The 72,089-nt window shown below is 36.7% G+C and overlaps 1 long non-coding RNA gene and 1 pseudogene across 3 annotated transcripts; both read right to left on the bottom strand.

The window, feature by feature from the left end:
- Positions 1-15,664: 15,664 nt before the first annotated feature.
- Positions 15,665-68,372, bottom strand: LOC141497673 (uncharacterized). Of its 3 annotated transcripts, XR_012471405.1 has the most exons (4): positions 68,170-68,372; positions 67,249-67,398; positions 25,603-25,645; positions 15,665-15,947 (listed from the first exon to the last, which is right to left on the bottom strand). It is a non-coding gene; the product is annotated as an uncharacterized LOC141497673 (long non-coding RNA). The 3 variants fall into 3 exon arrangements; XR_012471403.1 differs by lacking the exon at positions 25,603-25,645; XR_012471404.1 differs by lacking the exon at positions 15,665-15,947 and having other exon boundaries at positions 17,493-25,645.
- Positions 36,453-41,061, bottom strand: LOC141497672 (large ribosomal subunit protein uL5-like; annotated as a pseudogene).
- Positions 68,373-72,089: the final 3,717 nt, after the last annotated feature.

Raw genomic sequence — 72,089 nt, 5'->3', positions numbered from 1 at the left:
AGGGGGTGGGTGTGTTTGGGGAAAAAGGGCAGGGATTATGTTGCTGGCCAACACAAGGGTTATTGAACAGACCTCTAGACACACTCAGTACCATACATCTCTCATACGACTTTCTAGTATTGCCAGGAGCCAAAGTCTGTGACCTCTGACAATGACAAAGTCATGGTCAAGTGGATCCAAGGTGACTGGGGTGAGAGAGGAATCCAGGATCAGAATCATGGAATGTCAGCACTCAAAGGGACTGGATGATCACTTATCTAGGCCTAACCCCCTCAGTTTTATAGAAGAGGAAACTGAGACCGGACAGATTATGTGATTTACCCAGTCAAAGAGTGAATTAGTGGAGAAATTATACCTGGAATTCCCAAATGAGATAGATTTTATAAGCCTTTGAAATTCTTGTGTTTTCCCTCATCCTCTACCTCTTTCCTTCTTCATTTTTTTCCTATGTTGTATTTATTAGTAAATCTCATGCATTTGGGGGCTGGTGAGGGAAAGGAGGGGAAATCAGTTGTAACATATAGCTCAAAACTTTAAATGCTTGCCAAACTCCTTATTAGAAACCTACAACATTGCCTCAAAAAGTAAAAAGGAGTAGCCTGTAGGAAGAGGGAGGGGTTGGAGTTTCCTTGTTGGTCATGGTTTTGGTCCTCCCAAAGTCAGCCCTAAGTAAAAAAAAAAAAAACAAAAAACCCAAAAAACAGTCAATGACTGCTTGTAAACCTTTGCCCCTCAGTGTTTGCTTTGAGAATAAAGGTATTGGCCCAAACCAACCTTTAAACAGCTCTTTCTCTACCATTTACTATTTCAAGATTGAGGGTATACTGTCCCCACTCTCTTGCAGAAAGGACAAGACTGACCTGAGAAGGGGAGGTCTACTTTCCAGCCACTGTGTCACCACTGTTGCCATCAAAGGCAGGGAAGATATAGCATTGTCTATGAGTAAGTCAGTGTTCTCCATCAATCAGTCAATGAACCAATGAACAGGCATTCATTAAGAACTTAATTACTATATGCCAGGCCACATCCATACAATACCTAGCAAAATAATTTTGTGCCCTAGAATTTATCTAATTCATTTTTCTTTCTCATTTTGCAGGGATAGGTGGGTTGAAGGGGGTGGGTGTGGGGAGAAAGGGCAGGGATTATGTTGCTGGCCAACACAAGGGTTATTGAACAGACCTCTAGACATACTCAGTACCATACACCTCTCATATGACTTTCTAGTATTGCCAGGACCAAGGTCTGTGACCTCTGACAATGACAAAGTCATGGAAATAAAGGAAAAAAGGGTGATGGATGCTTTTGCATTTTCTCACTGAGAAATCAAATAAGCACCGTGAGGCCTAAGAGATGATTTCCTAAATATCAGAGAGGCCACTCTGAACAATACTCACTAGGTATCAGGTGACTGCATCTCAGATGGAAAACTTTTTTTGCTTGTTCAACATGCAGATGATCATTTCCTTGAAGATTAACAGGCCAGGTCAAATAAGAAATTCCAGAAGAGTCACAAAACAGAGAGTTTGAAGTTTTAATACCACCTCTCTTTTCTGCAACAATTCATCCCTTCAGACCAGGGAATTCTGGAAAACTGCCAGACTCCATCTGTAGTAAGATGTGAACCACACCCAAAGGAACAGCAAGAAGGGAAAGAAAATGTAGGGATCAAGTGAAGAGTCTAGGCAGGTGGGAATGTAAATTTTCTAAAGCCACATCTACCCCAAAACTTGTGTGTGAAGTTGGGATTACAGGTATGGTGAACCTGTTGAACCATTGACCCAAGATCACTGAAATAAAATCAATAAATCAAATTCCTAATCCAACAAATCTTCAGTCTGTAGGCCTTTTTCTATTACTTCTGTTCAAAGGAAAGGCAATGGTCAATACCCACCACCCCCCAGCACCATAGAGGCCACCTAGCTCAATTCAAGACCACCTAAACCAACACACTCATTTCAAAGATAAGAAAACTGAAGTCCAAAAAAGTCTAGATGATTTCCCAAAGATCACTTGGTTCATAAGTAGCAGACCTAATATTCTTTCCTCCTTACCATGCCATGTTTCTACCTTATCAACGTTATATTGACAAAATTTAACATGCAGGGTCATAGGGTTGCCATTTTTATTATACTTTTTATTTTTATGCAATAACATCTTCTAGAGCACTTCTGATTTTACAGGTTTCTTTACCTAGGGTAATAATAGTGCTAATTATACTTCTGTGACTGTTTTTCTATATCTTCCAATTTATCTTCTTATTTAATTTTCAATATCTCCTCTGGTGCTTTTTGTGAATTTGTTGTCATTTTAATCTTTAAATATATATATATATATATATATATATATATATATATATTCATGTCATTAATCCTCTCCTTTTATGTTCTGTTAATGTGTATTTTCAGAGTTCTAATTTCCCCCAAGACAATTTTACAAAAATAATGACATTTCACATAATAATTTTCTTCACATAATTAATAATTTATGCTATTTTCTTTGATTCACTAATTATTTAGAATTTCATTGTTAAGTCTCCATTTGGGTATTGTCTTCTATTCTTCCTGAATAAATTAGTATTAGATAAGGGTATGGTCTACAAAGAATGTATTTATTAGTTTTGCCTTTTTGCACCAATTTGCACTATCTCTGTACCCTAATACATCACTAATTTTAGTGAAAGTTCCCAAAGGTGCTGAGCAATACATATATTCTTTAGCAATCTCATTTAGAAGACATTTTAATTCTTTAAATTCTAGTTTTTCCAGCAATTTGTTTACTTCTGTATTTTCCATTTGGATTATACATCAATCAGATTTGTCCAAAAAGAAGAGGACATTAAATCCCTTGCTGCTATTGTATAGTATCTATGTAATCTTATAATTCTTCTATTTTTTTTCTCTGTGAGCATTCAAGCTAAGGTATTGAAAGCATATGTTTAATATCGATATTGATTTTCTATCACTGGATCCTTTCAGCATTACATAGTTTTCTTGTTTATCTCTTAGATGCTAAATTTTATGTCTTCTTTGTCTCCTACTATAAAAAGAGTAATAACTTGAAATAGGTTTGTTTTTTTTTTGCAAGGCAAATGGGGTTAAGTGGCTTGCCCAAGGCCACACAGCTAGGTAATTATTAAGTGTCTGAGACCTTTGAACCCAGGTACTCCTGACTCCAGGGCCGGTGCTTTATACACTGTGCCACCTAGCCGCCCCAATAACTTGAAATAAATAAGAAGTATAGAGAACAAATTCTGCCTTCTTCACCACAAGAATTCATATAAATTTTCATCTGTTTCTCTAAATATATGTTTCTCATTCTTTTTTTTGTCTTTCTATACTCAGTGTCTAGCACAGTATCTGGTACATAATAGATACTTTATAAATGTTTATTAATTGATTAATTGATTTAAGGTTCAATAATTCTCCATTATATGTATATGGCACAGTTTATTTAATGATTTGCCAAACCAAAGGCACCCACTGTTTCCAGCTCTTTCCTATTATAAAAACTGTTGCACTGTTTATTTTGGATGGAATCTGTATTTCTCTCTTTCACCATTTTGAGTATATGACCAACAATGAGACCACTGGATCAAAGAGTAACATTTTAGTTACTTGTTTAGAATAATTCCAAATCAATCTCCAGAACAGCTGGACCACTTCAGAGCTCTGAGCAATAACATTACTCTTGTACTCTTATAGACCTTCCGATAATATCTATTTTCATCTTTTTACCATTTTTACCAGACTGATTGAGGTGAAGTGGAAACTCAGTGTTTATTTCATTTGCATATCTCCTATTGATCTGCAGCAGTTTTTCATATAGTTGTCACTAGTTTATAATTTTTCTGAAAATTGTTTATTCATATCATATTTGTGACTAGCAACTATTTGCTATATTAGTCATTCAGTTTTGGTCAATTCTTCTTGATCCTCTGGACCATACCATGCTAATTCTCTCCATGGAGCTTTCTTGGCAAAGATACTGGACTGGTTTGCCACTTCCTTCTCCAGTGGACTAAGGCAAACAGAGATTAAATGACTTGTTCAGCACACAGCTAGTTAGTGTCTGGGTTCACATTTGAATTCAGATCTTCCTGACTCCTGGCTCAAAGCTTTATCCACTTAAGCTGCCTAATTGCCTCTAATTTGACAAATTCTTAATAAATGTTTGTGGAAGGGGTGGCTAGGTGGCCTAGTGGATAAAGCACCGGCCCTGGAGTCAGGAGTACCTGGGTTCAAATCTGGTCTCAGACACTTAATAATTACCTAGCTGTGTGGCCTTGGGCAAGCCACTTAACCCTGTTTACCTTGCAAAAACCTAAAAAAAAAAAAAGTTTGTGGAATGACTGATAGATTTTAACCACTTATTTATTCAGGAATGGCTACTGATCTTATATATTTGTATTCATTCCCCATATATCTTTTTATCAAAATTTTACTACATCTATTTGATGTAAGATTGTTTCCTGACAATTTCTATTCTTATTCTAGCTGTAATAATTTTATAACTGAAAAAACTGTTCAATTTTGATTGTAAAAGTTCTGATTTCATTTTTCTCCAATGTTTATGGGTTGATCTTTTAGACCTGTCTCACATAAATATATATGATTTATAGTGGGATACTGGAGTAATTGCTAATCTAAACCTTTTTTATACTGATTTTCAGTTTTTCCAGTAGTTTTTTATGAAACAGAAATACTTTTAAAGATAGTTTATATTCCTAGGTTTACATACACTGGGTTTTTGAGTTCAATTATTTCTGTTTCTTGCTTAGCCAGTCTATTGCAGGGCTGATTCTTATTTGTTATTCTCAAATCCCATCACATAAATTATGGCAACTCTACCTAGAAGACTGTTCTGTTCCACATTGTCCTCAGTATCCACAATCTGTATCCTTTTTAGCACTATAGTATTGTCTTAAAATGTCTCTCGACTTTTCAGGATTAGAATATCAACAAAGTCCCATCCGATGGGTTTCCTTGAAATTTTTTGCCATATTTTAGCAAATAAACTTTTTATCTTTCATAAAGGTCTACTTCAATGACTATCTATAGTTTGAAGGTGACCCAAGGTTCTCAAAGCCTATGTTAGTGGACCGTAATCTTTAGCAAATTTGACAAGTGTTCTAAGAGTTTCCTGTATAGACCTAGCAATAGGCAGAGACCACTATCTATGGTCCAACCTAGTAAACAATAACCAAAGAGACTAAAAACTGTCTTAGCAAGCAAACACTTAATCTCTTTACCAAGTAGAGAAAGATGGTAGTCAAGGACAAGATTGGTTTGAAATATTGGAAGTTTATCAATAACAGGTATGCTATGAGGTGGTGAGTTATTTAGCTAAAATAATAAACTAAACAAATTAGAAAATGACCTTTAGTCCTCTGCAGTCCTCTTTTGTTTCCACAGTAACAGTGGTGGTTTGGTGGTAAAAGAGGCTTCAAATGAAATTTAGACCATATATAAACATTAAATTAAATTAACTATGGGTACTTTACATATGAGATCAATAAACAATGGATTAGCATACCACTGAAAGACTTAGGTCATATCAATATTAATATCCTCACAATAAACAAAATAAAAGATAAAAGAAAGATTAGTCTAAAGGATTCAGGCTTTCTTGGGGGAGGGGGGAAGATTTTGATTAATCATATACCCAAAGATGACAAAAATATCATTTCATGGAATACCACATAGCATTCAATGGTAAACCAAAGGTAACTGTAACAACATCTACTGCAGAAAGTGAAGAGTGAGGTCTTTTGAACTTGATAATCTCTTCCAAAACCCAGCCACTGAATTTAATGTGAAGATGAGTGCAAGGGAGTAGGTTGAAAATAATGCAAAATAAGGTTCAGGTTGGAGAAATGAAAGATTTAAGTAATGGAAAGAATGGTGATGATCTTAGTAGAAATCAGAAAATTCTGGAAAAAATCATGAATTCTATTTGGGACATGTTGAGTTTGAGATATTTATGAGAATCTGGTTTTAAATGTCTAAAAGGCAGCTGGTAATTTCAAAATGAAAGGATTAAACTAAAAGACCTTCAAATTCCCTTCTTGATCTAATTCTATGATTCTATGATGTCATGAGCTAAATGTATACCAAAGATGATCCCAATAAAAATATGAGAAGAGAATAGATAGGCTTTTATGAACAATTTCCTACAGTATAACATTCTTATAGTCACACAATTATCTGAAAGGTACAGAGAATACAAGATCCTGATGCTATTTTTGTCATTTGCAAGCATATGTATGAATGTATGTGAGTCTATATGTATGTATGTATGTATGTAATATATGTATGTATATACATTTGCATATCCAACTATATCTCTCCAAGGTATGCCTCTATGTGTGCATGCATACATAGACATACACATACATAGACAACACACCAACAGAGGTACGCCTTGTAGATACTGCCAAATGGGTTCCAGACTACCACAGTAAAGCAAATATAACAATAAAATAAATTACATGAATTTTTTAGTTTCCCAGAGCATATAAAAGTTATATTTATTTTATACTGTAGAATTTAAGCTTGCAACAGTATTAAGTCAAAAAATAATGAATATGCCCAAAAATTGAACTTTCAGTGAATTGTAATCTTCTTGCTGGTAGAAGGTCTTACCTTGGTGTGATTAGCTGCTGACTGATCAGAGTGATAGTTGTTGAAGGTTGGGGTGGCTGTGGTCATTTTTTTTTCTTTTATCTTTTTTTGTTCATTTCTTAAAATAAGAAAACAATGAGGTTTGCACATTGATTGACTCTTCATAATGCAAAAGACTTCTCTATAGCATTTGTCTGTTTGATATAATTTTATCCATGGCAGAACTTTTTTCCAAAGTTGGAACCATTCCTCTCAAACCTCACTGCTGTTTTATCAACCAAGTTTATGCAATATTCTGCAATATTTTTGTGTCTAAGGGAATAGGTAGAGAGATAAGGAAACCACTTATCGATGGAACAGTCTGAACACTCACATTATTACTTGCTATTTTATAGAGACACAGTTCATGGTACCCCAAAACAATTACAATAGTAACATCAATGATCATTCATCACAGATAATCATAACAATAATAATGAAAAATTTTGAAATATTGTGAAAATTAACATGTCAGAGAGACATGATGTGAGCATGTGCTCTTGGAAAAATGAAGGTAATAGACTTCCTCAAGTCAAGGTTGCTACAAACCTTTGATTTGTAAAAATGCAAAATCTTTGAAGCACAATAAAGAGAAACAAATAAAATGAAGTAAGCCTCCATATACTTGCATTATATAAAACACACACACACACACACACACACACACACACACACACACATATATATATATGTACATGTGTGTTTGCTATAGGAAAGTAGTCTCTTTGATAAATGCAACCACAGAGAAAAATTGTGCTCAAAAATCTTTGGAATATTAATATCAGGGGATATATAAAACAAACAGATGCATACTCATCAAAGTTGTTTGACATTGTCATGAAAGATATCTCGCAAAAGGTCAAATGATATTCCTATCATCCTTAAATAATTGTGTTTCTTGACCTATGAATACTCAGAAATCAGTCTAACAGTCCACATGAGAAAAATTAAGTGGATGAAAAATTCCTATTGCTCAGGCCAACATATGCTGTTGAATGTCCTGTTCATAGGTTAATACATTGGTATATAATCAGTCATCAAAACTGTCTGGTACTAGCTAAGAATTAGAGTGGTGGATCAGTGGAATAGATTAAGTGCAAAAGAGACAGCAGGAAACAATTATAATAATCTGCTTTTTGATAAGCCCAAAGATTTCAACTTCTGGGATAAAACTCTATCTTTGATAAAAAAAAATTTTTGGGAAAATTGGAAGTTAGCATGGCAGAAACTTGGATTAGACCAACATCCCACACCATATACCAAGATAAGATCAAAATGGCTGCAGGATTTAGTCATAAAAGACAATATTATAAGCAAACTAGGAAATCAAGGAATCGTTTATCTGTCAAGTCTATGGAAAAGGAAGCAGTTTATGACCAAGAAGAGATACAGAACACCATTTAATTTTGATTACATGAAATTAAAAACTAAGATCAAAAGAAATGTAGTAAATGGGGAAACAATTTTTACAACTAGTATTTCTGACAAAGGACTCATTTCTAAAATATACAGAGAACTGAGTCAAATTTATAAAAAAAAATCTACTCCCCAATTGACAAATGGTCAAAGGACATACAAAGGCAAATTACAGATGAGGAAATCAAAGCTATCCATAGTCATATGAAAAATTGCTCTAAATCATTACTGATTAGAGGTATTGTCTCACACCTATCAGATTGGCCAATATGACCAGAAAGGACAATGATCAATGTTGGAAGGGATGTGGGTAATCTGGGACATTAATGCATTGTTGGTGAAGCTATGAACTCATCTAACCTTTATGGAGAGCAATTTGGATGTGCATACCCTTTGATCCAGTAATCCACTACTGGGTCTATACCCTGAAGATATGATGAAAAAAAGGTAAAAACATCACTTGTACAAAAATATTCATAGCAGCCCTGTTTGTGGTAGCAAAGAAATGGAAATCAAGTGATTGTTCCTCAGTTGGGGAATGGCTTAACAAACTGTGGTATATGTATTTTATGGAACACTATTGTTCTATTAGAAACCAAGAGGGATGGGATTTTAGAGAAATCTGGAAAGACTTGCATGAACTGATGTTGAACAAGATGAGCAGAACCAGAAAAACATTGTACACCTTAACAGCAACATGGGGGTGATGATCAACCTTATTGGACTTGCTCATTCTATCAATGCAATAATCAGGGACAATTTTAGAGCACCTGTGAAGGAGAATACCACCCGTATCCAGAGATCCTCATGGAGCTTAAACAAAGACAAAAGTCTATTACCTTCAACCTTTTTTTAAAAGTATCTTATGTACAACATAATTTTGATATCTCTAATATTTTATTTTCTCCTCAAGGATATTTCTCCCTCAACACATTCAATTTTAATCAATGTATAGCAGAGAAACAATATAAAGTTTATCAGACTGCCTTCTGGGGGTGGAAGGGAGAAGGAAAGGGAGGGTGAGGGGAAAATTGCAAAATTCAAAACCTTTCCAAAAAAAATGATAGGTAGAAACTACTATTGTATATATATATATATATATATATATATATATATATATATATATAATCAGAAAACTAATAAAATATTTTTAAAAATACACTGGCATATATATACCTGGAATAGGCATTGTATATGATCAATGAGTTAGACCCATAATTGGACAGAATCATCAAGCATATATAGTTAAAGATAAATAGATCATATACTATATAAATCATATGATTTAGTTAGAACTGGAAAAAACCTCAGAGACCATCTAGTCCAGTGCTACCAAACTAAAATGGGAACTACTAATCCATAAATAAGGATCCCTGAGGACTACATATTGACTTAGCCTTAAAATATAATGCTATCTATGATTTATTATATTTTTATTTATTTTGCCATGTATTACCTAATTATATTTTAATCTGATCCCAGTCACATTTAGAAGTGTTGCAAGCTGTAAGTGGTGGGCATTGTGTTAAACACTTCTGATCTAGTTTGTTTGATTTATTTTTCATGTGAGTAATAGGAAACCCATCGAGGTTAAGTAATGTGCCCAAGGTTTCACATGTAAAAGAATGGTTTGAATTAAAATTCTTTGTGGGGGGGTGGAGGGAGGGAGGAAGGAAGGAAGGAAGGAAGGAAGGAAGGAAGGAAGGAAGGAAGGAAGGAAGGAAGGAAAGGAAGGAAAAGAAAAGAAGGCTGGGCTACATTTGAAAAACTGGACAGAGCTTTTAATAATTCTAGGATGCTTTCTTATACAAAGATCAATATTTTCAACATACATATTCTTATGTGGTTGTGAATCTTAGACAACACTCTCTAAGAAATAAAAATCACAAGTACTACAAGTAATACAAGTAAATTGTCATGAAAAGATAGAGGGGAGTCAATAAGTTATAAACCATTTCCAATAATTACTTGTGTCCAGAAAGCGGCATAATATATCAATAAGGAAAGATGATTAGAAAAGTAGATAGAGTAGTTATGGATTCAGAGGAAGGTTTTCAGAGAAATAGCCTGAGTTTTATAATGGAACCCATGAAATGCAAAACGATCTAGAAGACAGTCTTTGGCATGTTGGGCAGACCTGTTTAGAAGTATTTATGGAAGAATATAGCCAAGAATCCCACTGGATGAGATGAGACAAATGGGTTGAAATTTGTATAAATGAAGGAAATATCCAAACTGATGAGATGAAAGATGTGTATAGGTTTTATTTGTACCCAATTGTTTACATGTTGTCTCTCTCAATAAAATGTCAGTACTTTGAGGACAAACAAATAATCAATAAACAAACACTTATTAAGCATATGCCAAGCACAGAGTAAACAATGGAAATACAAAAAGAGGTTCCTTACCTTTAAGGAGCTCATAAACTAATGGAAGACACAATGTGTAAACAAAAACATACAAAACAAGTTTTATATATAGGACAAAGGAGAACTAATCAACCAAAAGAAGGCACTAGAATTAAGAGCAATCTGGGAAGACTTCCAGTTTTAAAAAAATAAGATTTTAGTTGGGACTGAAGGGAAGCCAGGGGGTTAGTAGGCTGAGTGGAGGAAGGATAGTTAGACATGGGGGACAGCCAAGGAAAATGTCCAGAGTCAAGAGATGGAGTGTTTTGCTCATGGAGCAGCCAGGAAACCACTGGATGGAAGAGTATATTTAGGGGAATAAAATAGAGTAAAGGAAAAGTAGAGGGGGGCTAGGCTATGATGCACTTTGAATGTCAATGGACCATTTTATATTTTTTTTATTTTTTTTAAAAAAAGAAAGATTTTATTTATTTTGAATTTTACAACTTTTCCCTTAATCTTGCTTCCCTCCCCCCACCCTGCACAGAAGGCAGTCTGTTAGTCTTTACATTGTTTCCATGGTATACACTGATCTAAGTGGAATGTGATGAGAAAGAAATCATATACTTAAGGAAAAAAATAAAGTATAAAAGATAGCAAAATTACATAATAAGATAATGGGTTTTTTTTTTAATTAAAGGTAATAGTCTTTGGTCTTTGTTCAAGTTCCACAACTCTCTCTCTGGATACGGATGGCATTCTCCATCACAGATACCTCAAAATTGTCCCCGATTATTGCACTGATGGAATGAGCAAGACCATTAAGGTTGACCATCATCCCTACGTTGCTGCTAGGGTGCACAATGCTCTTCTGGTTCTGCTCATCTCATTCAGCATCAGTCCATGCAAATCCTTCCAGGCTTCCCTGAATTCCCATCCCTCCTGGTTTCTAATAGAACAATAATTGCTTTCTATCACATACATATACCACAGTTTGTTAAACCATTCCCCAATTGAAGGACATTCACTCAATTTCCAATTCTTTGCCACCACAAACAGGACTGCTATGAATATTTTTGTACAAATGATGCTTTTACTCTTTTTCATAATCTCTTCAGGATATAGACTCAGTAGGACCATTTCATATTTGATACTGAGATTATAGGAAGATACTGAAGATTATTGAGTGGGGAGTGATGTACTTAAATATGTGTTTTAGGAAGCCACTTTAATGGCTGAATAAATTGGACTGGGGAAAGTCTTGAGGCAAGTAGATCCACCAAATGGCTTTTGCAATCATTCAGGAGTGAGGTGACGAGGACAACACAAGAGTGGTGGCAGTGTCAGAGGTGAACGGGGTTGAAATTGCAAAGGTAAACTCTACAGATATTGAGAACTCCAGGATGACTCATTTTTTTTTTTGCAAGTCTGAGGGACCAAAAGGATAGCATTGAGACACTAATATCATTTTTTGTATATCCCTAATACTTAATATATATTTCTTGCTCAGAGTTAATCTTAATATATGTTTTTGATTGCTTGGCTAAAGTATGAAAGTATCTAAGCCTTGGTTTCATTGACAAGATAATTCTGTAACAATAATGAAGATATGGGCCCATCATGGATTGTCAAGATATTTTTTCTTTTCTCAGAGTATAAAAGTGTCCAACATTCTTATCATCTGCCTGACCCTTTCTTTTTCATCCATCATAATCAGTAGATAAGAATTGATTTAGCACTTATTCTACACCAGGCACTATATACACTATGCAATTTCCCATTGCCTGGGGAAAGATCCATGCAGGTAAATTAGAATCATATAATTTTAAAGTTTGGAATGAACTTTAGAAAATTTTCTGTTTTAATCTGTTCTTTTACATATGAAAAACTGAGGTCAGAAAAAGCCAAGGAGTTTATTCAAAGACACCCAAAGACTTAATGGCAAAGCCATCCCTAAGATACAAGTCTTCTGCTGTCCTCCACACCATACTTCTTCCCATATTGTTGAACTATACTGGAAGTAGGAAGCCTAATAAAAACATTTCTTTTTTTAAAATTTCCCTTTATAAAGTTCTCTGCTTCTCAGGCTCTGGTCAAGTCTCTGAAGTGAGAGAATGGGAAGAATGAAAAGCAGTGTGTGTGTGTGTGTGTGTGTGTGTGTGTGTGTGTGTGTGTGTGTGTGTATGCTTTTGAATTTCATATGAAAGTGATTCATTTCACAAAAAAATAACCAGCTGCTGGAGGAGGCACTCAAGTCTGATATGATGGATGACCATGTATCTCTGGATCTTCTGCAGTTGTTGGGGTGGGTTGCATTTGAGGCCAAGCAACTGTATCAAATACATCTTGAGTTAATAAGAAACATGAATGTTCTTCCCACTAATAAGGTTACAATAAGACAAAGTTCTCTGGAGACTAGAAGTCAAGCCTCAGTCTCTACAAGAGTGACCTTTATTTGCCTCTTGACTTTGCCTTCACCCATGACCTTTCTAATTGCCTCTACTTTTTTGGTGGAACTTTTGGTGAGGCAGACCCTTCCTACCTCCATTTCCCTCTATCCCACCCACTCCACAACATATCAAGTGTAATCTATATTGGACTCAAAATATAGAAGACTGGATGTGAAGAGATGGCTACATGGTGGTTATCATGAGAATGGTTTATTTGGCAAATATGAGCTTAAGAAAGGAAGAGGGGGTGGAGTGATAACACCAAGTGATTATCTCAAGTCAGATCTATTCCTCTTTGTCAAAAGAATGGGGGAAAACACTCTGCATAATGGAATGAAGTTGGAAGCAGTGAAAAACTTCATAAGGTTGCCTGAGAGCCATTGAAATAATAACACCAGGCACAATAGAATTAACCCATAAGCTGTTCTGTACACTGGAGACTACAACACTCAATTCATTTAGCCTCCTGGTGATAATACTCTTTGCCCCTCCTTCAGTCTGAGTTTAACCCATTTTCTCAAATCCTGACTTAGACAGTTTTTAAGAACATGGTTTGTCAAGCCCCAAACTTAAATGAAACAATGTGATGGTGCCTGAAATTTCCATTGAATTTGGTGGCATTCCCTTCCCCTACTTGTATCCATATCCATTCAAAACATAGCTTCTGAGTCCCCATCAATGTGTTAGTTTTTTCTAGCAGAATATACAATTATACCAATGATTATTGCCTGGAGTCTTTCTCCTGAAGCATGTCTCAAGCTACTGATGCTCTTCTGGACACTCCTTGAAAGGCCCTGAGGCTGCTCTCTCTCTAGGTCAGTGCTGAGCTGGAGGCTCTTGGGACTGACTCATCCTCAGGCTCAATTTCTGAGAGTACTGTTCTGGACTCACCAGAAATACCTTGAGGAGCAAGGCTCAAGTAGCCAGCCAAGCGTTTGGAAAAGTCTTGGGCTGGGCTCTGGTGCTACTTGGCTTGGTCAGGCTTGGTTGGCTGTTGTCCTTTATGCTGGAAGAGTATCAAATTGACATCATTATGCTGAGGTCAAGGTAGAGTGTGTCCAACTAAGACTGGGTAGAGCAATACAAATTTGGAAGGCTCTACCACAGATCAGGCACAAATAGACCATGGGAACGTTTGGGACAGAGATGGCTCTGAATTTGTACATCTCATATTTCTTTGGAGCTACTGAAATCCTGCTCTACTTATAGAGCATAGTGTCTTCTCTGATGATGGCATGCTGTGATGGGATGTGTTATGCCAGTTTCTTCCATGTCTCATAACTGATTCCAAAGTTCTCCAAAATTCTTCAAAGAGACCTTGAGAGTATCCTTGTATTGCTTCTTCTGACCTCTGTGTTAGCATTTGCCATGTGTGAGCTCTGTATAAAATAGTATTTTAGACAAAGATACTTTTGGTATTTGAATAATATGGCCAACTCATTGGAGTTGTACTCTATAGCAGTACAGCTTGGAAGTTCAGAAGAAGGTCCTTACGTGATTTTTCAGAATCTTCCTAAAATGATTCAAATGAAAACAATGCAGGTTCTGGGCTTGGAATTTTCATAGGCATACACCAGCACAACAGTTCTGTAGAACTGAAAATTGGTAGCCAGTTAAATACATTTTCTTTCCCATTTTCCTTCAAAGCCTCCCAAACACAGGGCTAGCTCTGTGTGCTGACATCATCGATGTGTACATCTCTGAACAATATACTACCAAAGTAAGTGAACTTATCCACAGCATTCAAATTCTCTCCATCTGCTATAACTGATATATCCATGTATGGATTATGTGGAGCTGGGCTGAGAGATAACCTCAGTTTTCTTTTCAGGTCAAAAATTAGCACAAGTGTAAGAGAATGGATTCATGCTCTGTTGCATCTCAGCCTCAGAGAATATATTATAAGCACATTTATCTATAAACAAGTCATGGGCCAACTCTCCCTCCACTTTAGTCTTGATTTGTAGTCTTTTCAAATCAAATAATTTATTGTTATTTATTTTTACTGATGTCATTTTCCTTTTCCTTGAAGGTATCTCATAATATGGCCAACAACCTCTTGCTAAAAAATGTGTGGGAGCAAGTAAACATTTCTGCTTCACTTCACTGGTGGTGATTGGGAACGTGTGAGGACACTGTCTATTTTCTGAAACTTCTGTAGGCATGCCATTGGGGAACTGGTATAAAATACTGATCAGCTGCTTTGGTGAGTCAAATTTTGCCATGCTTGTCAAGGCCTCACAACCAATTGTCAAAGAAGTTGGTCAGATCAATGAAAACCATGCCTGCTGCTCCTTCCATTTCTCTTGAAGTTGTCAGGCAGCAAATACCATATCAACCATTTCTTGGTGCTTTCTGAAGCTACATTACTGACTCTCAGATAAATAACCATTTTCCAGGTGAAGGATCAGCTCTTTAAGGGGTCTCTCTCTGATAAAAAATCTTGCTTGCATTGGTTGATAACAGTATATCCTTATCACAAATCAATGTGGCTCCACTAGTACCCAATACTTGAGATGTACTTCAGCTTATAAAGAAGCATTCATTGCATCATTGTTATTTTTAGCATATTACAGATTGGTATTATTAGCATAAAACTGAATTTCATTTGCCTTCTTATTGAGTCAAGAAATCTGAATCTCTCCAAGCATTTTTTGCATTTTACTTTTCTTAATATTTTATTTTTTCCAATTACATGTAAAGATAGTTTTCAACATTGATTTTTTGGTAAGATTTAGAGTTCTACATTTTTCTGGTTCCCTCCCTTTCCTCCCCACCCCTCTTCCCAACTCAGCAAGTAAGCTGATATAGTTTATATATGTACATTTCCATATTAATCAATGTTGCATTTTATTCCTGATTAAGGTAAATATGTTTTCTTAGAGACAAAGTATTGGCAAACCTATGGAATTCTTATTTTTCATGTAGTAGCTTCTGAATTTTCCCATGATTTTTGTCAAATCAATCTTGATATTTGTGAATGTTCTTGGTGGTATTCACAAAATCTCTGAAAGTTGCCCACTTCTTTTTTTCTTCAGTGCTGCCAATTGTGTGTTGCCTCAGTTTTCACTCTAAATTAGAAACAAATCATTCATGTGTAAAGAAGTACAATAATCTGTTGACATTAAATCTATCTTGAAAGCAATTTCAGCGGAACACAAACTCTAGAAGGCCCTATGAAGCTTGAAAATTTTTTACTATTTCTTACCTTCAGAAACTCATTAAATCACTTACTAAGGTGTGAATAGTCTTTTATCTGAATTGGCAGATGAAGAGTCCCCAAAGATGAAATCCCATAACCTTGAGGCAGCTTGGTGGCTCAGTGAATAAAATGGAACTAGAGTTAGGAAGGCCTATTCAAATCTGGCCTCAGAAATTTACTGAGTGACCCTAGATAGGTCATTTCATTCTAGTTTCTCACTTATAAATTGGAAATTATAATAGCACTACACTTGCAGGGTTGTTTTGAGCATAAAATGAAGCCATATTTGAAAAGTATTTATCATAGTGCCTGAAACAGTAAGTAATTAATAAATGTTTATTCCTCAGAATTCCTTAATTATCTAAACAATCTGGTATTGGCTAAGGAATAGGATGATGGATCAGTGGAATAGATTAGGTACACAATACTTTGTTGCAAATGACCATAGTAAACTAGTATATGATAAACCCAAAGATCCAAACATTTGGGGCAAAAACTCATTATTTGACAAAAATTCCTGGGAAAACTGGAAAATAATATGGCAGAAACTAGGTATAGACCAATATCTCACACCATATGACCAAGATAAGGTTAAAATGAGGACATAATTTATAGAAAAAAGATACCATAAACAAATTAGGGAAACATGGAATCATTTATCTGTCAGATCTAAGGCTAAGGGAAGAATTTAGGACCAAACAAGTTATAGAAATCAATACAAAATGCAAAATTGATAATATAGAGAGAATTGAGTCAAATTTGTAAGTCATTTCCTAATTGATAAATGGTCAAAGAATATGAACAGGCAGTTTTCAGACAATGAAATTAAAAAATATCTATCATCATAAAAACATTCTAAATCATCATTGATTAGATAAAAGCAAATTAAAACAACTCTAAAGGTAAAACTTCACATGCATCAGATTGGGTAATATGTTGGAGGAATTATAAACTAATCCTACCATTCAGGAGCACAAATGGGAGCTATTCTCAAAAGACTATAAAACTATTCATATCCAGCAATAGCACTGCTAAGTCTATATCCCAAAGACACTTTAAAAAAAAAAAAGGAAAAGACCTAGTTGTACAAAAATATCTATCTCACTCTTTTTGTGGTGGTTTAAAATTGTAAATTTGGGGATGCCCATCAATTGGGGAATGGTCAAACAAATTATGGTTGTGATTGTGATTGAATATTATTATCCTGTAAGAAATAACAAATGGGAGGCAGCTAGGTGGCACAGTGGATAGAGCACTGGCCCTGGAGTCAGAATGACCTGAGTTTAAATCTGGCCTCAGAAACCTAATTACCTAGCTGTGTGACCTTGGGCAAGTCACTTAACCCCACTGCCTTGCAAACCCCCCCCAAAAGAAAAGAAAAGAAAAGAAAAGAAAAGAAATAGCAAATGGGACGAGTTCAGAAAAACCTGGAATGACTTAAATGAACTGATGCAAAATATGAGTAGAATCAGAACAATATATACAGTAACAACAATACTGAATGATGAACTATGAATGACTTAACTATTCTGAACAATGCAATGATTCCAGACAATCTCAAAGGACTCATGATGAAACACGTTATTTGTCTCCAGAGGAAAAACTGATATTATCTAAATACAGATTCAATCATACTATTTTTCACTTTTTTTTTCTCTTTTTAATCTTTTTTTTTAAATTTGGGTCTTCTTATACAAAATGACTAATATGGAAAAGCTTTATTTAATTGTATTTGTAAAACCTATATCAGATTGCTTGTATCTCCAGAAGGAGGGAAAGGAAGGAAGGAAGGATACATTTTGGAACTCAAAACTTTTTTTTAAAATGTTAAAAATTATTTAGCATGATTAGGAAGAAAACAAAAAATACATTTTTAAATGCTTATTCTTTTTACTTCTCTCTAACACTTCTAAAAGTCTGTGATTTCATGGATGGATGTTATGATGGTAACCACTTCATATCTTAGGTGACAATCTTCATGACTTAATATACAAAAAAAAAAAAAAGAAAGAAAAACGAAAAGGAAAATGCATTGCCTCATGACCAGACTTCTGAAGGGATAAGCATCTAAATTTGGCTAGGTTGGTCCTCTGAAAGCAGTGGGTCAAATTGAAGCTTTTCTGTCTTAGTAGAAACTTGACAGAGCTGTTTTTTTATTGCATTAGTCCTGGAGAGATCTTAAATGATTATGAATTCCTTACATTAATGACCTATCCATTTTTGAGACTAGTTTGAGCCTCTGTTCAATCTCAAATCCCTTTTTGGGTAGAGGGTGATTTGTTCCACTGAGGTACCTCATCTTAGTGGATCACATGCTGGACTTGGTGTCAGGAAAACCTCTCTCTTCTCAGATAAAGACAGGTTGTGTGACCTGAGTGAGTCCTCAATTGTTGTGGGCTTCAGTTTTTCCTGATATGAAAGGAGGATAATAATACCTCTTACCTCCCAGAATTGTTATGAGAATCTAATGGGTTAACACATATTACTGGTCTATTTAGCATTTCTCACATACTGTTTCTCCCATCCTATGTCTTTGCTCTGACTGACCCCAATACCTCCAATGTTCTCTCTCTTGAACTCCACATCAGAGGATCCTTGGTTTCATCCAAAACTTAGCCCCAGTGTCATCTCCTGTAAGAGTCCTTTCCAAGCTGTCATTCCTCCAGCTGCTAGTACTTTTTTCCCCTGTGAGGCCACCTTCCATCGACATTATGTTTGTCTGGTATACAGCTAGTCACTCCTATGTTGTCTCTCCCGTAAGAATGTAAGCTCCTTGAGGGAAGGGAATTTTGCTGTTCTTTGCATCTCCTCGGCTCTTAGCACAGTGTGCTCATTGATTGGCTGATTCCTACACACATATATGCAAAATACAAATCTTCAGGTACTAAGTAATATTGTTACCTAAATGGGAAAGAAGAATGTCTGAATTCAGCTTTTTCCTGACTTTGAGTCTGCAGGAAGTCACCCTGCCCCAACCCATTGCATCCCCATATTGAGGACCAGAATTGTGGCCTCTTGAAAGATCTCATTTAAAAAATCCATCCAGAATTCCTTCATAAATTTTTTTTAAAGATGTCAATGTGTCAAAGGTAAAGGCGGCCCTCTTAAGTGCCTACTTTATATTTAAATAGCTCTTAATTGACTAAATGTCAAAATTCAATTGGTTTAAATAGCTTCCTTTAAATTTCCAAAAAAGCAATTAAAAAAAAACATACCTCTGCTCTGGGTGATTTATGTTTCTTCCTCCCTTCTCCTTCCCTTGAAATGACAAGAGCCACAGAAATTTGGTTCACGGCTGTGGTTCCTGCTCTTGTTTTTTCCTTTGGCTGGGCTCATTCCAACATGCTTATCACCATCTACTTCAATTCCTTTGTGTCTTGTTCTGATTATAATCTTCTAATCCTCTCCAGATGACTTGCCAAAACCAAATGGCAAAGCTGATGCCTGCCCCATCTGCCCAGGGCTGCGGTTACTTGTCCTAGGGAGCTGGGCTTTTAGGAGTAGGTGCACAGACGAGGCCATTCCAATCACCCAGAACTTTCTATAACAAAGATATAGGTGTGCAGACGAGGCCATTCCAATCATCCAGAACTTTCTATAACAAAGACAGATCTCTCCAGGCTTTACTCTTTTCCATGTTAAGCAGAGGTAGGAGGAGGCCATGTAGTTCATGTCTGCCCTAAGCAATGAGTCTAGGACAGAACTGGAAAGGGAGATTTTCCTTCTACTTATACATGATTTCCCTTTGCCTGAATTCATTCCAACTTACTTATCATCATTTACTGATATCAGTTTATCATCATTGCTGGTCCATGCTAACAAGCACCAAAATGACCCTGGACCCGGGTCCTAATTATTTTTGCCATTTGGGTTGCCTCATTCCTGAGGTCCCCTGAGGCCAGCTAGTTTTCAGCTTCAGGTACTTAATCCATCAATTAAAATTTTATCAATAGTCTATTATAAACCAACTACTGAGTCAAGGACTGGAGATACAAAAAGGCAAAAGATAATTCCTGCTCTCAAGGAATTTATAATCTTGTGGTAATAACACACCTCGTTTATTCCTTTGAGTCCAAAGGTGTTCTTCTGATTGCTTATGAAGGATCAGATATTTGATGTTTTTCCTTGTAGTTAAGTTCTTTCGTTCACATATCACTTTAATTTCCAGACATATACCTCACAGAGATTTGTTAATAATAATAATAACAATAATAATAATGAAGATAGAGGAGGAGGAGAAGGAGAGAGGTAGGAGAGGTGGGAGAGGAGAGGGAGAGGGAGAGGGAGAGGGAGTAGGTGGTGGTGGAAAAGAGGAGGAGGAGAAAATAAAGTTTAAAAAATTGGCAAAAACTAATCAGCTTCAACTAAGTCTGACAATTTATGTAACTATTGACACTCATAGCCAATAAAAGAAGAGAGATACATTTTTTTTATCTGTTCATGGTGGGATAATTATGATGCAGTATTTGTATAAAGAAGGAGGGTGTTTATGAAGTGGGGTGGTGATAGAAGGAAGAAGAAAGCATACCAGAAGAAATGGCTTGTATTGTCTTGTATCCTGTTAACAGATATTTGGTTTCTCATCTAAAGACTCAAGCTACCACACCAGTTCTACATATGCCAATGTCTTACTCCAGTTTGGGAATTCTAAGGACGAGGGAATACAGCAAAGTGAGGACTGCCCATCCCAAAATATGTGAGGGGGCGTGGTATGGGGTGAGCCTGGTGTCTGTGTGTGTGCGTGTGTGTGCGTGTGTGTGTGTGTGTGTGTGTGTGTGTGTGTGTGTGTGTGGGGGGGGGGGGCGTCAGGCATCTCTCCCACCTGCTCCTCCACCGTGTGGCATACCACAAGCTAGAGCTGACAAGGGCCAGCTTCGTGGCATACCAAGAGCCCAAAGCAGACTTGTGACATGCCATTGCCTCCAGCAGCTAGCATTCCACATGTCCTTTGACTGCTTTGCCTCCAGAAGGGACAGCCTGCTGACAGTAAACACATCTTGATGGAAAGTCCTAGCTTGGGGAGCTAAGCACTGTTTAACCTCTCTGATAGATTCTTCTCTCTCTCACTTTCAAGTCATAACTTCACCCCTTTCACATGCCTGAGAGCTGCCCTGATGCAGGGTACCCTTGCCCTTTCCCCCCACCCACTAATACTACAATGGATCATTGCTCCCTTTGCCTCTTTAACCCAACCTTGTCACAGAACCTACTGCCAATCTCTGTCGCCAAGAACAACTCAGGATTCTTGCAATCCTTGTAGCCTCTGTTCTTCCAGAGCACTCCTCCCTCCTTTCCTTCTGAAACCCTCCAGGAGCCCCACCTTCTTCTAGGATAGCTTCCATCTGCCACCAGACCCACCCTCCTGGCCCATTTTGTGTTCCTTAGATTATGCCACTCAACTTTACCAGTTGCTTCTTGCCCTTAGTCAGGAATTTCAGTTTGATCCATCCTCTGGTGCTAGGCTAAGCTCTTGGCCCCTAAAACAAAATGGACTAGGGGATAGAATGAAGAGTGAGAAACCAGAGGCCTACCACTTCAGTTCCTAATTCAACCACTGAATGAATTCCCAGAAGTTTGTCCAAGAGCAAAGTTAGCCCAGCCCTGTCAAAATGCCTTTAAAAATCATTTGATAATCCAAATTTTATGTAACCTATAAAAATGACTATAACCCTACCCCTATTTATTAGTATACTGTCTCTTAGTCATAGACTTTGGGATAGAAGAAATCTTATAGATTAGAGGTTCTTAAATTATTTTGTGTCCCTATGGCATCCAGTAGAGCCTGAGGACCTTTTCACAAAATAATGTTTTTAAATTAAATGCATACAACAAAATGCTAGGATTACCAAGGAAACCAATTATATTAAAATGCAAGTTATTAACATATTGTTCAAAGTTCATGAACCCCAATCAACTTTAATATAATATATTAATCTAAGTCCTAAATTTAATTTTTAAAAAATTGTTCCCTTGGTGCCTGTTTCTTCTTCTTGTTGTTTTAATGACACAGTCATTTCTGGATATGGTTTCTCTCTACAGAATTGAACTATACCTTGTATTTGAAAAAAAGTTAAGAAAAAATTAATAACTAAGTTCCATTATCTGTTCTCTATAACAAATACTAGACATTACAATTACTCAAAGTTACCAGCCTCATCCTGAGGAAGCTGAGTCATAGAAAAGTGAAATTATTTATCCAAGGTAATACAGAAAGTGTCAAAACTGGGACTTGCACCATATCTTCTGATTCTAAATTCAGATTCTTTTCACAATACTCTGATTCTGCATTGAATAGATTTCTGTTCCTGTGGTCCCTCCTTCAACTAATCCTTTCTCAATGGGTTTAGAATACAGAGGTCTGCCCACAGTAACCAACATAGAGTTTCTCTTCCTAGATTTCTATGCGAAACTAAGCAAGGTAAGAACTCTGGGAACTCTGGGTCTCATTTCATTTATTTGTAAAATGAGTTGTTACTTCTAAGATATCCAAAATAGCTTCTGACTTCTGCATTTGGTAGGTCAGTAGTTGGATAGCTCTAATTCCCTGACTCCTGTGCTTGCTTTCATGGCTGAGTCAGTCTCTCTGGACTGACTTCTGCATCTGTCAAATGGGCTGAGCATAACTGGCCTTCTTGACCAAAAATAATGAGGTGACAGGAGGAAAGAGATCTCTTTCAAAATAATTGGCATGAAAAAAGTGATTACAGTGGTCTACCAAGAAGGAAGGCAAGCTCCCAATCTAGCCAAATAGATTTAATATGGTAGGCTAATCTTTCTAAGGGGCCATTTGTTTCGGTAATTTAGGCAAAATATAAATGCTTTTCTAGTCTGCAAAGTAATAGTCTTGAGATGTGAAAGGAGGATATGTGTAATATTCATACTAATTGAGCACAAACAGAAACTGGAGTGCCAACAGCTTTCTATAGCATTTTTGTGTAACTCATTCATTTAAAAAAAACAAACCTCCCAATTACACATACATTTTTTAAATATTCATTTTTTAAATTCTAAGTTCCAAATTTTTACCCTCCCTTCTCTGCCTCTACCTTACTGGAAGAGTAAATAATTTGATATAGTTTATACATATAACTTCCTCATTTTTGAAGCATGACCATTGAACTTTCGCCACCACATCATCCACTTGTGCTACTCTCAGAGCTTTTCCCCTTCCTCCTTCCCCTTTACAGGATTGTTTTGAGATAGGACAGCTATTCCATTTCAGTCCCATTTCCCAAGGCATAGGACCACTTAATAATTTGCCAAAGTAGAATGTAAGCACAAGAAGGTAGGGTAGATTTCTCCCATGCGCAGCTCGATTTTTCTGCACAACACCACTAATATACCATGGAAATTATTTGGCAGATATATTTTACTTGGAGGTTTAATAAATATAGAACTGTTGTTCATCATCTCACAGTGGTCTAATTCTTAAAATGGGGATGTAGCTACAGATGTGGCATTAGTATAAGATGGGATATTTATTGATCATGAGGGTTGGCCCAAGTTGGTGAACCTCCTTCTAATGCCCTTCTAATTCCTTTTTTGTTATCACATTTCTGCACCTAACATGTAATAAGAATACCTCTCTCCAAAACTCTAAACTATTTCTCCTGTGATCCATTTCTACAGTACTTTGTGTTAGTTGTCTATTTACTAAGATTTTATTGGTAAAGAACTACTAAAGATGTAACCTTTGAGAAAAGTCTACTTTTTAATGTTGTTTGTCCTTCATTTTCAAATAGGATAGTTGACATCACAGAATGATGTCTTGACTTACAAGTGGGTTTGATTTAAGTGAGCTGCAGTGGCACAAAGTTGTGCATCTCACTCTCTCCTCCTAGGTCATTGAAGGTTAGTGGCAAGACAAATCAGGACGGGCAATGACTGGAGATGTAGTGGATGATCTTTGATGTCTAACTAAGCTCTAAGCACTCCATGATGCCTGCTTCAGCTGCCTTCAAGACCACTGAAACAATTTATTCTCACCTGCTCATTCCACTGGGGGAAGTCTTCACATGTTCAGGATAGACATCCCCAATTCATCTATGGGTTTTAAGGCCTATAAGTTGCCCTCAATTTAGTTTAGCCCATCTGCCCAGACAGTTTAACCTGAGTGTGGGCCAAACTACAATTTCTTGGAGTCACAGTTGAGTATTAGGTGAATCAAGTAGACACCAAAAGTGACCTCACACCAGAGGTCCTAGTCCTCTTTGAACATCCCTTACATCTTTGTTTCTTAATAGGGTATTCTTAAAGTCCAAACCACTATTTAACCTCTATACTAAGGTTGATCAGTCTCTAAGCTTTGAATTTTAGGTATTGTGGAAAGACCTTGAAAGCAGAGATACCATATCAGGACTCCTCAATTCACAACACAAGGCAGATGTCTACTTCATCAGATTTTAAAACCAAACCCATTGACTGCTCCTTCCCATTGGACCACTACTTTGACCTGAGGCAGTTGGTTTTTTTCCAGTTTGAACTCTGATTTCAACTTTCAGGGAATGTGTTATAGAGATATATCACAAGGAAGACAGGAGAGTCTAGTGTATGAGACTTGCCTCATTTATTTTCTGTCTTGACCCCAGTTCTGCCTCTAAGTCCATTACAGTTTCCCAGCAGTCCTTTTAGAAGATATCTGTGGCATGAGCTTATGTCATAAAAGAGGCATAGGTACTGTTTGACCACTTTCCTGGAAAGCTAAGTTCTTTTCTCTGCTGCAAAAAGCAAGAATTTCTTGGTAATAGGAGCTGGCAAAAGAAATTGAATGCATCCAAAGACCTTTTACTTATGGTAGTTTTCAGGTCCCAATCTTTTTTCCTCTTGCCATGGAACTGCAAAATTAACCTTTACCAATCTTTCCCCTTTTCAATCTTTACATCAAGAAATAGGGATTCTGAGCTGACCTGCATTCTAATACTTCTTAAGCACAAAAAAACCCAACACTGAGCCCAGCATTTTAAAGCCTAAGAATTGTCACTACAAAGGACTCCTATGGAACAAGAGCAGAGAATTGGATAAAAATCCCCAGGCCTGTGAACCCTATGGAATCTGTTGCAAAACACATTGCAAACTTCCACTGGTCTATTAAAAACCTTTGATAATGGCCTGTTGAGCTATTTCTAAAGAGATAGAGAGCCATGTGTATGTTTAGTTGCCTTAATTATTGTTCCAGTCTTGTGACAGGTCCAGAACAGTCTGTTACCCAGAGGATTAGTAAACTCCTAGCACCTGGGGTTGGGTTGCTGGCAGCAGGTATGGTACTCCCAAATTACCAATATAAAAGAATTAACAGAAGAGATCAAATAAGTAAGGGAAAAAATCCTCTTGAATGAAGCCCCCTGTGCATTCACAGGGATAAATGCTTAGAACTAAAGATGGCTCAGGCAGAGAGGCTAAGGAAGAAGGAACCCTTTTGATTTAGCCAGCCCACTTATTCCCATTCCAGTAAAGAATTTCATATTCTTGAAGAATCTTTTAAGCCTTTAATAAGAGAAATGGATTAGTAAAACACATATACTCACAAACTCCTTCTTCCAAAGCATTGGATTTGGTGGGACACCCAACCTGGTAGAATACATGTGATACCAGAGAATTAAGCTTTGAAATATTTTAATATTTGGAATAAAAGTACAATACAAATATGATAAATATTATACATATATAATATATAATATACACAAAGATTTCTTAAAAGTGATAATGTCTACTTGGCAGAGGGTTAAGGGTTTGAGGTGGTGGAGTGCAAAGGAGAATTATAAAGATGGTCATTAAATAGAGATCAGTGAATGTGCTCATCAAGAATGAAAGTTATTCTTAAGGACAAATGAACAAAATTAATATACCCCAAATAGGAAGGGAAAAAGTAACATTCTTTAAGACCATAATCTAGCACAGAAATTTTTAAATTTCAAAAAGCAAACTTTTAAGAGAAAAGAGATATTTTGTGATGTCTACTATGTTATCTATCTCAAGAATATATATCATATGTGTTATTTCTGTATGATGAGTATATGTACTGTGCTAGATGCTAGAGATATGTGCATGTATACATTCACAGTATATGGCACAGAGTAGATATTTAAGGTATAATTGTTGATTGACATCTTGATGAATACATTTGGCAATGAAATCTTGTTTCCAATCTCTATCTCCTATCTAACACTGGGAGGGTATACTCACATAAATATCACACTATATAAACATATACCTACACCTTCATACATGCATTCAAATATACATTTATCTGTACTATAGTGACTAGATTACTCAGTGGTTAGTGCACTAGGTTTGGAATGAGAAGATTCTTCTTCATGAGCTTAAATCCATCCCCAGATACTTACTAAGTGACCCTGAGCAAATCATTTATTTCTGTTTGCCTTAGTTCCTTATCTTAAAAATGAGCTGGGGAAAGAAATGGAAAATCACTCCAGTATCTTTGCCAAGAAAATCCCAAATGGGGTCATGACATGACTGAAAAGACTGAGCAACAACCACAAAGGACATGTAGCTGAGAAAGAGAAAGATGAAGGAGAAGAGAGGGAGAAATATAAAATTAAACTGATGATTTTTGTTTTTACAAGGCTTATATTACTCTGCATATACTTAGCTCTCCTCCTCTCACCTCATAGAGTCATCTCTTATGAATATCATTGACAATATAGATCAGAACCCTCCCTACAAGTTGTAGTTTTAAAGAAGTAACATAAAGTCTATAAATGATTATGGGAGATTTTGAACCCAGGGTTTCTTGACTGAGTCAGACTTTCAATGTCATCTTTCTCTAAATTGTTTGTATTATGTATGTGTGTATGTGTTTATGCTTGTAGATTTGTATGTGTGTGCATAGGATATAGATAAAACATGGATCTAAAACTTTATTGATAAAAGGGTTCTCCTAAATGAGAAAATTCCTTCTATCAATGCAGGTTGGCACCTTTTTCCTAACTTATAGAGTTAGAGAATTGCCTAGGGTCACTAAAAAGCTTTTTGCCAAAGGTCATTATAGTCAACATGTATCCGAGATAGTACTGGCACTTTGAGAATTCAATAGATCTCATTGCTGTGAGCAGCCCCTTCAATCGTGCAGATCACAGCCCATCTCTGAATTCTCCTTCTATGTTTGTAGTTTCCCATTATTCCTTTTATTATTATTATTATTATTATTATTATTATTATTATTATTATTATTATTATTTATGCTCTTTTAATCTATTGGTATGCTGGGAATCTTTTGTTCTAAATTTCTTCTTATTAAATTGGATACTAGTGGGGTTTCTAGGCCATCCACTGGTTCATCCCTTACTCTTATTACATAACTGACCCTTCTTCTGTGATTAGGTTATTCTCTGATGACATCCTTGACAGCATTTCACTTGCTGATGTGCTATACCCTATTTGTGTCTATCATGTGCCTCTCCCTTGAGTTTTCATTAAGCTATAGTTTCAATTCTTTAATTCTTTAATTCAAGGCAAACGGGGTTAAGTGGCTTGCCCAAGGCCACACAGCTAGGTAATTATTAAGTGTCTGAGGCCGGATTTGAACTCAGGTACTCCTGACTCCAGGGCTGGTACTCTATCCACTGCGCCACCTAGCCACCCCTATAGTTTTAATTCTTCAGCAACCATGTTATGCTATTCTTTGCTGCCATTTTGCATCTTCACATGAACATTATTGGTAAAAAGAAAAGATTTTGCTTTAGGGAGAGATGTGGAGTATTAATAATATTTTACAATTTTCCAAAGTCACTTTAGTTTCTTTTCCTCCTCCTATTAAGTTTTGGTTCAATTTATGGTCCCTTCAGAATATTAATCTAATCAATATATGTACCAGTTCTTTGACATATCCATCCAATTGCATTTTATAGTTTGGATTAAAACTATTCTTAGCCCCCTTTGTTTTTCCTATGAAGGTGACTGGACCAAACCCTTATTTTATTAATTATTACTAAATTTAGGTGGTTTTGCAGCTTTCCAATGTTTGGTAAAATCAGCATAACATCATTTGCAAAAAAAAATTATTTGTAAGTATAGGAAATCCTCTTCCATTTGAACTCTGCACTGAATATCTTTCAGGGAAATGACAAATACCATTGATGCTTCATACCTTACTTAAGATTAATAATCAGGAGGTCATTGAACAAAGATCCCTCTGCTGTTTTACCTTTCAAGAAATCTTGATTCTGTTTTTAATAAATGCTTGAAGAAGGGGCGGCTAGGTGACATAGTGGATAAAGCACCGGCCCTGGAGTCAGGAGTACTTGGGTTCAAATCCGGTCTCAGACATTTAATAATTACCTAGCTGTGTGGCCTTGGGCAAGCCACTTAACCCCGTTTGCCTTGCAAAAACCTAAAAAATAAAGTAAAAAATAAAAAAATAAATGCTTGAAGAAGAGACTGTAAGATGACATTTTTCTCTGCCAAATCAAATGGTTCTATGTAACCCAAAAACAATACTCATAGTGGTATCTTGTATTCTCTATATTTTTGTCAATTATGTGCTTTTAAAATTCACATTTTTTCCAATAATAGAATGAAAATTTCTTGAGGATGAAGACTGGTTTTTCCCCTTCTTTGCAGCTCCCATGTGTTGCACATATTTTTAAATTGATGAATTGACTGATATTTTTTGCCCTAGTATGCTGGTCCCAACAGTTTTTTGATATCCCACTTCTATTTGTTAAAAAGAAAATGAAAATGGATCCATATAACCATATTTATTTATTTAGAGAGCACATATATTGTAAAGCATAAACAACATAATAGTTTTTAAAGGCAATAAAGCTGAAATGAATATTATAAAACTATTTTTTAAAATGCCTTGTTGTTAAATGTACTAAATACCTTTCTTTGCATAGATCAGAGGACATAAAAAATGTAAGTAAGCAATATCTACCATTGGCACCATGCAGAGTATTGAGGAAATAGAGGGTGGAACTGTGATCTGCCTTCCTTCTGGGAAGGAATCCATCAGACTCTAGCATGGGTAATGGAAAAGAGAGTATCAAAATTAAATAGTGCTACTATTCTCCTTAATTCTTTAAAAAAAAATTTTAAACTGATGGTTTTTGTTTTTACAAGTCTTAAACATTTCTCTGTATATCCTTATCTCTCTCCTTACCTCTCCTAGAGTCATCTCTGGTGAAAAAAAATCAGAAAAGAAAAACTTCAAAAAAGTCTAACAAAAGGCATCAACATATCAAAAAAATTCACATTCTATTCATTATTACACACACACACACACACACACACACACACACACACACACATATAAACTTCTGTCTCTAAACTATATTTTCTTCTATTTCTTCCATGGTATCAAGCCTGACTATTATAACTTTATAACACTGTTTTGATTATATTGTTTATGATGTTCTTTACATTTATATTATTGTAGTAATTGTGAATATTGTTTTCTTTGTTTAGCTTACTTCACTTTGTATCAGTTCATATATGATTTTATTTCCTTGTATCACTTTAAAAATTTCTTATAGAACAATAATATTACATTAAATTCATGTAGCAAAATTTGCTTAATCATTTCTCAATTGATGAACTTCTACTTTGTTTCCAATTCTTCACTACCACACAAAATGTTGGTATACTTTAGATATATGGAGATATGTTATTGATCTCATTGGAATATATGTCCATGGAACATCTGGATCACTTTCTGTGAATAATCTTCAAAATGGTTGTATCAATTTACAGTTTCTCCAATCATGCATTAGTGTGCCTTTCTTTCTACAACTCATCCAACATTTATTATTCCTATCATCTTTGCTAATTTTCTGTGTATGAAACCTCACAGCTTGAGGTTTCTTTAAACTTCAATTTATCTTACTAATGCTGGTTTGGAGCAAACATTCATATAGTTGTTAATAATTTCAAGTCATCTTTCTAGAATGGTTTGTTAATACTTTTGATCACTTATTAATTAGAGCATAACTTTGGGACTGTTTGTAAGTTGTCTATTCATTTTGTTCTATGGATTCAATTTTAATTATTCTATCTCTGGGGCATAATTCTTTTCAGGGACAAATCATTTCAGAGTTCATAAGGATGGGAGAAATATATCTAGTACACCATCACACTGGTCATGTGAACAGAAAGAAACAGTCTCCTGCAGTTAACTCATCCTATTGGATTATGGATTATATTACATATGCAAAAGTTGGGTTGAATGTTCCTCAATTTTGAGACATCTGCTCTAAAATATTATTTGCAAAAAGCCTGTTCACTTTCTTTTCATACCTGCATGAAGGATACTTCTATATATGCTGATCTTTCTCATAAAAGATTATGAAGAGAGAGGAAAGTAAGCATATGGTTCTCTAGCTAGTGGTACTGTCTTAATTAGTTTTTTAAAAAGGCAAAAATAGTGTCTGTGATTTTATTTCAGGTCATTGGTATCTTGCCCTCTTTCTGTTATCTTGAGAACTGATCCCTCAGTGCTCTAATACTTCTTCTTAAATGTATTTTCTATAATGTTTAACTGATATGACAGCAATTTTTATATTTTATGCCTTTCTAATTTAATTTCACATGTGAATTCTTATAGCATAATAGAATGACTAAATAACTTTTGGCATAGAAGAAACAAGACTATTACTGAAATGAATATTCATGTGGACATTTTAAAGTTATCATGAATATTTAATCATCAGTCATTAAAATACAAATATATGCTGATATGCTACTTTTATTAAGACTTCTATCCTTGCATTTCATGGAAAGCATACTGAAAAAAGTGACATGCTTTCCTTTTTGTTTTCAGATTGTTACCCTGTTCATTAGTTTCTTTTAATATAAATGTTTCTCCAATAAAGTGGAAAAATTATATACTTGGATATCAATTCATTCTTAATATTTACCAAATATGTGTGTTAATAAAATGAATCAATGAATATATTCATCTCATTCTTTCTTCTGAGTAAAGAAGCTACAGATCCATGCTAAAGGACTCCAGAACCTTCATAACAGCTCCCTGAATGCTGAGGAAGACCTCCTTCCCCAAGTTCATATATTTGAAAACAGAAGCCCAGAGAAAGGAAATGATTTGCCCAGGGTTTTACAGTCATTTGGTTTCAGACCTGGGACTAGCCCCATAGGTCTCTTCCCATTTATCCTCTGCTCTTTTCAGAGGATCATGCTTCCAGTCAGAAAATCTTTGAGTCGATACAGTATAGAAGATATGGACAAGAATAATTTTGATCTAAAACTGAGAAATGTAACTCAGGGAGGGGAAAAAAGATCCTTTTTTCCTAGAAAACACAGGAGAGAGACAGCTTAGGGTGGACCACTATGAAAAAACCATGTGCCTACAACCCAACCAATCTCAGTGTAGATCTAGATCTAGAATTCTTACCCTTTTATTGGGTTAGGCCCCTGTTTGGCAGTCTGGAGCAACCAATGAGTCCTTTCTCAGAATCATTCTTTTAAATACACAAAATAAAATACATTGGATGACAAAGGAAACCAATTATGCAGAAATATATTTATCAAAATGTTTAGATATTTTTAAAAATAAAAAGTTTTGAAAAGTTTAAAATTTTAAAAACCTAAAGTAGTTCCTTGTATATATATATATAATCAACAAATTAAAATTATTTATCTACAAATTAAAATTATTTATCTACAACACAGATTTCATCACCTCTTACTAATCTTCTTCTACCTTACTAAGACCACACACACACACACACACACACACACACACACACACACACACACACACACTTTGGGCATTTGTACTGGCTGTCATACACGTTCTCTATCCTCATGGCTTCCCTCATGTCTTCCTTCATGCCCCAGGTAAACTCCAGTCTTCTATAAGGAGTTTTTCTCTATTCCTCTTAATTCTAGTGCCCTCCCTCTGTTGAATATTTTCAATATATCCTGCCTATATCTTTTTTGCACATAATTGTGTATTGTCTCTCCCACCCTTTGAGGGAAGCGTTTATCTTTGAACTTTCTTTATAATCCTAGTGCTACAGTGTGACACTTAACAGATTTTTATTTTTAGCTTTAGCAAGGCAATGGGATTAAGTGGCTTGCCCAAGGCTACACAGCTAGGTAATCATGAAGTGTCTGAGGTCAGATTTGAACTCAGGTTTTCTTGACTCCAGGGCCAGTGCTCTGTCCACTGTGCCCACCTAGCTGCCCCCAATTTAACAGATTTTTAATAAATGTTTGTTGACTGACAGATGTAAAATAACCTCTGAGGATCCCTAAAACCATGGTAAAATAGCTGTACACAATTACCCAGGGTATAATAGGTCAGTGATTAGAGTGGAGTGACCTATCTATTCTAGCAAACATTGTTTCCCTAAACAACACTCTCCTATATGTGTTAAATTCTCTTACTAGAATATAAACTATTTGAGGGCAAAGATGTCTTGCTTGCTTGTTTTTATATCCTCTAGAGTTTAGCACAGTGTCCAGAACATAATAAGATATTATTAAATGCTATTGCATAGTATTCCAAGTAAAATAGATAACATCTGGGATTTCAAGGACACTGTTGTTGATGATTAAGCTATTTGGGAGGAGGGGGAATAGAACTGGGGCTGAACCAAATGGATAAATATCCTGGCTAGTGACCTATTGCAGGTAAGTGAAGCCTTTGACTCAGATAGAAATCTCTTTTCTTTGGGAACACAGACCCATTAATCTCAATGCATTTGTTAATCCTGCCCCATCAAAGCTTTAGATTAAGTTATGGTAATGTGATCTTAAGAAAAAAGATAATGTTCAATGTTATCATTAATATCCATGATAGTAATGTTAATAGCCTGAGGCCTTAATGATGGTCTTCTATAAATAGATTAGTTATAGGAAATATCCTGCAAAGAAAGTTACCAGACTAATAGGAATCATCTAGTCTAGTTTCCATGCATGGGAAACAATATCTTCCTTATACTTCAACCTCTCAATAGGCCCCTTATCTTCCCTTGATGCTTATCCCATTTTTCCAACAAGGCAAACCTTTATCACTAAGCAACAATCTCCCTATCCTCTCTAGTTCATCATGGAATCAATCAATCAATAAGCATTTATTTAGTACCTGCTATATGCTACCACTGTGCAGAGAAGGAATACAAATAATATTCTTTTTTTGTTTGGAGCCAATAAGTTCCTTGAGTTTCTATATCTTTAATAAGAGGCTATAGAAAAATTAGAAGAGGCTGAATTTGGTGATAAATACCTAGGTTGAAATTCTAATGCTACTATTTGCTACCAGTGAAGTTAGTTATGTAAGTGACTTCTCTTTTATGAACCTCAGTTTCCTGATCTGTAAAAGGAGATAATTGGACTGACTGGTCTCCTAACATCTCTTTAGGTCAGGGGTTCTGTGTGTGTGTGTGTGTGTGATGGTGAAGCCTGTGATCCTTTCTCAGAATAGTATTTTTAGTTAGTAGAGACTAACAGACTGCCTTCTACAGGGTGTGAGGGGAGGGAAGCAAGTTTGGGGGGAAATCGTAAAATTCAAAATAAATAACAAAAATTTTTTTAAAAGAATAGTATTTTTATATAATTGAAGAAAATATTAAATTTCATTTAGAAGTTAGTCTCATCCAAGTTCATAGACTCCCCTGAAATGTATCTATAGGGGCATTTAGGTGGCACAGTGGATAGAGCACCAGCCTTGGAGTCAGGAGGACTTGAGTTCAAATCCAGCCTGCAGACACTTAATAATCACCTAGCTGTGTAATCTTGCATAAGTCACTTAACCCCATTGCCTTGCAAAAAGAAAAAGAAATGTATCTATAGAACCTATGTGCCCTAGAATAAGAATTCTTGCTTTAAGTTCTTAATCTATGATTTTATGATACTGAACTATTTTAGAATAGAGTTGAAATGAGATAGAATTTTTTATTCTTCTTGTATCCCCCACATTTCTTATGACTCACATAAGTCACTTCTCATTCTCTACCACAGAAATTTCATTTAATATCGGAACTTTTATATCTATACTGATGTTATCTGTTCATGACGTTATAGTAACAAAACAATTAAATTACTTTGTATAGGTATGTATATATGAATGCACACGTATATATATATATATATATATATATATATATTACTTTAAGGTTTGCAAAGTACTTTATAAATATTATTTTATTTCATTCTCACAACAATCTTGGGAGATAGGTCCTATAATCATCATTTTACAGATTATGAAACTGAGGCAAAGAGAAGTCAAATGATTTGCAAAAGATCATAAACTTCTAAGTATCTGAAGCAGGATTTGTACTTGAGTTTTCCTGATTTCAGATCCAACACCAATCCACTATACTATGTAGCTGCCTTAGTAGAAGATTATAAAGTTCTTGGTGGCAGTAGAAGGGGAGGAAGGAAAAAGACCAAGAATTTATGAGAGATCTACTAGCAGCCAAACACTATGCTAAATGTTTTACAAATATTATCTCATTTCATCATCACAAAAACTCTCAGAACATTGGTACTATAATTATCCCTACTTTACAGCTAAGGAAACTGAGGCTGACAGTTACATGACTTGCCCAGGATCATACAATTGGTAAGAATCTAAGAACAGGATCATACAATTGGTAAGAATCTAAGAACAATTAAGCTACGATCTTCCTGATTCCAAGCCCAATGCTTTATTCACTGTAACTCCTGCCCTTAAATTACTTTCTAAAGAGGTCATTAGAGTAGAACATGAATGTTAGGACTAGATACTTTTAGATGGTGGTTTTTGTCCCAAGTCTGTGTCTAAATCATCTCAGGCTGGTGAGAATCTATTTATCTAGAACAGTAATAAAGAGTACTCTTGCCTTCATGATTGATTGAAACATCTCATTCTCCTAAGGTCAGGAATGAATATGAAAAATGTGTGGTATGAATTTTTGGACAGCACCTGTTATTTCATTAATATAGGGAATCCCCAGTGATGAAACCAATGCAAATGGTCTCTGGCACTGGAATTTATGGTCTTAGAAAATTGGCTAGGGCATTGAGAGGTCAACAGAATCTCTTGTCTGAGATCACACAGACAGTATTATAGTAAGTATTATAGGCCTGACCTGTAGCAATCTCTATCTGCTATACCACATTATCTCTCAGTATGGAATATGCTCTAATTAGCACTTAAGACCCTTAACAAAGAGAGACTCTTATGGAAAAGTTCTCCAGGCTTTAGAAAACTGCAACTTTAGGACCAAATTTTTTTTTATCACAAATAGGAGAATATTATTAGGGACTCTCCCTGAGCTGGAAAATGAATTAAGATATAAACCAAGAGCAGATGTTTTCTAGATGGCAAGAATATCATTAAGAGGATGAATACTCATCTTTCAACTAGCCTACTATCCAGAAGTGTAATTCTCAGTTTCTAGATTAAGTATCATTGAGAAAGCTCTAGAGGAGCTTCCTTTGAGCATATTTTTGTCCTATGTAAAAGTGAGTCCTGGAGCTGTCTTGGTGTTGGACATCAGCATACCATAAGAACTTGTCCTTTAGAAGCACTAAAGAAGTATCATTTTAATTATAACATCTTAGCCATGATATATATATATATATATATATATATATAGATTAATAAATTTTTGGACTAGAGCAGAAGGACCTGTTCTGATTTTTAAATAAAAGATTTGCAGAATGATGGTCCATACAAATGCCTCCAAAGGATTTTATATCCTTGAATTTAGTACTTTGTCTAAGAATCTAACAATGAACTAAAGGAGGAGAGAGAATGGGGAAGGGAGGGAGGGAAGGAGGGAGCAGGTAAAGCCAAAGTAGCCACTGAGAGTCAGTTTCAGATGTTGGTACCCAAGAATACTATTCACAGATCTGCTACAGAACCATAAAGTGATTCTTTAAATGTAGAGAAACTAATCCAAGTCCAACTCTGTCCCCTGCCCTTTGTTTTACAGTGATGACCTGACTTGGGATTTTCTTGGCAAAGATACTAGAGTGGTTTGCCATTTCCTTCTCCAGTCCATTTTACAGAATATGGTTAAGTCATTTGCCCGTTCTCACACAGAGAGTTAAGTGTCTGAGGCTGGATTTGATCTCCAGAAGAGTCTTCCTGACTCCAGACTTAGAGTTCTATCGATTAGATCTCACTGCCCACCCACATCCATACAGGGTCTACTTGGGACTGGAGAAGAATGATCGAAGAGTGTTTGAACTCAGTGCCTTTGATCCCTATCTGCCCAGGACCATGACAGAATTCCTGGAGCAGGGGGGAAGCTTCCTTCTCTGTTGCTGAAAGATCTTGGAATCTAAGCAGTTAAGAAGGGACCGAACAAGTTATTTTTTCTGTCCTCCGTCACCCACACAAAGTAATGAGTATATATATATATAAAAATATGTATATATACATATATATATATATAGGCATGAACTGTGGATCACCTCAAAGAAAAGAATATGCTAGTACTCAAAGAGCCCAACAGTATCAGTAAGTTTGATAGCTCTATTATGGGGCCTTTTCTCATGAGAGCAAAGAGGCAGACTTGGACATAGAGCTAGCCTTTGTCATTGAAAAGAAAGGTTTCACAGAAAAAGCAAAGATATTAAGGCTTTTGTGGCTGGTTTCACTGTGACACATGATGTGAGTGCTCCGAACAGTGAGATGAAGCAAAAGAGGAAGCAGCAGCCTGCCTTCTTCCTTTTAGAACCTGCCTTGGTGACGATTGATTATGTTGCATACCCACACAATTTGAAGATTCATCGTTGAATAAATGGGGAGGTGATTCAGAACAGAAACACTAGCCAAATGATGAACAATAACACTAGTCAAATGGTGAACAGTAACTCCTGTCAAATGGTGAACTGTAACACCGACCAAATAGTGTTTAAGACAGAGGACCTGAAGCCTAGGGTTCCTAGGTTTTCAACTTTTATTCAGAGGATGTCTTCCTGACTGGGACTCCACTGGGTATTAGGAAATCCCTCTTGAGAAGAGAAATGAAGTCCAATATGAGATTAAAGGATAAGGAACCATCAGGAACAAAGTGTGGTACCACTATTCTTGTGATCTACAAATTTTCTTTCACAATCATTACGAATCAACCCACACCTCCTTTGATACAAAGGCACCAAAAAGTTCTGGTTGCAAAGTGGAGGAAAGTCATCTGTTCACCAAGAGGAAACAGCATCTGGGAATACTGGTAATCAGCATGCTCTCAAACAAGAAAGGATTAGATCCTTGTCCCCATAGCTTTCCCATAGTGCATAATATTAATACCCTTCTGTTTGTTTGGTTTTCATTTGCCATTAGGTGAGTAGACCTCTTCATCATCAATAAATTTCCTTTAATGAATTTTTTTGAAAAAAAAATGAATTTGGGCTAAATATCACCAGGTTTACATCATAGAGTCATAACTACTGGATTCTAAGTAGCTCTTTACCTATTGGCTTTTCCAAATGATAAAGAAGACATTATTTTAGCATCTATTCTTAGTGCACAGTTTTTCAAAACCAGGAAGATCTTGTAACATCATTTTGCTTCCTGAATGTAGAAATTCATTTGAAATCACTGAAATGAATGGCTTAGCCTTATCATAAGAGGATTCTCTTTTGTTCTGGAATATGAGCTAGAAAGTAGAACCCCAGTGCCTAGCTATTGGGAGGTTTTTAAATAAATGCTAATTGATTATTTTTTTTTCACTTTTTCACCAGGGTCATCAGCAACTGTCCTGGAATAAAAGATTCATTAGGAAAGAAATAGGGACCTGCTGAAAGACACAGGAGACTGATAGAGAAGGGGGCGGGGGGACTCAAGAGACTTTTCTGGGAAAATTAAAGAGAAATAAAATGTGGAGAAATAAAGAATACAGGGGATCAGCCCTTGGCTAAGCATGATTTGTACTAACTTGTCCAGCTGCACTGGTACAGAGGCTTCCATGAAACAAGAACAGAACATTCTCCTCCATCAAATCGATAGGAATTTTTGACAGCATGAAGGTTGGGCCAGAAGTTGATCATTACTCACAACAGAATTCTCTCTTCCTGGAGCCATGACAGGATTTCCACCACCCCCCCCAGAGCACCCATTTTTGTTCCGACCAGGACATAGCAGAGAAATTAAGTTGTCATGTCATGGGAGTCTCCCAAGTACTTCAAAAAAGCTCCTTGGCTCAGTTTCTTGTGACTGAAACACTCTCCATGATTTTTACTATTATAAAGACAGCAAACAAGTTGGCCACTCCTATCCAGACTTTTTATGCATCTAAGACCATTTGGGAATCCAAACTACCCTTCAGTCAAAACCTAGAATCTTCTCATGACCACAGCTCAGTTGTAGAAAAGTGTTATCATATTTAATAAATGATGGAAAATTGAGACATTTTGTTTATTCCTAAATAACTTAGTTGTGCTAGGAGGGCTAATTTCTGGATCCTGCCAAATTAGGCTAGGTAATGGAGATCCTCCATGAAAATTCTTCTTTGATAGCTTGATAGCTTATGCAACCTAGAAGTGACCCTAAGTTCACAGAGGCTATGCCAGGGAAAAACAAGCTATGGCAAGTTCTACTGGAAAGACTTCAAGCAGGAGCCCAGTCATTAGCAGTATTCCTGTGGTCTAAGGACCAGCCAAAGTAACTTTGGAGAGATTCATGACAGAAAGGCTGTTGTTGGCCACAGAAGGTCCTGAAGACCATCTTTGTTATGATCCACAACAATGGAACAAGCAATCTCCATGAACAAAATCAAGGATCCATGAAATATTGAGTGAACAGGCTTACCTGTCTAAATTGCACTGGCATGATCAAACAAAGTAACACTGACAGGATGCTGCTTTAAGATGGAAATTTCCTTTTATGGGGCACCTTGAGTAAAATACTGTTAGCTTAGTTTCTTTTTTTTGTTTTGTTTTCTAATTGATTTTATATTTCTTTTTAACATTTTTTTAATTTTGAGCTTCAAATTCTTTTTCTCCGTCCTTTCCCTCTTTGACCCACTGAGAAGGCAAGCAAAATGATATCATTTATACATGTGAACCCTTGCAAAATGTATTTTGATATTAGTCATATCACAAGAAAAGTAAGAAGAATAAATTGGAGAAATAACACTTCAATTTGAATACAGAGTTGATCAGTTCTCTTTCTGAAGGTGGATAATATTTTTTAATTATGTCTCTTTTGAAATTGTCTTGGATCTTTGTATTTATTAGAATAGCCAAGTAATTTACATTGGATTATTATTATTATTACAACATTGCTATTGCTGTGAGCAATGATCTCCTGGTTCTTCTTACTTCACTTTACCGTAATTCATAAGATACAATTATGTTTTGTTGGGGGGGGTGTTCTGAAACCATCCTTCTCATCATTTCTTTTTTATTTCTTTTTTTCAGAGATCATTTTATTGACTTTTTAAAAGAAAATGGGACTTTATTTGCCAGGAAGGATAATGCCATTTTACTTCTGTTGGAACCAGAGATGACTTTCTCTTTGTCAGTTCTGTGTTTGGCTCCAATGTAGTCTGTCCTATGCTTCTTGTTTGCAGTGCTGAACCTGGGACTGCCCAGCAGCAAGCACATAGAAGTCCAAGCCATAGCTATGCTGATGCTTGAGTTGTATTTAATACCGGATCAATATGCTTTTGGATCCCAAAGCCAAAGTTACCAATGTCTGAGAAGGTTATTTCCCTTTGACTCATATTCTTTCACCTTCAACTCCTTCTCCACAATCTCATCAGCTTTGGCCCTATGGATTGTACAATGAACTGTGATATTCTCATTTCTCCTGATTTCAAAAGACCTAACAGCATAATGAACTTTAGAGACTACTGGGATTTGACCTGCTAGCTGCTTCAACACTTTGGTCACCTGGATAAACCTGCCCATTCTCTCCAACACAGATACTGAGGCAGAGCTTTCAGATGCATAATTCCCTCGTGGAGTTTTCCTTTTCACTGGGTTCTTGCACCATGTCAGGAAGAGAGAATCTTCCTCACCATTTCTTATAACACAATACTATTCCCCATTCCCCAATTAATGAACATCCCCTCAATTTTCAAGTCTTTGTCAGTACAAAAAAAATGCTCTAGATATTTTTGTATTTATAGATCCTTTTCCTTTGGTCTCTTTGGGGTATGATCTAGTAGAGGTACTTCTAGGCCCAAGGATATAGACGGTTTTATATCTCTTTGAGTTTAGTTTCAATTTATCCTCCAGAATGCTTGGACCAGTTCACAATTCCACCAACAGTTTATTCGAGATGATAACTTAGAATTATTTAAATTTACATTTCTCTAATCAATAGGGATTTAGAGTTTTTTTTCACATAGATAGCTTTGACTGTGCTCACTTCGGCAACACATAAACTAAAATTGGAAAGAGAGTTTTCACTTCATCTAAAAACTTTCTGTTCATATCCTTTGATCATTTGTCAACCAGGAAATAGACCTTATTTTTATGAATTTGATTCAGTTCCCTATTTATATATGCAATAAGGTCTTTATCAGAGAAGCTTGTAAAAATTTTTAATATTACTTTATTGTCTATGAAATCTTTTTTCGGCAAAATGTAATTTCCCTGCTTTTCTTTTAATTAAGGCTACTTCTGCTTTTGTTTTGTCTGTGATCATGATTGATCCTTCTGCCTTTTTTACTTCAGCTAAAGAATAACAGATTCTCATCAGTCCTTTATTTTTAACTCTATGTGGGTTAAACATGTTTTTTTTTTTGTAAATAACATATTGTTGGATTCTAGTTTTTAATCCATTCTACTATGTACTTCTGTTTTATGGGAGAGCTTATACTGTTTATGATCAATTATGATTATTAATTGTGTATTTCCCTCCATTCTATTTCCTCCTATTTACCCTTCTCTCTCATTTTTTCCATCCCTCCTCAAAAGTCTCTTTTGTTTCTGCCCACTTCCTCTCTTAATCTAACTTTCCTTTTATTACCTCCTTCCACATATCTTATCCCATTTCCCTCCTATTTCTTTATCCAATAAGAAAGATTTCTATACCCAATTGAGAGTATGTGTGTGTGTATTTTTAGATATATGTATATATATATATATATATAGTATATTATATAGATATATATAGAACATATGGACATATAGACATGTACATACATATATTATATATATACATACATATGTATAAGCTTTTCTCTTTGAACCAAGTTCAGTGAGAGTGAGATTAATCAGTATCCACTACTGCCCCATTTTCTCTTCTATTATAAAATTTCTTCTTTGTTTATCTCTTTTAGTTGAGAAAAATGTCTCCATTCTACCTTCTGCTTTTCCCTTCTCCAGTACATTCTTATTTTTTATCCTTTCATTTTTTAGAGCTCATTCCAAAGTAATCACCATGCCCTCCATCAATGTAGACTTCATCTAACTATGCTACTAATCATAAAGTTCTGAGAAGTTACATATATAATCTCATATACAAATATAGTTTAATTTTACTGAGTCCCTTATGATTACTCTTTCATGTTTACCTTTCTATGCTTCTCTTAATTCTTCTATTTGAATGTCAATTTTTCTATTCAGTTTTGGTCTTTCCATCAGGAATTTTTAGAAGTCCTCTATCTCATTAAATAAGCATTTTCTCCCCTGAAGAATTGCACTTGTTTTGTTGGATAAATTATTCTTGATTATAATCCTGGCTTTTTTTTAGCTTCTGGAATATATTATATTCCAATTCCTTTACTCTGGCCCCAGGATATTTGAATTTTCCCCTTCATTTGATAATTCTGGAATTTAGCTATAATATTCCTGAGAGATTTCATTTTGAGATCTCTTTCAAGAGTTGATCAGTGAATTCTTTCCAATTCTATTTTACTCTTGGAATCTAAGATATCAGGGCAGTTTTCATAGATAATTTCTTGAAATATGATGTCTAATATCTTATTTTGATCTTCATATAGATAAATAATTTTAAAATTATCTCTTTATGATCTGTTTTCCAGTTGCTTTTTCTGATGAGATGTTTCATATTTTCTTCTATATTTTTCATTCTTTTGACTTTGTTTTATTGTTTCTTGATGTCTCACAGATTCATTAACTTCCACTTGCCCAATTCTAATTTTAAGCCTCTTTTGTTTTCTTAAGAAGTTCTTTTCTTCAGTAAATTTTTGCCTCCTTTTCCATGTAGCCTATTCTGCTTTTAAAGTAGTTCTTCACTGAATTTTTGTGCCGCTTTTACCATAAAGTCAATTCTGTTCTTTAAGATGTTATTTTCTTCAGTATTTTGTGCCTATTTCTCAAATGATTAGATCTTTTTTCCTGATTTTCTAGTATTATTATAACTTTTCCCCCTTTCCCCCTCTTCCTCTCTTATCTTTTTTTAATTCTTCTGGGAATTCTTATTGAGCTTGGGTTCAAATTCCTAATGCTTTGCTAATCTTCTTTTGAGTTTATGTTCTGGACTTCCCTGCCACCATTCTAGCTTTTAATGTTCAAGTTCTTTTTTTGTAGTTTCCTCATTTTTCCAGCTACTTAATGACTTTAAATGTTATTTTGAAGTTGGAATCTGCTGTCATGGGGATGAGGAGGCACTGTCCCAAACTTCAGACTTTTTTGTTCTGTTAGTTGTTTTCAAACCTGTTCTGGGGATCAGTGCTTCCAAGGTGGCATGATTCAAGGGAAAGTGCAGTTTCTGCTCTCCTTGATTGTGTTCAATTCTTTCCCCTGCTTCCTTGCAATCACAAGAATTAGTGCTCTGCTTGGCCATGAATTTATGATCCCTGTTCCCCTGTCAAAATCTATAAATATTCTTCTCTGTCCTGGAACTGCAACTCAATACTAACTATGGATAATGAAGTTGTCAATCAGTCCCAGGAGCCATCAGTGCCAGCCAGACCTACTGAAATCTCCCAAAACTGCTACTGCTGCAGTCAGTCTCACAGGCACTTCCAAATTCAGGCATTCATAATTGGTACCACTATCAAGCTCTGGGTTGACTCCCATCCAATATCACAGACTTCCCTTGGTGACCTCCTAAGTTGTTACTGACTGAAAAAAATACTCATTTTGACTTTTTTGTTAGTTTTCCCCACTCCAAAATTTGATTTGAAGCATTATTTTAAAGTTGTTTGGGGGTGAATGTTAGGAGGGCTCAGCTGAGTGGCTATCACCATTTTGTTTCTGCCCCAATCTGTTTACGAGAGATACAGGCTAGGAAGCTGGGAGACAGGAATAATAGAAGGGTTTCCTTTGTCCTTTATAGATTTCTGTTGTCTTCTATGTCAGTTTTGTTTCAACTATTGTTATTGTATTGTTTCTGAAATAAAGTGGTATAGCTTCCTCTCTTATAAATAATTACTAAACAGGAAAGACAGAGACTTTCAAAAAAAAAAAGTGAAATATATTGAGAAATAAGTTGTTTTCCCCTATTAGAATGTAAAGTTCTTTAAGGATAAAGGTTATCTTTTTTGCTTTTTCTCTGTATCCTCAGCACTTAGCAAAGTGCCTGACATGTTTATTGGATAATTGGTTTATTTGGACTTTGAGAATTCTCTAGCCAGAATTCTATTAATGATTTGGAAGTTGATGCAGTCTTGCAATAAGTATACATCATTTACTTGGTACCTGTTGCACATCGAATCACAACTCTAGAACTAAAAGGGAATTCAGAGATTTTTGGGTCCAACTCATTGATTTTATGGATAAGGAACTCTCAGGATGCTTAGACAACATGCCTAAAGTCAGGTAGGTAGTAAGCATCATAGATAGGATTTGAATTTAGATAGCCTGACTTCAGAACTGGGGTTCTTTTTGCTATACAAAGATTGCATCTCCAACAAAATCTATAAATCCAAGACACTGAATATGGTTATCGTGGAGTCTTAGAAGTAGATAAATTAAACTGCCTATATCCTTTGACCAAATAGTTGGTATGTGGCCAAAGATGATTAAGGGAAAAGGAAAAGATATTCTAAAATGATTATAGCAGTTCTCCTTGTGGTGACAAAGACCTGGACTTTTAGTAAGGATGTCCATAAATTGGGGAAAGACTAAACAAGTTAAGGTATTTGATAATAATGGAATGCTATTTTCTGTAAGAAATAGTGAGCTCAAGGATCTTAGAAAAACATGGCTAGATTTGAATGAAATACTGAAGAGCAAAATGAGCATAAACAAGAGAATATTGTGTACAGTAATATTGCTTTAAGAACAACTGGCCAATATGACCAGGAAAAAAAAAACTGACCAATATGACCAGAAAAGAAAATGATCAATGTTGGAAGGGATGTGGGAAATCTGGAACGCTAATACATAGATGGTGGAGCTGTGAACTCATCCAACCTTTCTGGAGAGCAATTTGGAATTATGCCCAAAGGCCAATAAAAATGTGTATACCCTTTGATCCAACAATGCCATTACTGGGTCTATACCCTAAGAGATCATGAAAAAAGGGTAAAAACATTACCTGTGCAAAAAATTCATAGCAGCTCTCTTTGTGGTGGCAAAGAATTGGAAACTGAGTGAATGTCCATCAATTGGGGAATGGATGAACAAATTGTGGTATACATAATTATGAAACAATATTGTTCTATTAGAAACCAGGAGGGATGGGAATTCAGAGAAGCCTGGAAGGATTTGCATGAACTGATGCTGAGCAGGATCAGGAGAACCAGAAGAATATTGTATACCATAACAGCAACATGGAGTTGATGATCAATATTAATGGACTTGCTCATTCCATCAGTGCAACAATCAAGGACAATTTTGGAGTATCTGCAAAAGAAAATATCATCTGTATCCAGAGAAAGAATTGCAGAGTTTGAACAAAGACCAAAGATTATTGTCTTTAATTTTAAAAACTCATTATCTTATTATGTAATTTTGCTATCTCTTATATTTTATTTTTTTCCTTAAGAATATGATTTCTCTCTCAACGCATTCAACTTAGATCAATGTATACCATGGAAACAATGTAAAGACTAACAGACTGCCTCCTGCAGGGGTAGGGGGAGGGAAGCGAAATTAGGGGGAAAATTGCAAAATTCAAACATTAATTAATTAATAATTTTTTTAAAAAAAGAACAACTCAGAGTGACTAAAGTCATTTTGACTATTATGAAAATCCAAATTTACCATAAAGAACACATGAAAGAATACACTCTCCTGTCTTTCTCTGGAGAAAGGACTGATAAATAGAAGTATGAAAAGAATGATTTTACATATATAGTACATATTTGTGTGTGTGTGTGTGTGTGTGTGCGTGTGTCTCAAATGGTAACCATCTCTAGGGCAAGGGAAGGAAAGGAAAAAAGGGGAAAATTACATGATAAATTTTTATTATATGTTTAAAAGGAATAACAAGTACACAATAGATTTATGCTTTTGTGTGCAATCATCTTTTTTTAATTTTACTATCTTATGAAAATGCTTGTTTTATTTCATAAACTATTAAAAATTAGGCAGAAGAAACTATTTATCTGATAAATTATTATGTGGAAGATACTTGCTAGCTGCAAATGATCTTTTCCAACCATATCCATTAAAGTCATAGGTGGCTAAGGAGCAATAAGGTAGTCATGAGTAACTCAAGAGCTACAATTCTAGAAAACAATTCAGTTGAACTCAACCTTCTCCATGGTCTCTTCTATTTCTAATTTATGTTTTTATGCAATAAAGCAATTGGATTAGAATTTTACTGAAGTTTCTTCCGGCTTCTAAATCCAATGTTTCTGACCTTCTCTGCTGGCCTCAAAAGCACATTCTTTCCAATTAAACCATAGGTAGTAGCAAACTATTGTCCTTTAAGAGGGGAGAGAGAATTTTTTGAAAAAAATAAAACAGGGGCAGCTAGGTGTCGCAGTGGATAAAGCACCGGCCCTGGAGTCAGGAGTACCTGGGTTCAAATCCAGTCTCAGACAATAATTACCTAGCTGTGTGGCCTTGGACAAGCCACTTAACCCCATTTGCCTTGCAAAAAAACTTAAAAAAAAAAAGTAAAACAGTCATTCTGTGTCTTATCTGGTGAATAGAGTGAGAGGTCAGATCAGTAAGGATTACAGTTTACAATTCAGCATTTTTGTGTTGTGTCTTCTGTATCATGAAGGAATGATATCAATTTTCATAAACGTTTGAAGGCTATTGGAAAAAATAGAGGATACAAGTACTTTTTTTGAGCAACCTCTCTGGAAGGAGAGTATCCCCCCAAATGACTTTGAAGAAGATAATCAAAAACATACTTATCGATCAGTCTTCTGGTATACTAATCTTTATATTTCTCTAAATAATAATGATTCAGAGCATTTTCTTTTAACATGGTGACAACTTGGGTTTCTTCCCCTTCAGAACTGTATCTTTATAGTCTTAGGCCATTTATCAATTGGGGAATGGCTCATTTTCTTATAAATTTGAATCAATTCCAAATGTATCTTGGAAATGAAACCTTTATCAAAGAAATTTCCTGTAAAATTTTTTCTCAGTTAATTATTTCCTTTTTTTTTATCTTAGTGTTATTAAATTTGTACAAAAGCTTTTTGATTTTAAGAAGTCAAAATTATTCATTTTAGTTTCTGTGATTATCTCTATTCATTTGGTCATGAACTTTTCTCTTAGATCTGATAAGCAATCTTTTCCATGTTTTTCTCATTTGTTTATGATATAGTCTTTTATGTTTTGATTATATACCCATTGGGGAGCTTTACATGGTATATGTATGAGATGTTAGTCTAAATTTAATTTTTTCCATCCTGCAGTACAATTTTCCCAGCAGTTTTTGTTAATTAATGGGTTTTCATTCCAGTACTTGGTGTCTTTCTATTTATTGGATGCTAGCTCAATTACTAGTTACGTTTGTTTCTGTATGTTATATACTTTATTACCCCTCTTCCCTTTTCACTAATGGTTCTCTTTTTTTAAACCAGTATCAATTTATTTTGATAATCATTGCCTTCTAGTATGTTTGACATGTAGCACTGCTTTTGGTTGCTGAATCAATTCATCTCTGTCCAACTTTTCATGATCCCATTTGGGATTTTCTGGGCAAATTTTCATTGTGATTCATTGTGAGGTATTATTATCCTTATGTTCATTTTACAGATGGACAGCTAGATGGTGAAGATGATAGAGAACTGATTTGAAATCAGTAAGACTCATCTTCCTGAGTTCAAATCTGACCTCAAACACTTATTAGCTATGTGACCCTGGACAAGTCACTTAACTTTGTTTGCCTCAGTTCCTCATCTGTAAAATGAGTAGAGAAGGAAATGGCAAATCACCCCACTTTCTTTACCAAGAAAACCCCTAAGAGGGCTGAAGAGCTGGACACCATTGAAACAATTGAACAATAAGATGACCTATGGATTTTATCTCTACCCTGATCCCCAATAGACCAATGGGACATCACTCTCTGGGATAATCTGAGTCTATCAGACAGGAGCATTTCCAATTCTATTAAGCAAATGTTAAGCTCTTATCATGTGTCATGTTAGTGATTTTCCTTGGCATCTACCCAACTCCTTGAATCATAGGATCTAGAAAAGGAAAAGAAGCTTTAACTCCTTTTAGCCCAGCTCCATCACTTATCCTCAGGTTGAAAAATACAAAGATATGAGTCCCTACAAGCCTCTTGTCTACGTGCTTAGTAGTGCGACTACCAAAGGTTATTGAGTAACTCAACCTGCAGTCAGAATCAAATGGCAATAGGTCCTCCAGTGACCTGAGAAAAAGGTGAAGAGTTTCCTTTCTCCCCAACCCCCCAGGAAACCAACTTTAAAAAAAGCCATGCTCTGGGAGCTTATACTGTTTGGTCAGGAGAAAATGAGGACAAGGCTGGCAAGTAGAAAGAGAAGGCTAATCTGAGAAAAAAATGGTGAGCTAGTACAGTGAATGGAAAATTCACTGCCTTTAAACTTGAGAGGACTGAGTGCTGATCTCAGCTCTGCTACTCAAGCCCTTGTGTAACCCTGGTCAGATTCCTTCCCCTCATCTGTAAAATGAGGCAGGCAGGCGAGCTATAAGGCCCTCTCCGATTTTAGATCCCATGGTCCTCCCCAAGTAGACCAAGAGCACATATGGGTTGTTTTATCACCCAGAAAAGGGAGAGAAATTTGGGGATGAGAAGAAGAGTGTTAATGAGGGATGAAGGGATAATATTTCTGAAATCTTCTGAGGCATTTGGAACTTCAGTTTAACTATTTTGAAAATAAATTCCACAGCAATGCCTGCCTGCCTGCCTTCCTGAATAGCTTTTCATCAATTCATCTTTCTACTTATACAAGCTTAGCACTTTGCATCTCAGTGTATGATTGCTAATGAAACCACTCAGGTACAACATATAGAATCTCTCAGCAAACTCTAGACTTTATAGAATTCAAAGGGTTTTGATTAGCTGAGAGTTAATCCTTTAAAAGGGCAGGTAGGTGACCTGCTTGGAATCAGGAAGAGTCCTCATTATGAATTCAAATTCAACCTCAGACACTTACCAGCTGCGTGACCCTGCTCAAGTCACTCAACCCTATTTGCCTCAATTTCCTCATCTGTAAAAATGAAAGAAATCACAAATTACTGTAGTATCTTTATCAAGATGCTAGCTCCTTTATGTATTTTATCTGTACATAATTGTTTTCATGTTATGTCTCCCAGTGAACTGTGAACTCTTTAAGATCAGGGACTGGCTTTTTGCCTTTCTTTGTATCCCCAGTGCTCAGTTCTTAATTAATGATGGACTGATTGGCTTATTGTATTATATGTGTGTGTGTGTGTGTGTGTGTGTGTGTGTGTGTGTACTTACATATATATGAAATACAGTGATCTTTTTTTTTAGGTTTTTGCAAGGCAAATGGGGTTAAGTGGCTTGCCCAAGGCCACACAGCTAGGTGATTATTAAGTGTCTGAGACCGGATTTGAACCCAGGTACTCCTGACTCCAAGGCCGGTGCTTTATCTACTGCGCCACCTAGCCACCCAGTACAGTGATCTTCTGAATGACCTGTATGAATATGAATTGCTCTACTCTGTTATTGTTGTTGCTGTTCAATTGTGTCTGACTCTTCATCAAAGATACTGGAATGTTTTGATATTTCTTTATAAAGTTTGTTTTACACATGAGGAGACTGAGGCAAACAGGGTTAAGTGACTTTCCCAGGATCACACAGCTAGTAGTAAGTAGTAAGAGTCTGAGGCCAGATTTGAAGAATCTTCCTGGTACTCTACCCCAATGTGCTACTTAACTGTCTGAGTAGGCGTCATCTACTCTTCTCCTACAATAAATGACCACAAAGAACTGAGTTGTTTGTGTTTATTTTCTAGGACTTTTCTGTCTTCTTCTGGGTTCCTAATTACCCCTCTCCCCTAGGAAATTGTCAGGGTTCACTTCTTGTTGTCACTATAGACATTATAGTTGCCATACCCCTATACAAGTTTTCTAAAGTTTGTTACAGTTGTGTATCAAGCAAAAGGAAGCGCACCTCTGAGTGGGGTCTTGGAGAATTTTTCTACAATAAAGGCCATGCATTTTTTGTATCAGCTTCATTCATGGTTCCTAGCCATGTTACAGTCCGATGATGATAGTAGCTGAGTTTTGGACAGATGAGGTACAACTGTATTTATAACTATAAAATGATTATATCTGGGATCAACCAGTGGATAATGAGGAAGAAGGAAGAGGGATGAGTGTATGCTTGGGGGTACTAGAACAAATAAAAGGGAAGAAGAAAAGGAAGAAAAAATAAAGGGTAAGAGTAAAAAAGGTCAGAACTAAATTTAGTCAAGTAATCAAAGTCATTCACAGTTAGGAGGACCTACCTTCCCCGCTTTGTCTCATCTGTTCCTTTTCATGAACTCCATATTTCATCCAAATGGTACCACCAGATGTTCTCTGATCTCACATTGCCCTCTTTTATCTTTTTTCATTTGCACAGTCTGATCCTTGTACTTGAAATTCCCCCTTTTAAAATAATTCTTTTCTCAAGAACTAGCCCAGGGTTCTTCCTCCACCTAACCTTTCCTGCTGCTCCACTTGACAGTCATCTCTCCTTTAAATTTTAATAGAGAACTTTGTCTAGGCCTCTCCTTTGTGCTTATTAACTTAATCTTATTTTTATTCATGTGCTCTCGCCTATTAGGTTTTAGATTCTGGGAAGTTAACACTATATTGTTTTCCATTTTTGCATCCTTTGACAACAAGCAACAGGCATTTAATAAATGTTTGTTGATTGGATTAGATTGAATCTATAGTCTGATGATTTGTGACAGCTACCTTCTTTGTAACAATTAATTGTCTGATGTGAGTGAACCCTCATAGAATGAAACCCTGGAAGGATAGGAGTCTCAATATTATAGAAAGCAGACAACTGTCTTTACCTAGGATCTGAAGATGACTTTCTCTTTAATGTCATAGAGGTATTATGAACCATCCTGAACTTAACTTTCCTCCCAATTTAAATGTTACTTTACTGTCATGGTGTTATGCTCTGGGTCCCAAATAACCAAGCCAAAAGCCAAATAACAGGTAGACATTTCCATTGTCAAAGACACTAGACCAGCTGAAGCTAGTGGTTATTATTTGCAAGCAAGGATTTTTGGGAGTTGTAGAAGGCTGCCAGTATTCAATAAAGTTTACTGTGTTTGAAGTTATCTTAACTTAGAACCCCCCCCTGCACACTCCCCCTTACTTCTAATCTTCACCCAAATGTACATGGAAACAAATATAAGGCAGTCTTCCTGGGTGTTCTGAGGACTATCTTATTAGGGGGAAAAGATTACTTGGCTGATTGAGAATTGAGAAAAAATATATTTTAGAAAGAATCATAGGAGTTCATAGGATCATAGGTTTAGAGCTGAGGGGGATATAAGACGCCATTTAGCTCCCCCCACACACACCCCCTACATTTTGTAGGTGAGGAAACTGAAGGTCAGAGAGGTGGAGTAACATTTCCTAGGTCATGTAGGTAACAAGAGAATGGGGATTTGAACCCAGATCCTCTGACTTAAAAGACAGCTAAAGGAAATCAGCTCTTATCCATTGTCAATTTTTTTCTTCTTTACCAATGTATAAATAGCACTCAATTCAAAAGTCTTTAAATTACTGGACTCAAAGGGGTTTAGATCTGTTTATTTCATTCCCAACAAAGGATAGAAGAGTTCTTTCTAAATTTTTGCTTGAGGGCAAGAAGATTTAGAATCAAATTTTATATAAATGGACTAATATTTGTTTTGGGGAAACTTCTCTGGACCAAGGTGCTTAATTCTCAACCTAAAACTTGAAAGGATAGAAAATCCTGACTCTAATCCAAAACTAGTTAGATTCATGCTTCTGTGAGAATAGGCCCAAATGTGCCAATTATTAGGAATTCACTCACCTCATAGGAATAAGTCCTTCTGGGGGAAAGGAGTGTGGTCCAACTTGTTATCTCAGAGAGCATACAAGATGGCATGCTAAGTCAAGCCAGAGCTTATAGGGTTAGGCAGGAGACAGGAAATGAGCAGAATTTTTATCAGTGACACAAAATCAAAGGAGTCAGCCTAAGAATAAGTTAAGAAGAAGATATAGCAAAAGAAAACTCTTTGCTTAGTTCAACCTCACTGATCAAAGAAGTATTCTTTCATTTACATTGGTGGTCTGTGGAATAGACCCTTGCTTGGTCCAGGTGAGCATTTTCATACATTTTCTTCCCCTCCCTCTTCTGATCAAGACTTGGCATCCTGCATCTACCTGAGTGATACCTGGCAGGCATCCATAGAACTGATGGAGTATAAAGTCCAGAACAAATAGCCAAGTTAACATAAGGGAGCATAAAATCTAGGATGATGAAAGCCCAACCTTCTTGTGTCTAGGACACCAGGTCAATGGAAAGTAAGGAAGCAGGCTTATTAATCAAAGCTGTTCACCTCCCCATCCACTTAGCTTTTCTTCAGTGAGGGGCCAAGGATCCTTAATATGCATCACCATTCCAAAGACAAATAAGGTCTTCTTCTCAATCTTTATGAAACTCCTGATTAGAATGTCAGAGGATTGTTTCTGTAACCATCAGCAATAAGGAAGACAGCTTTCCACTTAAGTGATAATTAAGAAAACCAAAAGAAACCTAGTTGAAGATAAGTTTCTTTAAAAAGAAAATTTCCCTTGAGTTCTTTTACCAACTACTCCCCAAGGAGAATCATATGTAACTTGGGATTCATAACTCCCAGTAGGGTCCCCACCTCCTTTACCCCTCAAAAACTTAAAGGAAGCTTATACTTCTGCCTTGGGAATGTAGAAAAAGACTTGGTGATTATTGCCTACTGTAGAGAGTGTTGGCTGGACATATGAAAAAGAAAAAAATACAAATATTGCAAGAATTTACATGTATATGTGAAGAGGATTGTGCTAGTTATAGAGGAAAGGCAAAAGTTAGGATTTGTCTAGAAAGAAATTCAAACCAATACTCATTAAGAATTTAATATTATTTGTTAAATGCATTAGGACAATTGGATCCTAAATAAAGGATAAATGTAATTATTTCTTGATAAATGTGCTTAACAAAGTGCCTAACACATAGTAGTCACTTCACAAATATTTACTGATTGATATTGATTAAACATAATAATAATTGACAAATTCATTAGGATCATTGGGTCATAGATTTAGAGCTAGAAGGGACTTTAAAGATCCTCTTTTCTAACCTCTCATTTAACAAATGAAGACTTGAGGTCCAGAAAAGTTAGGTCATATCCAAGGTCTCCCCAGCAACAAGAAACAGAGAAAGAATCCAGCCAGATCATCCCTCTCTGAACACCATACCATACATCATTAATGATGATTTTTTCATTATTATTACTGTAACTGATTTCCTTATATTTGCCTCTCCTAATTGTTTTCTTCTAGTATCATTCACAACGAGATTGAACATTTTTATCTCTCCATATCTGATGCTTTCACTCTTTGCCTGTAATCCACAGTTAGATTTCTAGCAGCTCCATTTCTAAGCCCCTGTTTCCATGGAAACATCACTCAGGCGGGATGCCTCTATCTATGACTATGCTCCATTTGGGCATGGGAGTGGGCAGGGAAGGCAAGCTAATTGTCCCCTCCAGCTGTCATTTCAGTAGCTGTCCTGATGTCAGAAATGAAAAGGCAGAACAGAGTACAGTTGTAACTGAAATGCTACTGGCAGGTACAGAGGAAGAAGTGACTTTGAATCATGGTCCAGTAACATAAGAGCCTAGAAGAGCAGAGCAGAGGGCTTTGGAGTGTCTGGGCTGCAACAGGTTGGAGATAGATTTAGAACTGCACCCCATGGCACCTCTTATGTGTATATGGCTGCTCCAAGTTCAACACCTTTTGGAAGGTGTGAGTCAAGGAAAGATGATGACATACCTTCATTCTTGTAAACGAAGTTGACACTGAACTCCACCATGGCAAGTCTTTCAAAACCAAAAAAAAAAAGGAAAAGGGGCAAACAGTTTCAACTTGAGCAAAATAACAAAAAGAACCACTGTTCTTTACATTCAAACAGGGATACAATCCATCTCAAAACAAAATCCTCCATCTGGGTAATGCCATTAATTTTCCAGGTGACCTTGAACAAGTTTCTGGACCTCAGTTTCTTCAACTGGGAAATTAGAGGGGTTAGGTTTGACCTAATTACTTAATTTTTTTCTGAGCTGATTGTCTGGATAGTCTCTACTGAATGGTGTTTATCCACTTAGCATTATCTCCTTACATCCAAAGAGCAGAGACTACCACTGTGTGTTGTTCTCTCACACTATGACATGCACAATTAGGCCCTTAATAAATGTTTTCCAATGCTGACAGTGACAATTAAAACCCATTTGTCATTCAAGAAATTCTCCTGCATTGTTTTTATGCATATGAAGAACTCAGACTGACCAGTTCCTTCACTGGGACCTACCAAGATATTAAAATGACTAGGGAAAAGTAACCTTCACCACATGTTGGATGGAAGCTCTTTGAAAGATTCATAAAAAGATGTAAGTGGACAAGAATGTCACTGCCTTAAGAGGGATAGAGGGGATGTCACTCTGCATGAGTAGAAAAAGCATCCACTGTAATGAGATCACATCCCTCAGAGAATAAAAGAGAGAAAGAGACAAGGTTTCAACTTGGGAGAGTCTAGTCTATGGCCATAATGTCTCGAATTAGCTCAAGCACGTCTTTTTTGATTCTTTTTGCCTTGGTTTCCCAGCTCTCAGAGGAAATCAGACTAAAATGTGAAAGCACACACCTGAGCAACATGGCCAGCAGCAATGGTCCCAGCCCTTTATATTTGTCAGAGGCTTTCAGAAACTGGTTCCTTTGATCTTCACAATAAGCATGGGAGCCTAGAGGAAGTGGGTAGAGTTGGTTTTCCATTAACAAAAGAGGAAGTAGAAATCCAGAAAGGTTGAGAGACTTATCTAATCTCATTCAGTAAACTAATGGCAGAAGGCAGGACATCAGACTACATGATTAGTGATCTTGCCATGTTACTTTCTTGCCTAATGACACAGCAGTCTTTTACATTTTTGTCAAAAATCTTGTACTGCAATGGGGACATATTGCAAATGTAACGATTTTTTTTTCTAAAAAATACACCTTTCAGAGTCTTTTGTGATTGAGTTCTCTTTTTAAGGAGGCCAGCATAAGCCTTACTTGAAGAACTATTACATAAAAATGCACCATGTTCTTTTTTATTTTTTTGCAGATGGTGAGAGACCTATGGGTATAGGTTGTTGGTTCTTCATTCTCAAAATACAAGAAATGAAAGAAACCAATGATGTGTTTTTAAAAATTGAAGTGAGAGAGGATATAAAGGTTGGAAAGCTTCTTTGACTAGTATTATTTGAATGAACTCAGAAGATACATTCATTCTCATCTTAACAGGCAGATGCTGTTTAAACATTGGAAGTTTTGATTGTAGTTTCCTGGGAATTTGCTCCAATAAGGAAAAACCATTCAATAAATTAACCAGCTTTTATTAAGCATATGCTATGTGCCAGCCACCATGTCAGTGTCAGGCACTGAAGTCATAAATACAAAAATGAGAGAAGCTATGCCCTTAGAGAACCTTACATTCAAATAGGGAGGAAATGTACTTACATAGAGTAAATATGTGTATGCACATATTATGATGGATCTGTATGTATATATATATATGTGTGTGTGTGTGTGTGTGTGTGTGTGTGTGTGTATACATGTGCATATATAAATTCATGTAAGTATCCGTAAGTATGTATGTATGTGTATTAGTAATGGCCAGAAAAGGGAGATTTGTTGTAGGCAAAGGAGTTTTGAATGGAACCCCCAAAGAACAGATTGTTATGCCCTTTCCACAAGCTATGACAGTATCATCAATGCACTTATTATTCCCAGAGCAAGGGCAAGAAGTAAAATAGGGTAAGAGGACAATGATACCCACACAAGGACATTATGGCCATAGACTATGCATCTCCCAAGTTTTATTTCTTAATACCCTTTTGAAAACCTTGCCTCCTCTGAATAACTGGTAGCAAACTGGATAGAACAAAATGAGTAGATATTGGGGAATGTTAGGAAGAAATTGTGCATTGGAGTTCTACTAACTGAGGAAGGTATAATTTATTTTTTGCATTTACATTTTCTTACATATGTATTTTATATTATATTTAGTAAATGATTATTTATTTTCTTGTTTATGAAAAAAAGCAATCTTGGACTGGAGACAGTGCTGGTTTGGGGATCACAAACTCATGTGTTCAGATTCACCTTTTGACACTAGAGGCCATGCAACCCTGAACAACCTTTGACTATCCTCCAGACAACACTCTAAAGCCACAAGATGTGAGTAAATAAGTGCTTAAGTACATAAAAGAAGGAGGTCCTCAACACCAAAGAAATCATAGTTCTGATTCTATATACATATACTTTGACCAGAACTGTGATTTAATCCGTATGAGGAACTTCTTCAGAGGACCTCCCTCTAGTACAATTTATGTCACTGAGAGGTTAAAAGACTTGTCAAGGTCACACAGCCAGTGTATGTCCATAGTGGGATAAGAACCAAGTTCTTCATGATTCTTAGTCTAACATCTATTCATTATACACAATGTTATATACTGTGGGTAGTCAATGAATTGAATGAGGAAGAAAGAGAGCTAAATGATACTTGAAAATTCAAAGAACCATTTTAGTGGCCCCCAAGCTTCTTAATGAAAGTAAAATCTATCTTTTTAATAACCCAAGTGGGGGGGGGGCAGAGCCAAGATGGCGACATGAAGGGATCGAGTCTTAGGAGCTCTCTGATAAAAACTCATAAACTAAGGACTCTAACTAAACTTTCAAGAGACAGAACCCACAAAGGGACCCAGTGAGGCAGTTCTCCTACTCAAGGTAACCTGGAAAAGAGCAGAAAGGATCTGCTCCCCGGGGTCGGAGGGGTGGCCCACCAGAGGGGTGGCCCACCAGAGCCAAAGAACTTCAGCCTCCTGGAGGCAGCCCCAGGGTGCTGGGAGCTGCGGCTCACAGCAGCAGGGGAGTCTCCTGAGCTGCACCCTGGGGAGCACCGGCACAAAGTGGGGGAACAGTGGGGGAAATCTGCCAGAGGAAACACATGGAGCCCAGCCCTCGGGGCACACAGGGAGCAGCTTGGTCTTTCTGCAGCCCAAATCCAGGAAACAGAAGCAGGCAGAGCTGGTAAGCAAGAGCCCCCAGGGCATGAGCCCATTGAGCTGAGGGAGGGGAGTGAAGAGAGAGAGAGACTGCCAAGCTCTGTCCTCTGCCTCTGGAACAGGACTCTGGGGCTCTGACCACATTCAGATCCTGATCCCAGTCTAGGCCCCACCATAGAACAACAGGGCCCCCCCCCCACCTCGGCCCCGTGGCAGAGGAGGGCGCTTATGTTCATTCACAGACCAGGAGGGAAGACAGAACCCCACACACTGAGACCCTTGTGGGAGTGTCCCAAAAGCTCAGGAAGCACCCAAAAAAAACAGGCTTAGGCTGGGAAAATGAACAAGCAAAGAAATAAGAGGAAGACCATTGAGAAATATTTTGCAAATGAGCCCAAGAAGGATCAAAATAGTCTGAAGATGAGGAAGCACAAAGTCCTACATCTAAAGACTCCAAGAAAAACAGAAATTGGGCTCAGGCTATGATAGAGCTCAAAAAAGACTTTGAAAATCAAATGAGGGAGTTGGAAGAAAAACTGGGAAAAGAAAGGAGAGAGATGCAGGAAAAACATGAAAATGAAGTCAGCAGCTTAGTCAAGGAAATCCAAAAAAATGTTGAAGAAAATAGCATGCTAAAAAACAGCTTAGGTCAAATGGATAAAACAGTTCAAAAAGTTATTGAGGAGAAGAATGCTTTAAAAAGCAAAATTGGCCAGATAGAAAAAGAGATAAGAAAACTCTCTGAGGAGAACAAATCCTTCAGACAAAGAATAGAATTCAGGGAGATTGATGAATTTACCAGAAATCAGGAATCAATACTTCAAAACCAAAAAAATGAAAAATTAGAAGAAAATGTGAAATATCTCATTGGAAAAACAACTGATATGGAAAACAGACTTAGGAAAGATAATTTAAAAATTATTGGAATACCTGAAAGTCATGATCAGGAAAAGAGTCTTGACATCATTTTCAAAGAATTACTACAGGAAAATTGCCCTGATATTCTAGAAGCAGAGGGCAAAATAGAAATGGAGAGAATCCACCGATCCCCCTGAGAAAGAGATCCCAAAAAACCAACCCCTAGGAATATTATAGCCAAGTTCCAGAATTCCCAAATCAAAGAGAAAATACTACAAGCAGCCAGAAGGACACAGTTCAAATATCATGGAGCTGCAGTCAGGATCACTCAGGACTTAGCAGCATCTACATTGGAAGCTCGTAGGGCTTGGAATACAATATACTGGAAGGCAAAAGAGCTTAGAATGCAGCCAAGAATGAACTACCCAGCAAGGCTAAATGTCCTCTTCCAGGGAAAAAAGATGGACTTTCAATGAACCAGGGGAATTTCAAAGGTTCCTTTTGGAATGGCCAGAGCTGAACAGAAGGTTTGATCTTCAGATACAGGACTCAGGTGAAGCATGGAGATTGGAGGAGAGGGGGGAAATATGAGGGACTTAATGAGGATGAACTGCATGTATAGAAAAATGATACTGATAATATTCATATGAACCATCTCAGTTAATAGAGCAGGTAGAGGGAGCTTTTATAGTTGAAGCACAGGAGAAAGCTGAATTTGAAGATAAAATATGGTGTAAAAATGGAGTCAATAAGGAAAAAAGGGAAATGGAAAGGGAGAAAGAAAAAGGAGAGGGGGAATAGTCCAAGATATTTCACATAATAAGATTTTTTTTTATTACAATGAACTATTGCAATGATATGGAAGGGGGGAGGCAAGGGGGAATGAGGGAACCTTTGCTCTCATCAGAGATGGCTAGGAGAGGAAACAGCAAATATACTCAATGGGGTATAGACATCTGGAGTAAGAAGGAGGGGGGAGCAGGGGGAAGGGGTGGGGATGTGAATAAAGGAGGAGAGGATGGATCATGGGGAGACAGTGTTCAGATATAACACATTTTCTTTTTTACTTCTTGCAAGGGGCTGGGATTGGATGGCATGCCCAGGAACATAGGGCCAGGTGGATTCTGGGCCTAAGGGGTGGTATGGGGGCTCAGGGCTTCTTGGCCCCAGGACCAGGGATCTGTCTGCTGCGCCACTCAGAGACCCTACAGCAGAGTCAGAGTGAAAGGAGAGAGAAAATATAGTACACAGTAGTGGAGAAATAAGAAAGGAGGGAGTTGCAATCAGCAATGGCAACGGTGGAAAAATATAGAAGTAACTTTTTTGAGGGACTTATCATAAAGAATGTGATCCACTCACGACAGAGTTGATGGTGTTGGAACAAAGACTGAAGCACATTTTTTGTTATTATTGAGGGGAGGATGCAGGGCAAGTGGGGCTGGGTGGCCTGCCTGGAGCCACATAGCAGAAAGATCTTTTTGGGTGTCTGAGGCCGGATTTGGACCCAGGTGCTCCTGGCTCAAGGGCCAATGCTCTGTCTGCCACCCAGCCACCCCTACTATTATATTATTTTATTTTGGGTCTCTTTTTTCTTTCTTCTTTTTGGTTTTTACAGGGCAGTGGGGATCGGGTGGCTTGCATGTCACATGGCTGGGTGATTATTGGGTTTACGAGGCTTGATATGGACTCGGGTGCTCGTGGCTCCAGGGCTGATGCTTCGTCCATTGCGCCACCAGGCCATACCTACAATTATTGCTATCATTTTTTTTAATTTTAATTTTTTTCTCTCCCCTTTTCTTTTTCGCCCAAGCAAGTCTATCTATATTCATGGGGGGAGGGGTATTTTGTTTACTTGTAAACAAGTATATTTTATTAATGTAAAAAAAAACATTTGTACGAAATGAGAATAAAAAAATTAGAAAATAAATAACGCAAGTGGCCATACTAACCTTTTACTCCCTTTAGACAACACTCTAATACCATCCATAAGATGTTAAAAACAGATATCACGGAGCACAGTGATGCCATGAAATACAGCAATCTCCAAAGGATCAAAGTGATAGATGACCCATAGAGGAATGAAGAGATATATGGGTGGTCATAAATAGAACATGGTATATATGAGGGTAGATATGTGGCACAGTGTATAGAGCTCTGGCCTTAAAAGTCAGGAGGATGGGAGTTTGAATACAGCCTCAGATTTGACTCTAACTAGCTGTGTGATCTTGGGCAAGTCACTTAACCCTGATTGTCTCACATCCAGGGCCATCTCCAGCATCCTGATTCATATCTGACCACTGGACCCAGATAATTCTGCAGGAGAAAGTAAGATTGGTGACTTACACAAATTTCATTCACATGCTTGTCATAGCATCTCCGCCCTGATCTCGTGGTCTTCTTTGAGAATGAAGGATAAACATTATTATTATTATTATTATTATTATTATTATTATTATTATTATTATTATTATTGTATATATATATATATATATATATATGGTATGAAGTGTAAAAGATACCATCAATAAAATGTCTAACAGAAAAAGGAAATGAAATGTTCATGTAATGAGAGCCAGGAACAGCTGGCATTGGTACCCAGGGAATATCAAGTAGTTAAGAAGGTCTGATTGGACTTTGACTTATACTTTGGAAGAAATGCATAAACACATTGATGAGACCATAGATCTATTGACACATTAAAAAAGAACTTTTTCTAAATTTAAGATTTTTACTTTTTTCACTTATTCTGAGAAACCAGAACTTCTTATAAAAGGAATTTAGAGTCACAAGTTTGAATATAGTCCAATTGAAATGTGTTACTAGAGATACATATATATATATATTAAATGAAAATCATGCAAAAGACGATATAAAGATGTATGGTGGTTCATTTCAACTTAGAATCTACAAGAATAGGTTCATTACAAGTTAGAAAATAGGGGCAGCTAGGTGGCATAGTGGATAAAGCACTGGCCCTGGAGTCAGGAGTACTTAGGTTCAAATCCAGTCTCAGACACTTAATAATTACCTAGCTGTGTGGCCTTGGGCAAGCCACTTAACCCCATTTGCCTTGCAAAAAAAAAAAAGTTAGAAATTAAGGAGCTGAGGAATAAAAAAAAAAATCATCCTCCTTAAATATATGTATTTAACTCTAGCAACATATATGTGTATATACATGCATATATGTACAGATTTATATTTATTTCTATATATTTATTTATAAACATGCATATATATATATTTTTTTTTATCTGAGAACTAATTAAGATAGCCTAGTCATAGAGGTAAATTCAAGGACTAACAGATAATATTCATGTGCTCTGCTGATTCCTGATAGAAAGAGAAACCAAGAAAGACTCCTCATCAAGTGGGCATCTCCCTTCTGCAAGATTAATAAAATGATACAGAGAAGAGAAGACACAATGAGAAAGAATGGCTGTTCAGTGAGTGCACCATAAGAGGCAGTGCCCATAAATGAAACCATTGAGTCATCCTAACATTTGAGTAAATTTTAGTTAATTTAGTTTAGCTAGTTTAGTACGAAATTGGTACATTTAGCTATATTTTAGTTTAGTACATATTTGGTTAGTTTTCATATGGAAGTTGGAGGGAGGGAAAGAGAGTTACATAGTGGAAAAAATCCTAGACAAATAGTCAAAAGGACAGTTCTGGTCCTCACTTTCCCAGTAGTCATATGTCTTTGTAAAATTACATTTGCTAGTTAGATTAAAGTTTTCTCATTTATATAAAATTGGATGAGATTACTCTTTTAAACTAAGTTTCAAGGGCAGTTAGATGGCACAGTGGATACAGCACTGGCCTTGGAGTCAAGAGGATTTGAGTTCAAATTCAGCCTCTGACACCTACTAGCTGTATGACCCTGGGGAAGTCACTTAACTCCAATTGTTTCCAAAAAGAATAATGAAATAAAATTTCACTTGAACTGAAATTAAATTGGTGTCCAAATCTTGATACAATATTAAGATACAAGCCTTACCTGAAATAGTCAATGTGGGAGAGTTGAAATTATGCTGGCTTTGGGGACAAAGACCTGGAGTCAAACCCCATCTGTGCTTTGAACTCCCTGAGTAATCTAGTACAATTCACTCATCTTCTCTGTTCTCATCTGTAAAATTAGGGAGTAGGAAGAAAAGGTTTCTAAAATATATTCCAGCTCTCAATCTATTATCTCTTTTCTTTTCTCTGGGGCAAATGGGCAGATATGAAATAAACAAATTTTTGGAACCTTTTCCTTTTTTCTCCCAGCCCAACAGGATGACTTTTTTTTCCTTGGGGCCAACCCCTAAAAAAGAAAAGTTTTGTTACTCTGTGAGAGCTTCCCTAAATTGAGCACAAATTAGGATGCATAGATATTGCTGCTCTTCAAGCAGACTCTGGAGTATTGGGGGAGCCATGAAGACACCCCACCACCAATGGTAGCAACACTGCCAATACAGATCTGGGCATCAAGGTGCAAGGATAAGGGAAGAGTTCTAGTTTTTGTTTTGGATGTGGGAGAGAAAAATTTAAATTCATATCACAAGTAGGAAGAATTTGAGTGGGAGGAAGACAATCTGAAAGATAAAAGAAACTCATAGGAAATAATTCTTCTCTAGGACCATTAGCAGTTCCCAACCTTCAACTTCTATGCTCTTTTCTCCTTGTGGACAGTAATTACCAGCAATATCAAATTCTTTCTTCACCATTATGCCTCAGGACAATTCCTATAATGGTCCACATCTACTCTCCCAAGTGTTACCTCACTGCTAAGTAATTCCACTTTTTTTTTCACAATAAAAGGCTCAAGCTGGGCAGTTTAATCATGGCTTATTCCACATCTAGGAAAAGGAGAACCATATATGGCAGAGAGAGCAACAAATTATTTCTTTCAAAGTTGCATCAGGCATGTCTGCTAATGGAGCAACACCATTAGTTTCCAGAGGACTTGAGAAGTATGAATGTTTAAATCATTTAAATTAAACAGCAAGTTTTGTAGTGAAAGTTTTGCATCTAGGTGACCCAGTGGATAGAGCATCAGGTCTGGAGTTAGGAAGATTCATCTTTGTGAGTTCAAATCAGGTCTCACACTCTTACTAGCTGTATGACTCTGGACAAGTCACTTAACTCTGCCTTGGTACCCTCATGTAAAATGAACCAGAAAAGAAAATGGCAAACCACTCCAATATCTTTGCCAAGAAAACCCCAAATGAGGTCATGGAGAGAAGAGACATGACTGAAATGACTGAGCAAAAAAAAAAAAAAAATCTTGGCTTTAGTTTCATTGCTATACACTGAGAGGGTTAGACTAGATGATTGGCAAGTTTAAGTTGAAGAACTATGATTCTATTGTCCTAGATAGCTGTATCAGTGTAGCATATCAGCACATTCTGACCAACCCACTAAGTTGCCAAATTCAGTAGAGGTTGATCAATAGCTTCCAAAAGCTGTTCTGAAGCTAGCCCTTATTCTCCTGCCAGCACCCACTTTTCCAGATGCTCATCCCATGGCAAATATACTTCATCTTAGGTGTGCAGTTCACCCACCTCCCTCATCCCTGAAAGCATCCAAGCACTTACCTACTCCTTTCAGCCAGAAAACATCACTAGCCCCAATGCCCTTCATCCTCACCATTGGACAGTCACAGAAATAGTTTGTGGTTAGTGAAGAAACAATGAATCTTGGCATGACATCTTGACTATTTGAATTTCCAGATCTAAAAAGCACATTTCCTCTCTCTTTTGTTTATTGTATTGTTGTTGCTGAATCTCACTTTGGTTTTTATTTGTTTATGTTTTTTAAGAGCAACAGGAAGTGACTATTGTCTGTTTTCAGTTTAGCTCCTCAGCCTGCTCTTTATGAGGCCATGATATTAATGGCACTAGGAATGCATTGTTTTCCTCTATGTTCCCTTAAATGTCATCTTTGCTTGTATCCCAGCTGCTCAGGTAAGTAGAATTTTCCACTTCTTTTAAATGTCAGCCCATCTTTTTCTATTAATTCAACTTTCCTCATCTTTGATTTGGAGGCAGAGTCATGGAAATAAAAATGGATGAGCCTGCTGTCCTTTCTTCTGCATCCATAGTAGGCAATATTTCTGAAAATGCCAGAAACTAACAAGAACAGTGACTAAAGTAAGCTCCTTTCTAAAGTTTATTAAATCCTTTAATTCTTTTACTCTTCAGATAGGGGGAAGGGAACAAGTACTTTTTAAGTGCCGACTATTTGCCAAGTGGGCAGCTAGGTGGCTCAATGGATAGAGCACTGGCACTGGAAAAAGGAAGAGCAGAATTCAGATGCTCACTAACTGTGTTACCCTGGGCAAGTTACTTAACCCTGTTTTCCTTAGGCTTTTCATTTGTAAAATTATCTAGAGAAGGAAATGGCAAAGCATTCCAGAATCTTTACCAAGAAAATCCCAAATGGAGTCATTCATGACTGAAACAATTGAACAATAATGTGTACTAGGTAAGCCTTTTACAAATATTATCTCATTTGATTCTTACAACAATTCTGGGAAGTATTATAATTCCCATTTTATAGTTGTGGAACCTGAGATAGATGGAAGTTAAGTGACTTGCTTAGGGTCATAGAGCTAAAACACAAGACCTAGTTCTTTCTGGCTCTTGATCTAGTAACTCTATCCATTTGGTTCTTAAATAATTGTTATCACAAGAGGAACAAATATGCAACATCAGAAAATTTCAAAATTGGGAGAAATCTCAGTGACTTTGTAGTTTTCCCTTAAGTGAATAAGGGTAGAATCTGGCATTGTAGATGAGTCCTATAGAGTTGCCTGAAGCACACATTTAAGTTAAGTGACTTGCTCAAGGTCACATGGCTATTAAAGGCAGCATTTGAATTCAGTTCTTCTTGACTGCAAGCTCAGCATTCTACCTACTTCCTAAATAGCCCCTACTTTTCCTTTAAATCAAATTTTTATTTTTTCTCCCAAACTTCTACCCATTTCTCCCAGTCTGCCCTTTAGGACCAAAGAGAAGATCATTTTCTCTTCCACATGATAGCATCTTATATATTTGAAAGCAACTTGACAATTTATCTCTACTCTTAATTTAATATCCTCAACTGATCCTTCTTAAGCCATGACCTTAAGCCCTTTCATCACATCTCCCCCCCCAATGTTTTCCAACATGTCAATGTCCTCCTTAAGAATAGGCATCCAGAGATGAACATTATATTAGGTGTGGTCAGACTGGGGTCGGGTACAATGGGACCATCATTTCCTTATACAAAAACCATATGATGGTAATTTACATATATATATATATATATATTTTAAAAAGATAAATAATTAACTTGTCAACCATCATCAACTGTTTATAAAACCCAGGCTTAGGGTGTGAACTAAACAAAGGAAAGACTGGGTGACACAGTCCCTCAATTAGAGAATAAAAACAGGTCCCCAGGAATAGCCCCATTGGCCAACTGCCCTTCTATTACATTCATACAAAGCAATGGATGGTTTGGGTAAAGCCTATAGCAAATCCTGAGGGATTTCCAAGAAACTTCCAGAGGGAGTTAATGAAAAACAAAATCTTAGTTTTCATACAGCTGAAAGGTTCGTCAAGCTTTTTGTCTACTTTTCAAAGTCCTACAGATGTCTCTGGGAATTAATTCAGCATTTCTTCACTATTTCCCCTGCTTCAGACTTTTTTTCCCCTTTATACTTATTTATTTATTTATTTTCATCCATTTGCACATGCATATTTTTAAGTTACAAAATTTCCTTCCATCCTCCCTTCCTATCCCCTTCCCCTCAGTGGTAAACAGTCAGGTTAGCATTGTACATGCATATTTTTGATAAACACGTTTACAGATTAGTCATTTTTGGTATGGGGAATTAGGATTAAGGGAAAGAGATGCATGCAAGATAATTTTTATAAAGTGTTCATGAGATTCTGAAGAGTTATTTGTTTGTGTGTATGAATGTCTGTGTGTGTGTGTGTGTGTGTGTGTTTTGTTTTGTTTCATTTTTCTTTCTCTGGATGGGGATAATACAGTCAATAGCCAGTATAATACAGTTGTCCTAGCTCTCTGGACTGCTGAGAGGAGCTGCTTCCATCAAGGTTGTTCATCTCACATTGTTGTTAATATATACATTGTTCTCTTGGTTCTACTCCCTTCGCTCAGCAGCAGATCCTGTAATTCATTCCATGCTTCTTTAGGGTCCAATCATTTATGGTTTCTTATAGAATAATAATATTCCATAGTATTCATGTACCATAACTTGTTTAGTCATTCCTGAGCTGCTATGAGTATTTTGGAACATGTGGTATTTTCCCTTTTTCTATAATTTCTTCTAGATATAGACCTAGCATTGGAATTGCTGGTTCAAAGGGTATGAACAGTTTCATTGTTTTTTGGGCATAGTTCTATTTTGCTCTCCAGAAAGGTTGGATCTATTCACAACTCTCCCTGCTTCAGTCTTAATATCTTGGTTTACATTGGCCTACATCCATCTCAATCCAACAAGCAACACTGAATGTATATCATGTGCCTGGGAAACCAGGAAACTGAGGGGAAGACAAAGAATTCTATCCATGGGGCCTTCTCAGACTGGGAAAGAAGGAAAAAAGTTCCAGACATGCCCATCTTCAGAAGACACTACTCAGAATGTTAGAATTAGGAAGGAGACTTAGAGATCACTTATCTACCACATCTCAGAAGACAAGAGTTGTAAAGGACCTGAGAAGCCTTGTGATTAATGGTGAACCATTGATGCAGAAAGGGACGCCTAAATGAAAGTAGGTAATGATTATTTTATCTTCACCTCCTTGGCCTATCATGGTGGCCTCTCATATTCGCTTTCATGATTTCCTTGTTAATGTCAGATAGAGCTTCCTTGATCAGAAAGTTTCCTTGGGGAATTCAATTCCCTCAGGGCTCCAAAGTTTAGAATTTGCATCTTAATGTAATTTTTCCACCAGGGAAAAGAAGAGGGGAAGGGAATACACATTTATATAATACCTACTATGTAACAAGTACTGCTCTAATTACTTTACAAATTATCTCACTTCATCCTCCCAACAATCAATATACCCATTTTATAGCTGACAAAACAAAAATAGACAGAGGTTGTGGCTTACTCAAGGTCACACAACTGGGAAGTATCTGAGGTCACATTTGAACTCACATCTTCCTGATTACAGGTCCAATCTTTTTTTCCACTAGTTCACCTAGCTGCTGATATATGGACTGTGACTATTTCAGACACCTTCAGGATTTTTGGAGCTTTTTATTTTCTTTTTAGTGATTGGGTAATGGTGTATATAATAGGAACATGTGCAAATTATATGATGACCAAGGAGTGAATCCACCATGGGAAAATGGGACAAATCAACATAGGCTCATCTCCTAAATGTGTGTCTAGGAAACACAAGTATGCAAGAACAACGTGGTCCAATGGTTATAAGCACATGAGTTTAAAATCTGTCTCTCAGAAGTGCTTCCTGCTTTTACTTCAAGTTTGGACCTCAGTTTTCTCATTTAAAAAATGAAGCTTGGGGTGGCTAGGTGGCACAGTGGATAGAACACTGACCTTGGAGTCAGAGGAGCTGAGTTCAAATCCAACCTCAGACACTTAATAATTACCTAGCTGTGTGGCCTTGGGTAAACCACCCCACTGCCTTGCAAAAACCTAAAAAAATGAAAATAAAAACTAAAAAATGAAGCTTTTGAACTAAATAATATCTAAGGAATATTTTATTATTGAACCTATAAAGAAATCAGTAGTAGAGCAAACAAATGGTCCCCCAGTCCCAAGTTGCATACCTGATAAGATCACCAAAAGCATATATGATCAAAGAATCCAGTAGTATTCTTCATCCAGCAGTAACACGTTACAGATGTCCTCCATTAATTCATCCGAGCTTGGCTTGAATCTATTTAGCTTTCCATCTTATCACACTTGGGATAATGAGCCTGAGAAGCACATAGAAGACAACTGGATGAAGATGAATCAAACATCCATCATATCACTGCAGATCAGTTTAGAAGATTCTCTGAGTCTAACTCTTCCTAGGCTTTTCTGCCTCTACTTGCATGATTGTACACCAAGTAGCAATGGGTTTTAGTGGCTAGACAATGTCCACAGAAACAGAATGGTTTAGTAGGATAGAACATTTAGCATCAGGAGAGATCTGAGTTTGAGTCCAGCATAGAAAACATCTGCCCTAAGTGGCCACAGACAAATTACTTATTCTCTCAGGGATTCAGTTTACTCATATGCAAAATGGGTCTAATAATATGCATATTCCAAATTCTCAACCTTACTGTAAGCAGAGCACCTTTCAAAATACTCTATAAATATGAGTTATTACTAGAGGCAGCATTTTTCCATTTTAATTAAAACTTCTCGCTTGCTACTGGTCTGTTTCCCTCAGCCCTCAGGACCTGAGGCAGGTGCTAATAGTCATAGCTGGTGCATCCCAGTTTTTTTCTGGAGATCAGCATCTGTTGACACCATCATCACCAAGGAATATATATATCAAGTACCTGGGCAGTACTTACAACCTTCTGTTGGTTGCTATACTGGATAAATTATAGAGGTGTGTCTCCTGCCCTTGGGGAATTTATTCAGGCAAAATAGGCAGCACTAGACAGACAGACAAATAAAAACATCTAATACTTAATGGAGACAAAATGATTATTCCCAGACATAAGTAAATTAAGAAGAGATAGTTAAATATTTACAGTGGCTACAAGTGAAGACCTGCCCCTGTGGTGTCCTAGCCTCTTGCTTGCCATCAGCTCCAGGGCTGGGTGGTGATTCCAGGGGTGTCTGCTTAGGGAGGGAACCCCACTGAAAAAGAGTCCAGGGCTCAGCAGATCTTCAGACCAAGAGCAGTCCAAATTAGGAAGCAGCCTATAAGCAAGCTCAGAAGAGCAGACTAAGTGACCAGTCAATAGGCACCAGTGGTTATGAGTGGGAGGCAGAATGAATCCAGTACAATGTTATCTCTTCAAGAGGAGATAGCTCTTTATTTTGTATCTTTATGTCTCTAGAACCTAGCTCAGTATTTCTAATTTTGAATATATTTAATAAATGCAGAAGGAAGGAAGGGAAGGAGAGAGGGAAGGAGGGAGGGAAGGGAGGAACTGGGGGAAGTCATGTCCTTCTTGCTCCCTATTCTATCCCTTCACAATCTCACAATTTGTGGGATGAAAGGGACCTCTGAATTCATCTTCCTCATTGTATACATTAAAGACATCCCCACATGTTATAACATGCCTTACAGTCAACCAATCTCTGCTCTAAAACTTCCGAGAAGGAGAAACATACCCCCTCTCAAGACAATCTATTACACTTTTTGGATGTCTTTAATTGTTAGCAAGTTGGATTTTTTGGTAGTTAATGTCAAATTTGTATTTTTATCACTTCCTCCCATTCCTCCTGGTTTTGCTCTCTAAAGACAAACCGGGGAGTCCTAATCCCTTCTCTTGTCAGTCCTTCAAATATTTGAAAGATGCCACCACAACTTCTCTTTTGTAGGCTATGGGCAGCTAGGTGGCACAATAGATGAAGTATTGGCCTTGGAGTCTGGAAGACAGGAGTTCGACTCTAACCTCAGACACTTGCCACTTAGTAGCTGTGTGACCTTGGACAAGTCACTTAACCCTGATTGCCTCAAATCCAAGGCCATCTCTAGTCATCTTGATTTGTTTCTGGCCACTGGACCTGGATGGCTCTGGAGGAGAAATTGAGGCTGGTGACTTAGCACAGCACTTCCTCACTCAAATCCAATCCATGTGCTTGTCATGACATCACCTCCTGATGTTGTGATCTTCTTTGAAAATGAAGGACAGAAAACTTCTGTAAGCTAAACACATATAGTGTAGGCTAAACACAACCAGTCCCCTTAAGACATTGACTCAGCGCCTTTTACCATGCTTGTTGCTCTCCTCTAACTTTTAAATATTTTTTTTTACTGTTTTTTTTTTGGCAAGGCAAAGCGGTTAAGTGACTTGCCCAAAGTCACACAACTAGGTAATTATTAACTGTCTGAGGTGAACTTAGGTCCTACTGACTCCAAGGCCAGCACTCTCAGTCTCCTAGCTGCCCCTAAATATCTCTTTTAAACTTAAGCATCCAGAATTGAACCCAGTGCTCCAGATGAGATAAAATTTGGGCAAAATGTAGTCAAAGTATCAATCACTTTTTTATGTGGGTGAAAATTGGGATAACTGCTATCCTCCATTCTTTGTTTGCATAGTTCTCAGGTTTTCTTACTAAACACTAAAAATCTGACATGTCCTATAACTTTATACTATCTCTAATAGAATCATTTCCTTCAATAAAAAGAACAACAGAAAGAACAGTTGCCCTTCAATTTTGTGGTACCTCTCAAAATTTTCTGTGATCATTCAGTTATCAGTTGCAGTGGTTCATCAAGCACAATTGCCAATTGTAAGCCTATCCAAGGTTGAAGTTTAAAAGTCAGTTGACTTTGGAATTCATCAAAAGCAGCCTAATATCTCCTAACTTCTCTAGTTTTTGAATTTCCTGTTTCTCATTTTATCTCTGTCATTCCCATTGGGAAGGTCATTTTCCTTGAAAGAAATTTTAAAAAGCAAAAAGAAAAATTAAGTACTCTGCCTTTCTCTGTTATTAGTTATCATCTTCCTTTGTCTACCAAATAAAAGTCTATGCAATTTTTAATCTTCATTTTTTTCTTTCAATAGAACATAAAATTTTCCTTTTTATTGTCTGTAGCTTCCCTTGTCAGCTTTAATCCATGTGAGCCTGAACATCTCTGACACTATTTTTACAGGACTTCATCAACTCATCCCCTGTTATCTGTCCTTGCTTGTGTCTTCTATAAATTTCTTTTCAAAATTTAAGTTTATTCCTATTCCTTGTGTATACCTACTGATCACTTCAGACAAATCTCAATTTTCTGTCTATTTAGAATCATTTCCATTTGTGGAATTTCATTAATTATAGTATCAACCATCCTCCCAACCCCACCCCAGAGCATTTTAGTTATATAGCATAACATCAATCTTTCTTCTTTACCCTTGGAAATCCACACTTGGTGTTTTTTTTTTTGGTTTTTTTTTTGTTTGTTTGTTTGTTTTGCCAGGCAGTGGGGGTTAAGTGACTTACCCAAGGTTACATAGATAATTAAGTATTAAGTGTCTGAGGTCAAAATTGAACTTGGGTCCTTCTGACTCCAGGGTCAGTGGTCTATACACTACACCACCTAGCTACCTCTAGAAATCCATTTTTTCCAAAATTGAAAGTGCAAGTAAATCTATGTCCAAGATTCCCCCCTTCTGCCATGAAGAGGAAAGGGTAATTTGTCCCCAGGATTCCCATAATTTCCACCAGTTCCTTCCAATGTCCTCTTCCAATTCCTCTATTTTTTGAAGAATAATATTATCACAAAGGCAAAAATGGAGACACTTAACTACTGTGCTTTTGGCAGAAAGAAAATTCCAGCTTATTTCTGGAAAACTGAAGGCCCCTACCACTCTCATAGCATATTTCTGTGAAATTTCTGATTAGTTTCCCAAACTCCTCATTTTTTTTTCCTCTTTCAGGCCAAGCAGTCTGGATCAAGTGCTTCAATGACAACATCTGTAATACAGTCCTCTGGCAAAATCATTTGTTTTTCTCTCTACCAACCCTTACCCAAATATTTTTCATCATCCTTCCTCCTCTTGCTCTTGGAATTCCTCACATGAGGGTGCCTTCTTAATATACAATGCCTTCTCCCCTCCCCCCCCCCCTTACCTGTCCTGGTTCTTTTGAATGAGGTATACCTAGCCAGAGACTAGGTCCAGTCATATGCTTCATCATATATCAGAGATATCTAAGGTCAAATTTGCCTCCTTCAGTAGTTCTAACATCTAGTTTTTCACGTTTGAAGCCTGAATTGGGGGCATGTGTGGGTAGACATTTGAGGCCATGGATTTTTATACTGATACCTTTCTTAGATTTTGTTTCCTGTGAACTTGTGGGTGTCTCAGCTGTTATTCTTCTTCCTTTCCTTCTAGCTACTTTCTAACCCAAAGAATATACATAGGCAGTTTTTTTCCCTCCTCCATCTTTTTAAATTTAAATCCCTTTTGATTAGATTTCCAAGACTCCTAGAAAATATATTCTTGCCAGTCTTTGTTAGGTGAATGCCATTTTTGACCAAGGATTTGCCATTCTTATATTTTAAGCCCTAGCCCTGAAGTCCACATTTTAATCTCAGTTTTTATCCAGCTGTTCATTTTCCAAATTAAATTTTCTCTTCTTATGACTTGTCTTCAATGGTTAACAGTGAAGAAAACACAGCCTGTGTCCCCATGGCCTTCAGCGTCTTGCATAAGACTTCATAGTCATTGAAAATATTGGTTCCTTCTAACAGTATTTGTGCCCATATGAATCATCAGAAGTAGGTGGCTGTTATACATTTTGATATGTCTTGTGACATAATCTGTAATGTCCTGGATAAATGCCCTAGACCAAAGACAATTAGGTGGGGAAGTACATAGAATATTGGTTCTGATGTCGAAAAGACTTGAGTTCAAATCTAACATCAAACACTAGCTTCAGGACTCTGGGAAAGTCACTTAACTTCTGCCTCATTTCCACAACTGTTAAAAGAGGTTCATAAGAGTGC

This window comes from Macrotis lagotis, chromosome X (genome assembly GCF_037893015.1).
Source record: "Macrotis lagotis isolate mMagLag1 chromosome X, bilby.v1.9.chrom.fasta, whole genome shotgun sequence".
In the NCBI taxonomy this organism is placed as follows: domain Eukaryota; kingdom Metazoa; phylum Chordata; class Mammalia; order Peramelemorphia; family Peramelidae; genus Macrotis; species Macrotis lagotis.
The sequence above is the reverse complement of the archived record's forward strand: the minus strand, read 5'-3'. Positions and strand labels throughout refer to the sequence as shown.